This window comes from Morus notabilis, unplaced genomic scaffold (assembly GCF_000414095.1).
Source record: "Morus notabilis unplaced genomic scaffold, ASM41409v2 Scaffold490, whole genome shotgun sequence".
NCBI classification, from domain to species: domain Eukaryota; kingdom Viridiplantae; phylum Streptophyta; class Magnoliopsida; order Rosales; family Moraceae; genus Morus; species Morus notabilis.
Genome location: NW_010359479.1, coordinates 119,757 through 191,845, shown reverse-complemented (window position 1 = coordinate 191,845; position 72,089 = coordinate 119,757). Strand labels below are relative to the sequence as shown.

Below are 72,089 nucleotides of genomic sequence, written 5' to 3'. Positions count from 1 at the left end.
GCTAGGTTAGACACCCGACTCCTGCGCCAAAGATTGGCTGAGTACGCACGTGACGACATCTCTCCCTTTGATCAATAACTCCAACCAAACCATAGCCCCATATAGTCATATATATTCCATTACCCCATATATATATATATATATATCCTATATTGGTCTTCCCATGAAATCATAATAACCAAACCACTTAAGTTTCCCAAGTAAATTAAGTTCCTCAGGTAATTTCTTTAGGCGTCAGGAAAAAAAAAAATGAACTACTTCCCAAGCAGTACTACAACCACAACCACTCAATACTCTACTAGTTCATCATCTAGATCTTGTGCTGCTTCAAACAACAACAAGAAGGAGATTAATAAGGTCAAGAAGGGCAACAGTGGAAATAACAATATTAAGAGAAGCGGTAACAAGGGAGTGATGAAACTCTCTACGGACCCGCAAAGCGTGGCGGCTCGGGAGAGGAGGCACCGGATCAGCGATCGGTTCAAGATCTTGCAGAGTTTGGTCCCTGGTGGGGCCAAGATGGACACGGTGTCCATGTTGGAGGAGGCTATTCAATACGTCAAGTTTCTCAAGACCCAGATATGGCTTCATCAGACCATGATCAACTATCAGTTCGTGGATGATCAGGAGAACTATAGCCAAGACCACACGCCCAATGCCATGTTCCTTACTCCACCTGATCATCAATGTAATGTTCACGATTCTTCTAATGGTAACGTTGCAGTTCTTGATGATCAAGCTCCTCTGGAGATGCTGATGGTACCGGATTATAATTGCGCCTTTGGTCAAGGCCATGAAACTACGTCGTTTGAGCATGCGTATGGGAGATATGATTAATCGGCCAGTTAGTTTGTTATATATATATATATATATAGTCACGAGGAGTAATATTTTAGTTAGCAAGTTTAGATTATGTCGTGTGTTATATATGTGTTTTGATGTTGAAGATTTGGCTGGGGTTATTTAGTATATATTATGTGAAGAAGGGTTTGTTACTATGAGGACGCTACTATAAAAAATAAAAATAAAAATAAAAAGAAAAAATAAAAAAAAATTCTCTTTGTAGTTTTTCTACTTATTTCATGATGATTATGATAAGAAGTTTCTAGTTTATGATTTGCTGACCGACAATTAAACCCGTAATCAATTGAAGTTCGCCCTTGTGCATTTTCTCTCCAGAAAACTAGGATTTTTATTCTGTATCAACTAGCAACTTACGTCACTAAAGAGCTGGCACTTGTGGAAAAGAAAAAAGAGAAAAGAAGGAAACAAGTACTGTGCGTGGGGCATATTTTTGGTCCTGTATATGTCGAACAATATGCTAGATTGTCCTTAATTCTGTTTGATTTGCTATGATAATATTACATATATCTAATTCTTTTTGTTGTGGAAAAAAAGATAAATGGTAATTAAGATTAAAGTCACTAGTAAATAAACTAAGAAACAAACGGTGCATCAAAAAAGAAACGACTATTTTACTTTACTAGAAGGGTTATTTATGACAAAATTAATTAAGACGAACTTGTGGTTAAAAATTATTTAGACATTTTTGGTATATATATATATATATATCTAGATGGCAATGTCGTTCAATTTCTTAATAGCTTTGAGGTGAGCGTTACCGAACTATAGCTTCAATTTTTTTAGAGCGCTTTCTTTCTCTTTTAAACTATATATGTGTGTGTGATTTTCAATTCTTTTGGGTGTTTATAATATATGAAGGGATTTTCTCGAACTCTTGTAAGTAAAAATTGACCATCGGTTTATTCTTATTTTTAACTGTTAGATATGTATCAAAATTTATCTAATATATATATATATTTTTTAATTAATGTAATTTTAATTAGATTTAACATTTAAAAATTGAGACTACTAGGACGGACAACTAGAAAAACTCATGAAATCAAAAGTAGAAATTAATTGTAAAAGAGAAGATGGAAAATAGTTTTTTAGTACTACTAAGGACAACTTTATCTTCGGACTAGACTATGTAAAATTTGAATTGGACTTGCAAGAAAAGGGGTCAAGGACTCTACAAGGAAAAGAATGTAAAGAAGAAAGAGAAGCAAAAGAAGGAAAGTAACTAACAATATTTATTCCCTTTAAAGTAACAAAGTATTGTTCTACCTGGGGATCAAAACCTTTGTTCTTGAAATTGCCAAAAAGTGACGAAAAAATATAAGGATTTGTTTGTCTTATATAGTTAATGATTGTGGTAGAATTAAGACTTAAAACTCTTAAAACAAACGAACACAAAATTTTACAAATAATCCATTAATAAAGCTATGTTTTAAACCGTAAAATTTATATCATATTGTGATTTTTTTTTAATGTGTATTGTATTCATTTAGTTTTGCATAATTTTTTAATTTTAACATATACTTAGAAATACTATGCACTACGGCCCCCCCTAAAAAGATTCTAAAAAAATATTGAGAAAGGTATTCATTTCCTCCCTCTCAATATGACAACTTGTGGCGGGCAGAAAGAGGTCTTTGGGCCACTCATATGCAAAAACAAAGGTTAAGACATATGGTAAAATTTCACAAGTCATATTAAATTCATCAAAGATTTTTGAACATTTAACCTTAAACCTCAATATGACAAGTCATATAAATTGTACTAACTTAAACCTTAAAACTTTTTTATTAGTCCCTCGTCTTTTAAATTTTTTTAGATGGAAAAAATTAACATATTAGTATTTAAGTTATAAACAAATGAGTAAATATTCTCACCATTTTTTTCGGAAAGGTACATTACAAGTCCAATTTATTTTTTAAAAAATATTCATATATCTAAATTCATCTAATACAATAAATAAATAAACTTGTCCGTAATCAATTTTTCCTCCAAAATAAAAAACACTAAAACATCTGTTAAATTACACCTCATTTTCTTCTCAATTCTCAAAAGATTAGTGTTTAAAAGAAAAAAAGGATTATTTTTAAAGTTTATATTTTAACTTTAATTGTAGGCAAAGCCAATATTATCGTCAATGTAACTTTAATAATCCTATGACCGCCTCTCGATTTTTGTCAGCTGGCGGTGATCTATGACTCGATTTCATTAATGACACAAAGTTCTCAACAAAACGACACTATTCAAAATATAGTAAGGCTCCAAAAGCCTGGTAATTAGAAAGCTAAAATATTTTTGATCACTTCTGAAAATACGGTTTGTGCATTCCAAATAGGGGGATACGATGAATACGTCAATCCGTTCAATTCGGTAATCTAATCTAATCCGTTAGCGGTGCACAGATAGTTGGATTGGCGGTGTAAACCTCAAGAAAATCCTAAAGTAAAAATTTTTAAATTACAAAATTTAACTTAAGCTTTTTTTTTCTTCTGAAATGTATATTTATTACATTTATAATGGAATGTAAACTTCCATATCAGTGAGATCTCACACAATAGGTTGATAAAATGATACATGTAATGAGCATAACCACCATTATGATTAACTGTGATTAAGTTATGTTTGAAATTATGAATTAACATGAATTTTTACGGTTTAAAGTGTCTTGATGACTTTTTTCAAGGATCTAAATCAAGGGTCCAATGAAGAAAGCATAATAAATGAGAATTTCAAGATATATAACTTACATAAATTTAGACGTTAATCATAATTCATGTTATACGGACATTGTTTGATGATTGTTTAAGTTATTTCTTAAATATTTAAACCCAACGATTGTTTCCATGAAATTCATAAAAACATATAATGAGGCGATAATGTGTTCGTTGAACGATGATATCCACTTTCATGAATGAGTTACATTAGACTCTTTAATGATTTAATTGGACGTCAACCTCGGTAGAATTGTTCAATATTAGTTCTTTAGTGTGAGAAATTCCAGAGGGGATTAGCATGTTAGGATGTATGGCATTTCCAGTTAAATATTTATATTGAAGTACCTTGAAATTATATTGAACTTTATTTAGTTAGTACAAATGATTAGGAAGATATTTGAATTAATAGACCATTATAGACAAATTTTTGAATCAAAGGTCTAGCATAGGTCTAAAGTTGATCGATGGTGTAGAATGTATTTAGGTTTGACCGATGGTGTAGATATTGGAGATGACAAAATCGATGGTGAAAATTATAGATGATTTTGATTAAGTTTGATCAAGGGTGGAGATTTATTTAGATGCTTTGAGAAAGCTTGCATGCATCCAACTTGTTTGAAGAATTTGCATGGCTAAATTATGAAGTGTCTCATAAATGTGTACCATACAAAGTACCAGGTGATAGTGATCCATTGTAATGACCGAGAAAATCATAGAATTAAATAATGTAAATTTATTTATTTAAGTCAAGGACTTTTCTCAGTAATATACTGTCATATTTTGTAACTGAAGAATTTATGGAATTAATATCAGTATTCTTAAATTCTGTAGTAAGTTTTATGATTAGTTCATATTTTAAGAACAAGTAAATTCAATTGATAAATTCTTACCGCAATTAAGGCGGAAGAATTCTTAGTGCATATACAGTTGGAGAATCCTAATCTTAGGAATCTCTTAGTGCAGTATAATGTTAGCAGTGTATAGAGAAACGCTTTGACATTTAAAGAGAAAACCCTTAATTTCCAAACAAATAAGAGAAAATTAAAGGGGTGGTGTTTCAGTAAAGAAATTCAGATGCAATATGAGTTTAGAAGTTGACAAAGTCGGGAACTGAAATTTCCTGTCAACTAGGTAAATTTCTAAAAGTCAGTATGAAGTAATAAGAATAGCTATAAGAATAGAACATCAATGGGTGATTGCCAAGTGTTCATTAAATCTTGCTTATGTAAGCAAGATGACATCAAGTAAGCAATTAGAAAGTTAAGTTAGGTAAAATACTGTTATCGTCTTTCAGACTGCAATAAGGAAGGATGTGCATAATGTTGTGTTAAACCCACAAGTGGGCCAACACATGAATCATAAGGTTAAGAAGTGAAACAGAATTGAAAAACATCAATTCTAGGGTTTTAGAAATAATCAGAACGAAAAACGGACGAAAGATGGGTCCGGAAGGTCGAAACGAGAAAATTAGGGTTTCGACTGATTTAAGTGGACCGAGTCAAAGTTTGTTGACCAAAACGTCACTCTCGAAAAGTTAGCCAAGAATGGTCAAGGTTGACTAAGTTGACCAACTATCTGAAAAACGCAGATAAAACGCGCACTGGACAAGAAATTAAGTTGAACCAAAATAGAATAATTATTAGATGATCAATGGTTGAGATTAAAAGTGACTTTTTGGATGGAGGGCTGAGATCTTGCCATTTTTTTAGAGAGGTGGCCGGCCAAGCTTGTACAAGAAGCCAAGAAGAGATATTTTGGAGGATTTTTGCAAAAAAAAAAGACCCCAAAAGTTAGGAAATTACACTTAGACCCCTTCTTTTCTTCTCCAACGTGTTTAAGTGTAAGAAACATAATTAAACACCCTCTTTTTCATGTCAAGAACCGTGGGTGTTCATCCAAGAGAGAGAAGAAGAAAAAAATTACCAAAAGTGAAGAAAAGAAAGTTTTAAATGGGAATCGATCGAACTACCGAGGATTGGTGATTCTGAAGTTTGTTCTTCATTCTTCTAAGGTGAGATTTCAGTTTTCCTCTCCTTTTTCTTACCTTGGCCGAATGGTTTGGATGTGGCAGAGAGTACTGAGAAAGTTTGCTAAGTTGATGATTGAGTTTCAATTGATGAAGGAATTGAAAGCTTAAAGGATGAATTTTAGGTTGTTAGTTTATGTTCTAGCAACTTTTAGATATGAAAATCCTTGTGAGAAATTAGATGGAACCCTAGAGTATGGTTCCGAAGTTGATTAAATTGTATGAGAAAGATTGTTAGTTATGACTAGAAGATGAAGTAATGGATAAAATGAGCTAAGGATAGCTCGAGAAACACATAAAATAAGGCGAAACTCTGCCGAAATTTAGTTTGAAAATTCTAAGTTAAACCTAGTTTTAGTTCTAGAATTTGAGGCTAAACTTGGATTTAGTTCTAAATAGAAGTTTTAAACTATTTTCTTAAAAAAAACACTACATAACTGTTAAAACAATTTTGGTATTGAACAGAGGAGTTCGTTGAAGAACTCAAAGTATAATCTCAGAAAAGTATGTTAATTTCAGACTTTGCTAATAAATTGTTCATAATTGCTAAATAAATTAAGTTTTAATTAAATATTTTCATGGAATTAATATTTTGTGGAAGTATTTGATTTTAATTTAATTTAATATGTTTTGTAGGGAAGTATTTGATTTTAATTTAATTTAATTTGTTTGGTAGGAAAATAAGACATTTGGGCCAAAACTAAAGAAAATGGAAATGAAGCCCATCAGCAGCCGTCTGCCGAGCCGAGCTAAGCTAAGCCGAGCCGCGCCAGCCTCTTAAACCGCCATGTCTCATTTTTCTGCTGCACTTCAGCCGCGTGGGACCCAGGTGTCCCCATGCGTACGCGCGCTTGGTGCGCACGGATCGCTCCCTCAGGCGAGTTCATTCCACGCGCATGTCAACCAATTTGCCATCCACTTCTACATAGGTCCCGCCATCCAGCAGCTCTCCAACCGCCTCTCACCACGCGTCCCGTGGGGCCCAGATGCTCCCTCACACACGCGCGCTTGGCGCGCAACTCCTCTTCCCTGAGCGAGTTCCTTCCACTCGCGCGTCAGGGGTTTTTCTATCCAATCTCCGTGTGGGCCCCGGCCGTGCAGAAGCTCCCACTTACAGCGCGCCACGCGTCCAAACGCATGCAGCTGTCACCCATTTCTTCATTTCTGTGAATCACAACGCGACACGTGTCCCACCCGTTGGGATTCTTCAGCCAGAGATCCGTTTTGATTCCGTTGGATGGTTTCAGCATTCAATCTCAGATTAAAGCCTTGTAAATCTAATTTATGGATAAAACGTCTCTTTACATTTTATTTGCTGATTACAACGTTTTTGCATGGCCTAAAAACTCTTTAAATAGGGCCATTGTCAAGGTGATTAGTGTTGTTGATTTTTAGCCTAAGTTTAGACATCTTTTTCTCTTCTGTGAGGTTAGAGAGACACCTATATGTGAAGTGATCTTTCTTTTTATGTAATTGTTGCATGATATTATATATTGGTAGGTATTATTTTGTGAGTAGTCTTTTACTGCAATATTGCCAACGGTATATTGTCGCTTTTAGATTTCTCATAAGATAATTTTTCCTAATACTAAACGTAAGAATTTTACTCACTCGAATACATTTTAATTCACATGTTCTTCAAATATATATTTTCTGATTGTTAGTTTGGGATGTGAAACTTTCAATTGAGTAATCTTAAGGATCAAAATCCATTCGGGTGAACCAAGCATATAGGAGAATCTCGACGCCTTACCGGTTTTAATTATATAATTTTCTCTTATATTTTTCTTACACTTAAACTTCTCAACAAAAATTCCATTCTCTTTTATTTTAATTTTATTATTTATCTCCTGACACTTTTTATTTGCTAATCGTTTCTTGTTTATTTTGTCACTTCCTCGTGGGATCGACCGTCCTAATTGTGCTACAATTGACCGCTTATTTTGTACACATTTGGGCGTAATCAGCAGGTAAGTAGGAATCTGACCTACAATATAAATAGATTTTAAAATGAACAGTACACATGAATTATATGTGTTTAAGTACATTTAATGTTATGTATGTTATGCTATGTCATACTGCATACACTTAAGCAGTGCACATGAATTATATGTGTTTGAGTACATTTCATGTTATAGTATGCTATGCTATGTCATATTGCATACACCTTAATAAGTCAAGAGGAACTTATAAGAAAAAACTCAGTTGAGTGTCGTACCAGCCTCCGCGAGGGAGGTAATCAGACTCCGAAAGGGAGATAAAGGAAAAAAAATGGTCCTCCGCAAGGGAGGCACTCAATTAAGTTTAAATCACGATGTCGTTGGGAACCTTGCAAGCCTTAACATCCCGATGATTGCGTGCAAATGGTACGAGCACTCGGGCCCATCAGTAAGTAAGATAAGTTCAGATAGTTAAACACAGCCAATAAAACTTTGATAAGACTTCATAAATCAGTATAAGCAGTTCATGCATATCATTCATGTGAACTTTCAGTTATTTAGCGAGTAATAGTTCCTACTTACTAAGCGAAAGCTCATTTCAGAGTATTTATACTGTAGGTAAGCAACCTGCACATAATGTTTGATGGACTGATGGCGAGGCAGCGGATGAACGGAGTGGAGGTCGGGGAATGGATACCGCACGCAGTTATTTTCGCAATAATTTAAAGTTTTAAAAAGATTTTGTTGAATATGTCTATGAACTTGTGTTTTGGAAGTTTGTAGTATGATTGTTTAGTTTGTGTAAGCTAGCAGGATTTTGAAAAGTAAAAATATACCTATATGTAAATTTATGCTTTAGAAAATGAATTGGTTTTGAAGTATAAACAATTTTCTATGTTCAAAAGTGGAAACCAGAATTTATGTCGTTACAGTAATTTTAAAAGAATGATACAACATTCTACATAAAAAAAAATGAATGATATAGTTTTTTTAAGAGAAAAAAACTTATGTCCAGAATGCTACAATATTCGCTATAGTATTTTGTTTCAAAATGTTACAGCATTCGTATAACAATTTATTTTAAGTTATAAAAAAATGTTACCACATTCTATATAACATTTAAAAAAATAAAAAAAATAAAAATACTACAACATTCTATAAAATATTTAAAAAAAAAATCTTTTAAATTTAAGAATTTTAAAAAAATATATTAAAATTAATAATAATAAGGGCCACTCAGCAGCCAGGGTCATCACACCCATGCATGCTTAAGATAATTTGATACAATAATCAATTTAAAAAGGAGTCAAACTTGGTAGAGGACCAATCAAGTGCTAGAAACCTTTCTCTCTCTACTCTGCCACTCTCCCTCTCTTTTCTCTCTTCCCCCACGTCCCTTCCTTGTTTGTGGTCTGATTTTTCAGCCCGTTTGGAGACAAAGCAAGTCTCAATTTTACACCTCCAAAGCCCCCATATAAAGAATAAGATGCCAACAGAAAACCCTACCTCCCTCACTCATTTTTCACTCTCACTCTCACTCCTCTAAGCTAGGAAAACCCTGCTTAATCTCTCCCTCTCAGCCACGCCTCTTCACAGCCCAACTCTCCCTGATTTCACTCCTCAAGTCTCAAAGACATCACTTCTACGAAGCTTGAATGGAGTAGTACTCTACAAATTAGAGATGCTAGCAAGGTAAGTGCTTAAGATCCAAGTCTTGTAGTTGAGGACATGTCTTATAGAAATGTGATTATCGTCTAAGTCTTGAATATGGAATGGAAATATATTTTTATGGCATGACAATACAGAGAATGAATTACAAATAGGCTTTTGAATCATTTGGCTTGAAGTTGTATTGATCTAGTTATGTTAGATTTAAGCTTAGGTTGCAATCAGCTTTTTTTTTTTTCTGACCATCATGTAAAACGTCAGATCTTGTTTAAGTTGGGCTTCAAACCTGACCTTGATATTTTAGGGGTAGAAATTAGACATCATAAGCTTCCAAACGAGATATCATGAACCCCAATACGAATTTTGTACAATTTATTATGAATTTTTGAATCCAGGGTATGGAAACAGGAAATTTTTGCAGAAACCCGAGCCTTAGTTGTCCAATAGGGTGAGTTATGAATTGAATCCGGTAAAACTGTTTTAATGGTAGTTGATATGACATATAAGGACACTTTTGTTAAATTTTGAGGATAAATGGAGTAGAGACGAACCCGGAAACGTGATTTAGAGTATAGAGGATCTTTACCGAAAAACTAGGAAAAAATGGAGAGTCCAAAGTACTAGGTTGCATTTGCTAAAGTTATGAATATTTAGGGGTTGCTCAGGGTGTTCTTCCACTGTCCCAAATGAGAGAAAAAACTAAAGGATTAAACTCCTTATAAATTAGTTACCCGGTATGAGGTTTGAAACCGTAAAAGTTGTAAAACCGGGACCATTTTACAAATTAACAAACCGTAAGTGAAATGGGGGTTTTAGATCTGTGAGAAAATGTTTTTTAAACGTAAATAACATGTTTTGAGTGAGTAAAGGACTTAAATTGGAGTTTGAAACCCAGTAGGCCCTTATAGAGGCAAAAGTGGCCATTTTTTCTACCATTAAGGGTAAAAAGGAAACTCAGCCATACCCACCTTATTTCTACAACTTAGATCTATATAAGAGTTAATTTTATAATTAAATATAAACTTAGAGAGTTTGAGCTTAAGCTGAATCAAAATTGGGCCTCTAGAGGCCCATATAAATAAAAATCATTTAGTGTAAAAATGACCGCTCTAAACCTCAAAGATTGGGCCTAAGGCCCAATATTAATTTTAGAAAGGCCACAAGTTAAGAAGGGGCCTTCATGGTTCCTTAAGTCCTATTTAGCAACCCTAGTATTGGCTCAAAAAGATGAGATTCTTTAGAATCTACATCTATAAAGAAGTAATTAATTTATTTATTTTTGTAAATAAATTAATTAATTGATGAATCAAGAAAATGTTTTTCTTAAAAGAAAGGAAAAAAAAGAAACTATTTGAATTCATTTTTCCTAAATAATTATTAAGTTTGGATTTACTTGATTATTTTAAACAATTAATTATCATTTTAAGGAAATGAGTTATTTAAGTAATTATTAATTAATTATTAACTGACAATTAATTAATAACGATTTGAAATAATTGATTTTTAAATGTGTTAGTTATTAATTGATAATTAATCATAATTAGATGATAATTTAAGTATTCTCAATTAAATTTTTACTTAATTATACTTAATTAATAATAATTATAGGTAATTTTAAGAACATTAATTATTAATTAATTAAGTATATTTATTTAATAATTAATCACGGTTGCATAATTATTTCTTTAATATTTTATTTAAATCTATGATTAATTAATTCATTAATTAATCAATTAATTAATTAAATTGTTAAAAAGGTACAGATTAAGAGGTTAGATTTACTAAAGCTAGATAAAAGGAATTGAATTGATTGCACGCAAAACAGGTGATACAAATCTTACCTACAACATGAATGTGTTTTTAAAATATATGTTTGAAAATTTGCCTTTTTTTATTGTGTAAATTTTCTTTAGTATGAATGATAAGTATGATGCAATGTATGTCCCTTAAAGGAGTTACAATGTTATTCTTTTGTGACATAAATGATAAGTGTAATATGATGTTGCCTCTTAAAAGTATTTGCAATGATATACTGTTGCATGATTTTTATGCTCGCAAGTGTACGTGCCGAACAAGTAATAAAGTGTGAGTAGAGTATCGTTCCCACGGAGAAAGTTATCAATATTTTTCTTAATAAGATCCAAGAGATGCAACGTAAACAAATTTAATGGTTTGGTTCAATTGCGAAGGCTACAAGAATTGCAATAAACGTAAGTAAATAAATGCACACTAAGTTATCAAAGGAGAAAATCAATATATGTGAAAACTGGGACTCAATTTCCCCTTTCCTGAAATCTGGACTATTTATGCTACGACTTTTGCTACAGCAATGCTGTCAGTTAACCTGAAACACGAATTTAGCATAGGAATCTTCCGATTCACTTATGATTTCGCCTCTTTACTCATATTTCAACATATTCCTATGAGAAATCTAAACATAGAGGTTAAGTTAAGCTTGGGTTTCAATTGGGCTATGTGAGTCAAGTGTATATTCCTATACTACTTGCAAATCAACTAGATTTCTGTGTGAAACTTAGCTAAACAACACATTGTTCAATATTGGTCTAATTCCAATCAACTTTCCAGCAAATTGAACTCACAATCTTCTGTTTAAGATGGCCAATCAATAAACAAAAATGGGCAGTAACGCTTATATTGAACAAACTTGAACAACATCAAAATAGACAAAGTAAGCATAAACAATGTTGATTACAGTTCCGGGTACTTTATCATCCCAGTCAAATGAGTTTAGCTCATACTAGCTCTGTTACTTTCAACAAAATATACAGCCATGAATTGAATACAGAGGAAGAGGAAAGATAAACCAAAATGAGGAGGTCAACAGTAAAGAGTAGGTGAAGCTTGGTGGATTCCTCCCGTGGCTTCACTCCCTGAGATTTCCAGCCAAAAATGTGTCTCCTACGTACTTGTTTGCCTCCCTCTATTCTCTGGTCTTCGTTTCTTTCTTTTTCTCTCTGCTGCTGTTTCTTTTCTCTACGGGGTCTCCCTTCTATTTTCCCTTCTTACTTCCTTAATTCCTTCATGCGGCGCCTCTCTCTCCTTTTGGGTTTCAGGCACATTCCTCTTTAGGGCAACCAAGGACGCTGAGTTGGCACCTTGGGACCAACTGACTAGGCACCAAATCTGTCTTATGCGATCTGTGTTTCCCGTGCAAAGTTATGCGCTGACGTCATCCAATAAATGCATGCTGTCACATTTTTTTGCTGTAGCAAATGCTGCAGCATTTATCATCACAAAACCTGCAAGCTTAGAAACGACATTCTCTTGGATATACGTTAGCAATTTCCTCAAAATCAACATAGAAACGACACACTAATGAGTCTCAGTAGAACACATCACAAGAACTGAAAGTTGAGCAAATAAAGCATAAGATTAACCACTAAACCTTTGGATGAGCCAACTATAAGCCTAGAAATGCCTAAAATAACTCTAAATCCTAGAGTTATCATATACTCTCGTGACTTGATCATAATCACATGTTCACCTAAATAAGAGGCTAAGGTAATAAAGACAAATTAAGTGCCGTACTGTCCTCCGGCCCATGAGGATGAGAGGTTTTCCTCTGGCTCATGTGAATGAGAGGTTTAACAAGGATAATTTATGACCTTGGGTGTAGTTGGCCAAAATGTTTGGGTCGCTCCCTTACTCCCTATTGGTCGCGCGCAAAGAGTACAAGCACATGGGCCTAAGGTAATAAAATACATTTCCATAATTGAGCATAAAAGGTCATGCATACTTATATGATGCTTATTTATGTAAATGTTTTGTGAGGATATTTGTACTTATTGGGTTTTAGCTCATTAAGTTGTTCATGCTGTAGGTAAATTGGGTAATTAACCGCACCTCAAATACTATTGATGAGTTGGCTAGCCGGAGTAAGGAGATGAAGGCAAGGGTATTGATACCACTATGTAAATAATTTCTGCACTAAGATAATAAGTCTATTTCAAGGTTTTAAGTCATTTATTCAAATTATAAGTCATTTATTCAAATTATAAATGTCCTATAAAAAATATATATGTTTTAACAAGTTTGAATTTCATTTATTAGTACCAGAATAAAATTTATTGAGCGAGTAATCTCAAGTTTTATACTTATGATTTTTTCTCCTAAAAAGATTATAAGTGTGATTTTAAATGATTATTTACTTGTAGCATATTAATGTACTAGTGTATATTATATATACATGAAATTCACTTTTAAAGTTATAGTCACTTAAATAAATAAATAGTATCTAAACATAGTTTGCTCAGTTATGCTGCAATACAAGGAAGTAAAGCATGTTTTAATTTAATGCTCTCCAGAAAATCATTTTCCTCAATTAGTTTTGATGTTCAAGTCTATTTAACCCAAATCATAAGTGGAAGCTTTTAAGGTTTATGATCAAAGAAGCTTTATAAAAAACAAAATCCTAAAATTTTGATAACCAAGAGCCTGATCATAGTCGACCAAGTATTTTAATATAAGAAAATATGTCTAAGTTAGCTAAGTAGCAGTCTGAAAAAAAAAACCTGAAAAAAATAAAATTAAGCTTTTTGTATTTTTTTTTTAAGTTAATAAGAGCTCATAATGTAATTCATACGTCATACTAGTTTTATATAAGAAACAAAAAATACTCAATCCTTATGCATGCAATACATTAGAAATAGATGAATGATCTATCATCTCTATCCCTATATATGCTTTTTTTTATTTGACATCCTATACATGCATACTCACATTTCTTTTAAAGTTTAACACGTGAATCCCATATTTCAAAGTGTTTCTCTTTCATTGATGGTTCCCTTTAATTGAGTACAAAATTTTACATTTACTTTTTTTTGTGTATAAATATATTTTTTCTTTTAATGCTTTTTGGACATTTTATGAGCATTTATATTATTTACTTTCTGAGGATATAGAGAGATTGGATAATAAAATTGCAGCATCAAGGTTAATGTTTTTAGTTACTGTATCTTAAGCCAACAACAATTAAGCAAAGATAACATATTTCTTCTTTTTTTTTTTTTTTTCCTTACTGGTAATGAAGGTATTTCAACAACAGAACATACAACAAACATATTAGATTTAACAAATTAAACTAATATCTTGAGCATATTTAGTGTAAAAGTGGCGGTCGGGTCGGGTTCAACCCGCCCTCCAAAAATGCTAAACTGCAACCACCCTTTGCTAGCATGTAGGTAAGCGCGCGGGGTTTGATGATGTGGCGTCAAGCATGGCGGGGGGGGGGGGGCATGTAGGTAAGCGCGCGGGGTTTGATGATGTGGCGTCAAGCATGGCGGGTGGGGTGGGTTGACATTTTTGTGTGCATAATTTGCCGAATTGGATTAAGTTGAGAAAATTTTGGATTGGTAACATATTTGGATTTTTTAATCGAAATGTTACATTGCATACTGAATATTTCTCAATAATTCGTCAATTCAAAATATATTTATTATATATTTTTCTATCTATTTTTTTAGTAGTACGTATAATATATTTTTAAAAAAATGTATGATATATGTTTTAATATACATGGAATGTTAATGAAATGATGAAGATTTTATTTTGAGTTTTATTGAAGTTTGTTTGTTACGATGGATTTGGATCCTACGTTTTAGTTTAATGTCAAAGACTTTAATTGACTATGTTGTAATGAATTGGACTTTATTAAACTATTTTAAATTTAAGTTATGTTACATATGTGCGTATCTCTAATTTTGTAGTTAATTTTATTAGAGCAGTGAAAAGAAAGGGCCAATAAGAGCCGAAGTGCAATTGTGAACTATTTAATAATAGTTCTAGGGGTAATTGTGTTAAAAATCTTAAATTTGAAGGTCCAAAATATGAGTTAATTTGTGAATCCGCATAATTCAATTCACAGAATTTGTTGTTTTCGGATTAGATTAAATTGGGAGGCTCATTAATTAGTTACAGATTGTGATTTTTCTAATATGAAATAATGAATTGGATTGTGGACTGAACCTTAATCCGTGTAATCAATCCGTAAACACCGCTAACGCCAAATATCATGGAACACTAATCTTTTGAGTCTGATTAACTTTGATGGCATGCCAATATTTGTGAAGGGAAAATTTAGAAAAGCAAAGACGAGAGAAGACATCACGAAGGAGAATTGAGAAGGGGTGAGGTGTAATTTGGATAGATTTTTTATTCTTTTTAGTTTTGTAACAAAACTTGATTATGGACAAATTCATTTTAGTTTTGTTCGTTATTGATGAATTTAGAAGTATGGGCTTTTTTATTAAATGAATTGGACTTTTAATGTATCTTTGCAAAAGGAGAAAGGAGACGAGTACTTCTTAAAGTGCATGAATCTGAATTTTTATCTCTTACTCTTAATTAATATCTTTTTAATTAAATAATTATATTAATCAAAAAGATATTAATCAAAAATAAGTGATAAAATCTAGACTCATGCACTCTATTGGAGTAAGTTCAACAATTCTCACTTTTGTGATAAAAATGGTAGGAAAGGATATTTACTTAAATACTTATTTCAAAAAAAAAAAAAACTAATATGTTAACTTTTCCATTAAAAATTTAACAAATATTAATTGGAGTACTAAATTTGAGATATTCAAAGAGTTTTATATTTAAATTAACATAATTTCAAGTACATGGACTAATTTAACTCAATTTTTTATATAGTAAAAAGTTTAGAATATTTCAAAAATAAAAAAAAAAAGTTAATATCATTAGTTACTACATCATTTTATAGTATAAACATAGACATCACTATAAAGAATTGCTATTATATTTTGTTAATGTGGACAAGACAATTAATTAGTGAATATATGTGATGATTCAAATTATAATTTGTAATTTTTTATAATATTTTTTCATATAAAAAATACACATAAATTAAAAATAATTTTAAATTTATGAACTAAACGTGTAATTAAAATTCGTCTGTTATCGATCCTCTCAGTGCTCTAAGACCCACGCCGAATATAGACCGAACCATCTCACAACATTCATTCTGAACTTAGCTTAGCTAATGTACTGCTTTAATGGAGGAACAACCAAACTCTTAGAACATATTACATCCACAAGTGGCGAAGGTACCTTCCCGTCAATGTGAGATCTTGGAAAGCTGAACCTGTTATCCCAAAAGTAACTTTTTGAACAACGGTCCTTCCACTCGACGCCTTCTATAAAAAATTTGCCATCTAGTCCAATTTTTACAAATAACACATGTTTGCTCAAAAATAGATATTCTTATTTTGTCCCTTTTTTTTTAATATTTTTTATTTCCCTTCTAGACTTGTTCTGATGCATTATCCAAGGCAAGCAAAATGCGGGAAAATCAGATTTTGCAAGAAAAGAAATGTGTAGAAGAATCAGGAAGATATTTTCAATTAGGTAGTCTGTTAACACTTCTTTTCAAGCATGTAGATTAAAATTCCTCAACTCCACGTAATCGTGAAATTACTCAGTACTTCATTTAGCATTCTATTAACATGATTCCGCCAACGCTTATTTGCAGCATACATACAAAACTGAAAAACGCGGTTCAGGTTGTGAGAAAACAGAACAAAATTCCCAAACCAGAGACATTGAAAAGTTACTAATTCAGATATAACTCTTGTCAACCCTGTTCTTGGATTACAGTTATTTCTAATAATTTAAATATATACAAAGCAAGAAAATGTGATAAAAAGAAGAAGTATTTTCATGGGGAATATGAGGATGAAGTGGAAGAGGAGGAAGAAGAAGATGAGGGTGGTGAGGAGTGGCATGAACATTTGGGGTCATGAATGACTCTTGTCATTGTTATATCAAATTTAGAACAGAAAACACAGTACCGGCCCTGCGATTCTCTATCTTCCGCTTCATCCTCTTCTTGGTCTTCTGCAAAATCTGAGGCCTCGTCTTCGGTATCCTCATCATCGTCCCAGTGATCACGAGGTTTGTAGGCATATCCCAGCACTGGAAGAATCACCATAAGAATTTTGTCAATGCTGTCTTCCAACCATTTCTTTCCATCGTCCCAGAACGTTAAGAGCGCAACAACTGCTCCTGATCCCACTCCAAATCCAATTCCACTGTATATTGATTGCCAATTAAACTCAACTTCTGATATAGCTTCTGTTCCTGTATCCGGAAACTTTCCCGAGTCACTGCTGCACTTTACAAGCAAGGGAAATCCACATAATCCTTTATTTCCTGTGAAGGATTCTGCTGAAAATGTTGAAAATTGATTACCCATTGGTATCATTCCAACCAGTTGATTAAATGAGAGGTTCAGGAATGAAAGGAAAGTGAGTTTTGTAAGGGATGCTGGAATTGATCTGCTAATGTTGTTACTTGAGAGGTCCAAGGACTCGAGTTGCTGCAAGTTTCCAACAGACGAAGGAATTTCACCTGTGAGAGCATTATGTGACAAGTTGAGGACATAGAGTGCTCGGAGTTGTCCTATTTCCTCTGGTATCGGCCCGTAGAAGTTGTTGGAAGAAAGGTCAATGGAGGTGAAGACAGTTAGGATCTTTTGCAGCTCTATCTCTAGACCTTTGATGGTGACCGTCACTGTATCTTGATAATAGATTTGTGAATCGAATTCTAGAAATTCAAACTTTAGGTGCTTGAGCTTTGATTGGTCACCATCTTCATCAATTGTCATTGCTTGCCATCTTTTGAAGCACTCTCCAGGTAGATTCCCATCAAATTCGTTGTGAGCAAGGTCAACAATTTGAAGATTTTCCCAGGTTCCAATGGGTTTTCGGCATCCAATTGAACCGTAAAATTTGTTGGATCGTAGAACCAGGACCCGCAAGCTTGATGTGTTAATCAAAATACATGGGAACTTGTCACTCAGGTTGTTGTTCCCAAGATTCAGTACCTCCAATTTTTTGCAATTCGCCAGAGATTTTGGAATCTGCCCATTTATGACATTTCCATTGAGATCAATGGTCTCTAAAGCACAATTTACTGGAAAAGAATCAGGAATTTGGCCACTGAAGTTGTTCCTTTGCAGATTCAGTACCCCAAGAGACTGACTCAGTCTAGACAAACATTCTGGTACTTTTCCACTCAACATGTTGCGAGACAAATCAAGTACAAGAAGGTAACTTGCATTACAAAAGGATTGAGGTATGACTCCTCTAAGAACATTGTTTGCGAGGGAATAGTAATAAAGGAAGGAAAGGTTACTATCTGGAGCATTTGGTATAGAAGAAGAAAACTTATTGTAAGAGAAATCTACATAGGCAATAACTGGTGGTAGAATGGGAAGATTCCCTCTGATTTGGTTAGAGTGTAGGTCAAGGACACTGAGATAACTAGGAAGAGTATATGGTTCTTGCAGGCTCCTCAGTTTATTACATGAAAGATTGAGATGGAGAAGAAACCCATTCCCAAGTTCCCAAATCCAGTTAGGTACTTCCCCATTAATTTGGTTGTTTGAAAGGTCCAATGTCGCTAGCTTTGATTGGTTCCTTAGGTAAGGAAATCTTTTCAATTTGCAAGAGGCAAGTTTTAATGTGCTCATCTTGGAAAACGAAGACCAAGTAGGATCATTTTCACTGGCAACAACAGACAAGTTGTTGTATGAAAGATCAAGAGTGGTAAGATTGCGACACCCCTGAAATTTATCTAGCAGTATGGTACCATTGATCTTGTTGGAAGAGAGTAAGAGAATGCTAAGCTTCTGGAGATCAAAGATAGACATTGGAATGGGCCCTTCCAGGTTGTTGATACTCAGATCGATGGTGTCCAATAGTGAAGAAGATGCATTGAAAAATTCAGGAATTTGACCGTCAAATTGATTATGGGAAAGCTGAACCACTTCCAATGATGGAAGTGAAAACAGAGATGACGGTATGCTCCCGTTGAGAAGATTATTACGCAAGTCAACAACAAGAAGTTTCATGAGGCCTTCCCAGTGAGCCGATGAAATTGCACCAGTTAAGCTATTATGAGAAAGGACTATTTTAGTCAGGTTGTTGAACATTTTAAAATATGGGACTGGACCGTTAAAGCTGTTATTTGATAAATCCAAATAAACGAGTTTGGTAAGTTGATCCATGGATCTTGGAAGCATTCCGTGAAATTGGCAATTTGAGAGGATCAATCTGGACAAGTTCCTCAGGTTACCGATAGATTCCGATAAGTTCCCCGAAAAATTCGTAGAACTGAGAATCAGTCCCTGAAAAGCACTATTTTTGGGGAATTCCAACAGAGAACCATGAAGTAAAGGGTTGTTTGATATGTCAATAATTTGCAGTGTAGGTACCTGGAAAATCTCTTTGGGAAAGGTTCCATACAACCCGCAAGAACTGAGACGCAAGGAATTCAAATTTGAGAATTTTGCAATGAATCCTGGGACCGTGGCGGACAAATTGTTAGCATCCAGGCGAATCACTTTCAAGGACTGAAGGTTCCCAAGTGACTCGTGAATAGGGCCAGAAATATAACAATTAGACAAGCTCAATACTCGCAGATCAGGCAACGAATACGACAATCCCTGGCACCATTCACTTCCACGTGCTGATATATTCACACCGTCAAGATATAGTTCTTCAAGCTTCGAGAGGTTACGAACTAGCATGCTCAAATTTGGATTCTCAAGTGTCAGTGAAGAAACTTGTAAGTATGGAAGGCTGGAGATTTCTAGAGTAACCAACCTAGTCAACTGTGATATCTCTTGTGAAATTTGACCTCCAAAACCAGCATTTGACAAATTCAGATAAGTCAGGTTTTCGAGATTACCAATCATTGCTGGGATCGTTGAGCTGAAGTTGTTGTAAGACAAATCCAGGTGCCTGAGATATTTCAGATTGAATAGACTAGAATTTCCGATCTCTCCAGAGATCCATTCGCTGCTCAAATTAAGACCGGTGACACGTCCGTCTTCGCAAGTTACACCGTCCCATGAACAACAATCCAAATTCTGATTCCATTGCGGCAACTTCTTCGATCGAGTGACGTTGAATGAGATGCTGTTCTTGAATTGGAGCAGCAGATCTTTCTGATGACTACGACATTGGCCAGACACGACACCTGTCTCCACGCGGAGCAATATCGAGCAGATGGGTACGAAAAGAAGCCACGAAAGCAGAGGAATTCTCATCGGAAGCCGAGCTAAACTAAAGCAGCGCCCATACAACAACGGAGAACCAATTGCAAACTGTGGTTTACGGCGGGTCAAGACTCAAGAGCAATTAGAGCATGGTCTTTGTTTTTCTGGTCTGTGGTCTCTGCAATTGTGGCCGGCCAGAGAGAGGTTACGTTTGATACGGTACGGTAGACTTCTGTAAAGTATAAAATGTGTAAATGGAAGAAGAAGAAGAAGAAGAAGAAGAAGAAAGCAGAGAAAGAAGGGGTAGGAGTTGAAAAAAGATGGTAATGTAGGGAGTTGGTCAGCAAGAGAAGCGCCGTCAAAGAAAAGCGCGTCTTTCTTTATTTTATTTGTTTGTTTGTTTGCATTATTTTTATTTTATGCTGAATTGTTTGCATTAACGTTTGTTTATCTGATGAGTTGGATTTTATGTGTCGGACGAGTTCCTTAGTCGGCCTTCTCACCGATGTAAGAAAACGCTTTGAGAAATGGTTAGCCGTTTAGTCTGTTAATTTAAGTTTTTAGTTTGAGTTGAGATGTAATTTTATATGATAATTTTTTATTATAATAAAAAATTTAAATGTGATTATTTTTTAAAATCTTTTACTGTAATAAAATTTGAATTAGTAAAATGGACCCATAAACATTTTGCCCAGCTGTGATATTCTGGTTCCCACTCATTTTAGGTGGTGTTAATAATAATTTTAACTCGAATTAATAAATTAAATGAGTTTATAATTTCTTTTTACTATAATAAAAAATGAATTAACGAATTAAACAAGCTCATATTTCTTCTCCCTCTCTCTCTTAATCACAATCCGATGGCTCTTCAGGCAAACAAAAAAAAAAAGGATAATTGTTGGAGAGGCTGAGGTTATACCCATACTGAGACCAAGGTATCAAGCAGCGGGAACAGTGAGCCATGTCGAAAGCCCTTTTCTTCTCTTTTTTCTCTCCAAATTTTCGGCCACGTTAGGGCTTGTCATTGGTGATGTATGTTGATAGTTCTTTGCTTTTCCGTGTTTGACGATTTCAAATGTGCTGTTTCTGTTCAAGAATTGAACATTGATAGTTTTGGAAATCATTGAGGGTTCGTTTGGTTGAAGGATTCAAACCATGTGATTCGAACCATTTTTGATTTACGTGTATTTTTTATGAGAGAAAATACTGTAGCAAACCACGAATCATGATTCGAATCAGAGAACGAATCTCTCTACCAAACGCCCCCTGAGTTTTGGTAGTTCAGAAAGCTCATCATTTATTTCACCGATTCAAGTTTTTAGTTTTATATTTCTACAATAAAAAGTTCTTAAAAAATGTCACATCTAATTTTTTGTATTATAGTTAAAAATTTTCAGAAAATGTCACATCTCAACTCGAATTAAAAATTAAAATCTAATAAGTGAACGAGACATTATTTGTACTATGGACATCGATTCTTGCACTAAGTTGCTTGCCATTTTCATCAACTAAATCAGAATTTCCATCTACTCTCACTCCCTAAATAGATTTAAAATCAATCAATAAATAAATTATATCATCAGATATTTGAAATTTCCAAAGAAAATTTAAAACTAATTGACAGAAGTGAGGAACTATGGAGCCGTAGCATAGAAGTTGGAGGCGGCCCCGTAATAGAAGGAACAGAAGCCATGTCCATTTTTACAGGACTCTGATTTGATGGCAAACTTGAAACTCTGAAAGCAGCACGAGCCCCCAAAAAATTCTCAGACAGTAGATTGCTTTTGGATCATTTCCTGCTAAATCAAGTGAGAAAAGGTTTGAAATTTAGTAAAATTTTTAAATTAAAATATTATAAATATAGCAAAAATGACATAGTAATTAATTATTATGATGATATTGTTAACGGTGAAAAATTGTCAACGGAATAATAATGAATTTCTAAATGGTTTGTGCGAATTTAATTATCTAAAACACAATTAAAAGCAATAAAATAGTAAGAACACACGAAAGTTATAGTGGTTCGTACGAACACATGAGAGTTATAGTAATTTATCTTCACTTTGAGAGTTACGTCCGCTGTGGGGAGGAGATGAAGTTTATTATTTCTGAGATAAATACACGCTCTAATACTCCAAATGAGACTTGGGGATTTTTTGACATACAATCCCTTATTTATATCATTGATCACCTCCCTTGCTTGTTTTCCTATTTAATTCGGGGATATTTCCCTTATCTTTTGGGATATTTTTCCAAAAGGTAGAGACTACAATCCATCTAGACGATTTTCTTATCATATATTCGAATTACAAATAGCAAATCCCTTAGCTAATCTCACGAATCTCTCATATTTTGTAGCCTCGACTTCGTAAACGCTCCCAAAACCATCTTCACCTACGATTATAGGTACGGTCGACCTCATGTCGTCCTCTTTCTTTTCAGAATAGTCGACCTCCTTCGTATGTTGACACCTCTTTCTAGTGATCTACTCCTAAGAGAGTTGTCCGCTGACGTGGCAACTAGGGCTGAATGTCCTTGATCGTTTAATGCTCTTACTTATGATAGTGGGCCCCATGCAATGTTTAATTTAGAGTTTAGCGTTTTACCCTACAACATATATTATATTTTGTACTATATAATGATATAGTCATTATTTAAATGATATAAAATTTTCCTATTCTTGTAATATTTCAAAATTTTTGTTAAATTTAAACTTTGATATCAAAATTTTGTCATATGATATTTGGATTAAAAATGTATACTTGCCTCTTGAATTTTAAGTTAGTTCCACTTAACTCCTTTTATTAGAATTTCTAATAAAAGAGCTCAAGTGTGGTAACGTAAGTTTTTTTATTTGTCTATAACAAAAATTCTAATAAAAAAATTGCATGACTGCATTATCTTTTTTCGGGTATATTTTAATAAAAATTCTAATAAAAAGAGTTAAATAAGATTAGTTTAAAATTTATGAAGTAAAGTGAAAATTTTAAAATCCTTCAGGTAAATTAGGAATGAGTCTCAAGTTGAAAGACACTCCTTAAATTAGCCCTTTTTATTTTTATTTTTATTCTATTCCTCAAATGACTTTGCAAGCTATCGAAAATTCAAAGCAACGACTCTTCATGTTTGAGATTTGGAATTTAGTTACATGTCCAAATATTGAATGCTTTTGAATCGTCACATTTACGTACTAGTTATTATATTATGTTTATAGTAAATATTGAATGCTTTTGAATCGTCACACTTACGTACTAGTTATTATATTATGTTTATAGTTTTCTACGTTGAAACTAGAAAGTAGAAACTAGAAACGCGTATAAGGTGTTATTAATGACATAAGATTTTAGGTGCGTTTATAATTTATTTTAAAATAATTTTGTGTTTTTGTATAAAAATAAAAATGAAAACGTTTTAAATTTTAGATAAAAATTATTTTTAAAAATGCGTTTGGTAATTTTATTAAAATATTATTTTTAATATAAAAAATTTATTAATGTCTTTCTTTGTTCGAAAGAGGAGAAAATAAATTTCACTCTTATTTTATACTAAACTAAAATATTATTTTTATTTTTATTTTTTATTTTTAATTATGTCAAGTTGTTTTAAAATCATTTTTCTTTTTTCTTTTTTAAAAAACATAAAAAATAAAAATAAAAACAATTCTAAAGCATTTATGTTTTTGGATTATTTGTTTTCGTTTTCTTGGTCAATTGGCATTTTGGCCTCTGCATAATAATTAATAGGTCTGCATAATAATTAACAGGATACATATTTGGCGTCTTTTAGCCAGGGCCAAAATATCGTGCCCTCATGAATGGTGATGGAACAGGTGGTTACGCAGTCAACAATTGTTATTTAATTAGAAGTCTAGACGTGTTACATCAAGTATGCATTTTTTCCCTTTTGATTGAAAAAAAAAAATTGAAACAAATATCTCTTAAAAATATATAAATTAAAATTTTTAATTTTTATTTTTAATTAATAATATTTTTAATCAAATAAAAAAATATTAATTAAGAATAAAAAATAATTTATACACTTTTAAAAGTAAATTTTATATTTTTATTTTTTTTAAAAATGGAATGAATATGGGTGTGAAAATTCTCGTAAATTCTGGGTGCGTCCATGAATATTACAGATTTACAGCTACGTCTAATCCACACGTCACTAGCCGCACTTGACATTTAATATAAGCAATTGCTTGTACTAAAATATTACAATACTATTCTTAAAAAAAATATAGGATTATTTTCATAATTCGAGATATGTATCTTATTTTAAAATGTTTCGTAATTTTTTAAAATGATTTAAAATACTTCTTAATATATAGAATATGTGTTAAATTACTCCTTCATCTACTTTCGTCTATAAACAAACAGATGTGTTAATGTAGCGTATCATTCAAAGTTTATAAAGAGTATTTTAACACTTAAGCCCTATTATAATAAAAATTAAATTCATCTTAATATAAAATCACAAAAAAATCAAATAAATTTAAAAAAAAAATCAACCTATGTTCTTCTAAAGCCCTCAAAACCGCTCCTTTCTTAATCTTCCCCAAAAGCTCCTTCTGATCTTTCTTCATCTTCTCCATACTTTTCTTCACATCAAAACCAACCTGAATCAAGATCTCAAACAAAACATGCCTTCAACACCAACCTGAACCAAAATCTTAAACAAAACATGCTTTGGCACGTACTGTTGAGATATGAAAACTCAAGAATAAGGGGACGTTTGGTTCATAAATTCAGAATTATTCTCAATTTACGTGTTTTTTTGTGAGAAAACACTGTAATAAGCAACGAATTATGACACAAATCTTCATACAAAACACCCCAATTGAAATGCTCTTTCACATCACTATTGTTGAAAACCTTTTTGGCCAGAGTAATCTTACCTAATCCGTCCATTCTGACGATGGAGACCACATGAAGCCGATTATCGCGATAAAATTCCCCATCACCCCCATCAATTTCCCCTTCAAAACCCTAACACTCTCCTCCAAGCTAACGACGCCGTCTTCCTCGTCGTGGGGGCCATCTGCTCAGATCAATCCTCCTCGTTGTCCTTTGCTCGATGGCCTCCACAAATGGGATCCGATACACTTGTGTGCTTTGGAAGATCCCCCGATCTTGACATTGATTGACTAGTTTGCACGCAAATAAGGCCGTCAGGCTTGGGTTGCACAGTCGTGGGGATGGTAGGGGCTTTCCTTTTTTTTTTTTTTTTTTATAAATTCGGATTTTTCTCTAGCATAACTTGTTTTCTTATTTTGGAGGTGTTTGAATAAGATTTGATTTGGATAAATTGTTTTTATGGTTTTGAAGGTGTACGAGCTTTTCATATAATTTGGGATTGCCATTTTAGTGAACGTTTGGTTTATGAATTCATAAATATGATTTAGAATCATTTTCAGTTTGTATGTATTTTTTTAGAGAAAACACTATAACAAGTCACAAATCATGATCCGAATCATGACATGAATCTTTACTCCAAACACAGTATTAGTCTTCACAGAGGTCAAGAGGAAGAAGATAATGTTTTCTTTTTTTATTAGTTAATCTATTTTTAATATTTTATATAAATTTAATCAGAATTTAATACTTTTTGTTAACCTCTAATGATGTGCCACCTCTATAGATTAGTTAGAATTATAGACGGAAATAGACATGGGTCAATTTGACCTATTTTTTTATACATTAGGAGTGTTTTGAATTATTTTAAAAAATCAAGAGACATTTTAAAATAAGGTAAATAATTCAATGGGTAATTATGAAAATAATCTAAAAAAATAATATTACTCTACTAAATTAAAAATTTAGGTAACTGTGATTTTTGCTTTTGCCAAACTACCAAATTGAAATAAATTAAGAAAACTTTGTTACGTGTCAACCTTATTATTTTTCTTTTATAATTAACAGTTGATTATATTTTTTATTTTTTCCCTTACTATTAAGGAAGGAAAATTTACACTTAGTACTGTCTAGAAATTAGGTATGAATCTCTATATTCTTACCATAGGTATCTTTTTCAAATAATTAATTTATTTGTGTGTCTCGCACGTTTACTCTTTTTTCCAGAAGTGGTAGCCCACATTTTGTGGTAGACTTCTGCTCACACAATAATGCAAGATGATTATCAAAACTTTAGTATTCAAAACCAAAACATCAAATCATAAAAGGAATCAACATGAAGAGCATCCAAAACAGTGTGGGCTAGTTTAATGAAAGAAATTGCCAACGGAATGATGGACATTTCTAATGTGAAACCAAGTTTAAAGAACGACATGCAATTATCAAAAAAATAAAATAAAATAAAAAACGACATGCAAAGACGAATCGTTTCATTTGGGTCCCTCTTCTTAGAAAGTGGAGTTATTATAATGAAATTGGTACCGCGCCCAACCCCACTTGCCTTGGAATTGGATTCCATTTGACTTTTCGCAGTTCAACAAAACTTTTCCACGTGTTTCTGCCCGTTAGGTATAAGGTTAGCTATTTTGCCACTGGTTTACTTGATCTATGAGCTTTTGAATCGACAAGAAAATATCTGTGCCTTCACTTTATCAGCAAGAATATTATCATAAAAGAAAAAGGAAAAAACTATGAGTAAGAAATTTATGATCTCTACCAATCCGATCAATGATCAATACTGATACTCAATGTGAATGATCAAAAAAATAATATTTATCTCAATAAGGATAAAACTCCACACTTATAAAATGATGAATACTATTAAGTTAAGTCTCATTTTTCTATCTACACTTAACATAACTCACTTTATGTAAATAGCCGTGTTGTGTGCTTGAATGATTAACAATAAGCCGGTTATAGTAGAATTGGAGTAGGTGCATATCTTTTTTTTTTTATTTTTAATGTTTGATTGAACATTGTAATTAAAACTATACTCATAAATATTGGTTAGGGGCGTATTGCACTGTTTTACTAATATTATAGTAACACTCTATTAATCGAAACTAATAACATCAATACCCTTAATTTTTCAATGAAATTACACTAATACTTTTTCGTTAGTTGACCGTCTGTTATTTTTTTTAAAATGATATAAATGCCCCTCTAAGTATCAGAAAATGTTTTTAAACTGTACATAATGTTGCTCTGAAAAACTATATATATTATATAATGCTGAAAGTGTCGGGTTTACCCTAGTTTAATATAAAAAAAAAAAAAAAAAAAAAAAAAAAATGAACAACGCTCCATTCAACACCTAAACCAACAAAACTGATTCAGCTCTGAACAAACACGACACTCAAAACTTGGTTCATAAAATAAATAAAACTGCAAATCTGCTTCCAAGTGCCTAATCTCTGTCATTTAGGGGTCCCGAAGAGCTTAAATGCTGCTGGGGAACTTGAAAACTCTCACCCTAGCACCCATAGATTTAGAAGGCATGTTTGACTTGAACTTGGCACGAACAACACCACTGTTACCGTGAGGCCTTCTAACCTTGGCCCAAATGCAACGACAATGGCTACTACTAAATTTCTTAACAACGACTGTTACTTATTTATGTAACAAAAAACTGTTAAATTTCTTAACAAATGTTTTATTGTTAACTTTTTATAATTCAGAAAAAACAGATGTTATGTTTTAAAGATTAAGAACAATGTATTATATTATAAAGGGTATAATTCAATGAAAATTTTTGTAATTAATCTTACACGCCCTACAAATTGTTTGTAATCTTTTATAATTTTTACATTAAGCAGTATGCATTTCAATACATATATATAGTAAAGCCCGTTATTTTTCTCACAAAAATAATATAGAAATCCCACAAATCGTTTATAGACGATTTGTATTACAATTCTTTTTACGATATTTTTTTCATTTACAGATGATTTGTATTACAATTTTTTTTTAATTTGTTTGGTTTTGGGAAAAGAAAAAAAAAATTGTTAAGAAAAGGGGTAGGTTCAATAATTAGATGGTGGATGAAAATGAGAAACAATACAATTTAACTGTAGGGATTTAAAAAAATAATAATAAGAGGGGTGGAACAAATAATAATTAAAACTTAAAATTTAATAGGTGGGTAGTTTAAGAAAATGTGTGTGAAAAGTAGAATGGAGGTTGATAATAGATCAACTCTAATTACCTTTTTAAGATTAGGTGTGTAATGAGTAACTTTTGATAATGTTGTCCTTAAAAGTTAAAGTAGTTTTATTAATAGATATTTAATGGGAATTTCTCTAGTTAGGAGTAGCAATTCTTGCTACGTGTCGTGTTTTGATTGTTTTTTTTTTTTAATTTACAGTCAATCCGGACATAATCCGTGACACAAATTTTTTTAAAAACCGCAACACGAACAGGACACGACCACTTTACGGGTTGATATGACATGACACAAAAATTACCCGTGACATGAATTGAATTTTTTTTTTTATACAAGGGGAGGAAGAAATACCACCACTTTCAAATGGAGTTTAGGGTGACTCGAACTCTTAATCTATGATTGGGGTGAAGGGCCTTACAATTAACTAGGCTGCCCTCACTCGTCTATTTTTGAATTATTTTTATAAATTGGAATCTTATCTTTATTTTTATAGATTAACAGTTTCATGATTTTTTTTTAAATTATTGAAAATTTTTTAGTAGTTTAAACCACTTATAAGTGATTTAGTTTAATTTGATTTTTTTCAACATTATAATACAACCCAAAATAGATACAGTTATTTTTGGTTTGGTTATGGTTTTTACAAAAAGAAAAAAACAAAAAAACAAAAAAAAAAAACAAAAAGCAAAACAAAAACGCTCCCGAACACCTCTCTGTCTAATTCTACCACACACAGTTTATAATAACATAAAATTAGCCCTCAAACATATTAGAAGTTGTAAGTTTTATGTTTTTGTTAATGAACACTCATGGGTCATGTGACTGCTTTATAAAGGGAAATATAATTAAATTTAGACAAAATAGATAAAAAATAATCGTAAATGCATCATTGTTGTAACCCTAATATCGCCTCTTCCTTTTACTTAAAGCCTCGCTAATCATCGTTTTCATATATCAAACAAATCACGTCATCTAACATGCTTAAAACTATTACAAAATTTTGACATTTTAGTAACAAGGGTACCATAATTGTAACTTCTCGTAAATAGGAGGGTAAGACAACTAAATGCCCCTCGAGGTGCTACCGAGGAACTGGGGGACCTTCTCGAGCAGCAATTGAGCTAGCTTATTCGTTATGGGGAATCCATGCTCCGGGCCGAATAGAGCTTACCTCCGGCACCTGGCTTTATAGGCCGGTTTGGCTTAGCTGCGCTTAATAGGCCGGTTTGGCTTCCTTTTTGGCGGCCACTTTCCTTACCTTACCCGCCATTTTAAATTGTGGGGTGTAGCGAGACATTTTCTGTTGTTCGAGGTTTAAGAGTCTGTTTAATTCATGTATTTAAGTTAGTGATTTGATTTATTGGTGTGAATTTTTATGAGAGAAAAATTTTAAATTTAAACACTATAACAGAATTACAACTATGAGTTCAAATATAGGAACAAAGGGATTTAAATTTTATAGATTTAGCTTCCCTTTGGTTCGCTAATTTGAATTTTGTTACTTGAACTTTTTGATTTGAACAAAAAAATTCAAACTATGTGGTTTAAACTAGTGTGTAATTAAAGTTTTAATTTGAACATGTATTAAAATTTAAATTTGTGTTTGGTAGGTATGAAAAATAAAGAGAGTGAGTATATTTTTATTGTTCAAAATTAGTTTGAACGGTTGAACTTGATGAGAACTAAATTTTAAATTAGACCGTTTAATTCAGTTCAAATAAAAAATTATAATTTAAATTACATATTTATTAAATATCAATTCAAACTGTGATCACTGTTAAATTGAACGTAACCAATAAAATAAATCGGGGTTTAATATTAATCCATTATTTTACAATTAACGATATCAAATTGCCAAAACATCACTAGAAAGCAATTGAAAACTGAAAAGCTTGTAGAAAGAAAATACAGCAAATAGAAAAGTACCTAGTACCTGCCCACGCACTAAATTCTTGAACGTAAGAACCAGCTGACCTTGAAAGAAAGCAAGAAAATGGCGGACATGGATATCGATGACGTTTCTAAAGCCAAAGGTATTCCAAACCCCTCTTAGGCCTTCATATAGCATTAGGCTTTTCAGAGTTGATCAACCAATTAACCATATTTTCTTTTCCAAAATTTCGTTGTAAGGCGAAGAAGAACAGAAGGGGAAAGCTCTTATGGTAATTCTGGTTGGCGCGCCCGGTAGCGGTAAGTCCACTTTCTGCGAGGATTGCATGCGCCTCTCTACCCGATCATGGGTTCGCATTTGCCAGGTCTCTCTCTCTCTCTCTCTCTCTCCGATTGCCTACCACTTGTTTGATGATCTGCTTCACTGAGGCTTTTCCCCCCTTCTTCATAACTAGTTGTATTTTACGCGTGCGTTAGCATTGAACTGGAAAGTTTTTATTTGCTTGAGGAATCTATTCTTTTCTTGGCGTTTGGGCATAATTTATGGTATTTATCTTGTGCACGTTGTTAATTCAATGATTACTGCTTGTAAAGTGTAATTCATTTTAATGGTTTTTTTGCCATCTAGCATCCAGGATAATAAGATAATTATTTGTTCTTAGTTTGTTCTTTTATTTGTCTATTTTATCTTATTGATGATTATAGCGTTTAACTTATTTTAACCGCTTAAACGCGTTTCACTTTTTGTTTGGGCATAGTCTTTTGTCTATGAATACGAAAATTTTATGTGTTTCCATCAACGGCGATCTATATGAAACTTTATGTGTTTCCTTTAAAAAAAAAAAAAAAGGTTGGGACGGCGATCTATATGAAACTTTATGTGTTTCCTTTAAAAAAAAAAAAAAAAAAGGAAGTCTAGTTTATCATCTTTGATTCTGATGATTATAGCTTATAAGTTGTTTTCTTGTACTTGCTTAGTTGAGGAAGAAAACAGATACTCTAAAAGCTGCTGCTTCGATTAGTTGAAATGCTACATTGTTGTTCCCAATGAGCTACATTATCTTGCATTTTGTTTTGCAGGACAACATTGGAAATGGCAAAGCTGGAACGAAATCACAATGTCTAAAGAGTGCAGCCATTGCACTGAATGATGGTAAAAATGTGTTCATTGACAGATGCAACCTAGACAAGGAACAACGTGCTGAATTTGTTAAGCTTGGTGCTTCCAAAGTTGACGTGCATGCTGTGGTGCTTGATCTTCCTGCTCGACTTTGTATATCTCGGTCTATAAAGCGAACTGGCCATGAAGGAAACTTGCAAGGTGGAAAAGCTGCTGCTGTTGTGAACAGAATGCTACAGAATAAAGAATGGCCTAAACTCAGTGAAGGATTTACTAGAATCACTTTCTGCCGAAATGAGAGTGACGTTCAAGGTTCCCTTAATACATACAGTGGACTTGGTCCACTGGATACTCTTCCCCAGGGTGTTTTTGGTGAGAAGAATCCTGATTCTAAAGTTCAACTTGGTATAATGAAATTTTTCAAGAAAGCAGGGCCTGTTGATAATGCTGGACCTCTTGCGAATAGTGTTCAGGGTTCCACTTCTGTGAAAAATTCCAAGGAAACAGATTCTTGCTCCAAAAGACTTGTATCGTACTCAGAAAGTGCTGTTGAGTTGAATGAAAGTAAAGACCCGATGGTAGGCACCGTTAGCGATGCTGCTTCTCTGAGTGATCCTCCTACACTGGCATTTCCATCTATTTCAACCTCAGATTTCCAATTCAACCATGAGAAGGCATCTGAAATTATTGTCGAGAAAGTTGAGGAATTTGTGAACAAAATTGGAAATGCTAGACTTGTCTTGGTAGATTTGTCTCATGGCTCAAAGATTTTGTCTTTGGTTAGGGCAAAAGCTTCTAAAAGAAACATTGACTCCAAAAAGTTCTTTACATTTGTGGGAGATATAACTCGACTTCATTCACAAGGAGGTTTGCATTGCAATGTAATAGCTAATGCTGCCAATTGGTAAGCTGTTGTGGTTTCACATGTTTAAATAGACCATTTTTTTTTCATAATTATGTGTTAATATAGAAGTTGAAATTTAACCGTAAAAGTATATTGTGGAACTGTAATACGTATCTTTAGAATCTCTGGGAGATTCAAATCTAGATATTACTAGTTCCTAGCTCTTATCAAGGGCCTTATTGGTTATGTATATCTTCAGAGGTAACCAGGCGATTCCCAGAGAGATCGCAACCCTCTAGGATTCCTATTTCTATGGTTTACACAATTCAAAAGGCTGTTGTATGGTTCATTACTGTACTGTTGAATTGAGACAACCAAGAATGATAAATAATTCCTGATTAACCTAATTTTGGAAAACTAGAAGCCTTTTATATTCATCCTTGTGTTCTAGGGAATATAATGAAATAAGCTGTTTTAATAACATTATTTGCATGTCAGGAAGATCCAATAAAGATGTTTTAGTGCAGGCGACTAAAACCTGGAGGTGGAGGTGTAAATGCTGCAATCTTCAGTGCTGCAGGCCCAACCCTAGAGGCTGCAACCAAAGAACAAGCTAAATCTCTTCTTCCTGGGAGTTCTGTAGGCGTTCCTCTCCCTTCAAGTTCTCCCTTGTTTCACCAGGAAGGTATAACCCACGTCATACATGTTCTTGGACCAAATATGAACCCGCAGAGACCAAACTGTCTCGACGATGATTATGTTACAGGCTGCAAAATTCTCCATGATGCGTACACGTCACTTTTTGAAGGTTTTGTGTCTATAATAAAGAAGTTGCCTCAAGGAAGCATAAATAATCATGAGTCCAAGACGTCGGAGATACAAGGTCACAATGAGGATGCCCCTAGAAATAGTGAACAAAAAGTAAAGAGAGATGACATTCATGAATCTGATAGGACTGAAAAGTACAAGCGATTTCACTTTGAAACTCGGGACAATATTTCTGATTCTAGCACTCGAAAGATAAGTCCGAGCAATGAAAAATTTGACGTAAGCAAAACTAAAGCCTGGGGATCATGGGCTCAGGCTCTTTGTAACATTGCCAAGCAACCGGAGAAGCACAGTAATGTTGTGCTAGAGATTTCAGATGATATCGTTGTATTAAATGATCTTTATCCAAAGGTTAATTCGACCTTCACGTTTTTCCCATCTCCTATGCTCCTTATGTTTGTGTCGAATTATGATGGTCAATACTTGTGCAGGCACAAAAGCATATTTTGGTGGTGGCACGACATGAAGGTCTTGATTGCCTAGCGGACGTGCGTAAAGAACATCTTAAGTTATTAAGAACAATGCATGCCGTTGGTTTGAATTGGGCTGAGAAGTTTCTAAGTGAAGATGCATCTTTGATTCTCCGTCTTGGCTATCACTCGGTATGCATAACATCTTGCTCGAAAAGTAAATTGTTTTCATTTTAAGCCAAAAAAAGTCTATGTTTTTATCTCTTTTCTTTCTTCTTGTTATTTTTTTATTACTTTCCCTTTTTAAGGTTCTTGGGTCACGATTATTGGGTGGGGCGGGTCTTTAATAGATCTCTAAATTGAATAAGGGAAAACACTAGAAATACTACTCAAGATGGTAAAAAATATTATTTATGCCGCTCCACCCAAAAATAAGCAACTGTCAATTAATAAAGAGAAAACAAAAGGTCCCAATGGCGTACAATTATTTAGAATGGCATAAATAAGGTTGCGTTTAGTATGAGGGTTCAAACCAGAGTAGTTTTGATTTTAAAACTAGAACCATGATTCATGGTTTAAACTTGGGATCCAAACTGTGATTCTGAAACCGGAATCAGAACCAAGGGTTTGAACCATCTAAAACTAAGGGGGGAGGTGGTTTTATTTTTTAGGGTGGTTCTGGTTTAAAACATCACATCAGGGTTCAAACCTTGAACCAAAACCATCAAAAGCAAATGCTGGTTTTCAAGAACCATTTTTTACTTTTTGCAAACCAAAATCATGGTTCCGGTTCTAAAACCCTCATACCAAACGCAACCTAATAGTTCTGCATAAAACCATGACAAACCATGTACTTCTCATTGAAATAAAAAACTGAGAAAATTGTTGAACTTACACTTAGATTGCATGGGTCTAGATTTCAACCTCTTACTTTTGATTAATACCTTATTGACTAATTATAGTTATTTGACTAAAAAGGCTATTAATCAAGTGTAAAGGGTAAAAATCTAGTTCCATGCACTCTAAAGGGTATTTGTCTCATTTTTCCATACCTATACGTTAGAGTAATTGTGGATTCTTAAGCGAGCCCTGGATATTTGGGGGCTAATGTGGGAGTAGATGATTCAAAAACTGAAACTTTTACACACTCTGGGATTTATTTATTATATATATGTATTTTTTTTAAATATATTTTTGTTGCTATAAGATGAAATAGTCGGATTTTTTAATGCTGGTAATACGTGCATGTTTTATATTTGGTTCTAGGCAGATCTAGGATTAGGAAGATAATGAGTAGGCACGAGATAAGGACGCAGGTCATATAGGGCCAACAAGGAATGAGCTGTTGGGAGAGAAATATTAGAGTAGGAAGAGTGAAATTGGAGAGATATATCTATTTCAGTTGATTCATCATTGAAAATCATCTATGTTGAACACAACCAAGCCTATTCGTTGGCAGTCAATCATTCGACTAGGAAACTAAAGCTTTTTAAAATTAAAGTGATGCAAAACAAATAGATTAAATTTTAAATTTAGATTTTATATTTATTTACTAGGATATATATGTATATAATGTATCATTAATATTTAATTTTATACTAGGACCATCTTTATCTCATATGATTGTTTCGGATTCACAAAGATAAGATAAATTCAACATAATGGCATAACTAATAAACAATCATAATTAACAAGAAAATATGGAGTTAAACTCCAAAAGAAACCTTTTAGTATATGGACTAAGTAAAGACCGTTAGAAAAATTGCTTTAGGGTGAAAACCTTCACCAAATACTAGATCGTTCATGGTGTATCATTAAGAATTTATGATCTAAGCGGAAGCATACCTGAATCAGTCATGATGAAAGCAAATCACAAGCCTTGCGGTTAGTCTTCCAAATCTACACGTAGTCCTTTAGAGTTTCCTTTGGATTCTCTCTATTCTCTCTGATGATGGGATGTCAGAAATAGAATGAAAACGTACGTGTGATTTAGGGACCATAACCGTATATAAGTTAACTGCCTATTAACTTTCATTATTTCTAATTTGGCCCATCATAAAAATAGAAATAATGATTTGGTCTCTACACATAAAAGGCCCACACTTAATTAGATGCATTAAAGCCCAAAATACTTAAAACCTTATCAGATCACTTTAAATGGGCTCAACCTAATATGATAGCATCTAACACACAATAATAAACATATAAGCCCACATGGTCAATTAAAACCCAATAATCTCTCACTTGGGCTATATGTGTCACCTTATAATTGTGCATTAAAAATAACCTTATGAGTACTCAGAATTTTGTTATCATTACCGAATGCATCCCCAAACAATCCGGTCCATCAATCATATCAACATAAGATCAAAGCGGCTTTCGTTACATTTATCATAACTAAACCCATCAATGGTCACGTATACTGATATAACTGAACGACATGGATCAAGCATAGATGTGTAGCATGGAAATTACATGCAATGTGATCTAAGCATGCCTATTTTCAACTGGTCCAACCTTATACCTTAGTGAGATTAATTTTAAGCAAGTTCAAAGACAAAATAAACCAAATATTTTATAACTGAAAATAACCAAAATATCCATAAACCATATCCGAAGTTTACCATAACACGTGTTTAAATCTGAAAAGCAACTAAAGTACAAACTCCCACTAAAACTACATATCCTTAAGAGATACAACACCCATATGAGCGGTATGCTCATGAAAGACCTTCGGTGGCAATCCCTTAGTAAGCGGATTCGCAACCATGGAGTTTGTTTCGACGTGCTCTATAGACCTCTGTCCACTCTGAACTCTTTCTTTAACAACTAGGAACTTGATGTCTATATGCTTCGACTTCGTCGAGCTCCTGTTGTTGTTGGAATATAGAACTGCTGACTTATTGTCACAAAATAACTTGAGTGGTCTTGCTATGCCATCCACAATGTGCAGCCCAGTGACAAAGTTCCGCAGCCATATCCCATGGTTGGATGCCTCATAACATGCTATAAACTACGCTGTCATGGTGGAAGAAGCTATGAGTGTCTGTTTAGCACTCTTTCAGGAAATAGCTCCTCCAGTAAGCAGGTAGATATAGCCCGATGTGGATCTCCTACTATCTTGGCATCCGGCGAAATCGGAATCAAAATAACCGATGATCTCCAACTGATCCGATTTCCTGTATGTGAGCATGTAACCTTTTGTTCTCTGTAAATACCGCATGACCCGTTTGGTTGCTTTCTAATTATCCATTTCCGGATTATTTAAATACCTCCCTTGCATCCCAACAATGTACGCAATATCTGGATGTGTACAAACCTGAACATACATTAGACTCCCTACAGCCGAAGCATAAGGAATCTTACGCATTTCTTTAGTATCAAAGTTATTCTTGGGGCATTGACTTAAGCTGAACTTATCTCCCTTAGCTACAAGGGTGTCACCTGGTTTACAATCCTACATGCCAAATCTCTTAAGTACCTTTTCGATATAGCTCTTTTGTGACAATCTAAGAATACCACGAGACTGATCTCGGTGTATCTGAATCCCTAAAACAAAAGAGGCGTCACCAAAATCTTTCATTTTAAATTTTTTTGCTAGAAATCTCTTCGTTTCGTGCAATAAGCCTATATCATTATCGACAAGCAGAATGTCATCGACATATAAAATCAGAAAAATATGCTTACTCCCACTGAACTTGTGATATATACAATCATCCACCGCGTTCATCTCAAAACTGAACAAGATGATAATTTGGTGAAATTTGTAATACCATTGACGAGATGCCTGCTTGAGTCCATAGATGGATTTTTTTAATTTGTAAACCATTTGCGTTGCATCGCCCGGTACAAAGTTTTCTGACTGCACCATATAAATTGTCTCATCAATGTTACCATTGAGAAACGCAGTCTTACCATTCATCTGATGTAACTCAAGGTCAAAATGCGCAACCAAAGCCATTATGGTCCTGAAAGAGTCTTTCGATGAAACCGGAGAGAAAGTCTCTTTATAATCGATGTCTTCTTTCTGTGTGAAGTCCTTAGCGACAAGACGTGCCTTGTATCTCTCCACATCGCCCTTCGAATCCCTCTTGGTCTTAAATATCCATTTGCAACCAATCGGTTTCGCACCTTCAGGTAATGGGACAAGATCCCATACGTCATTGTCCTTCATGGACTTGATCTCTTCATTTATGGCATCGACCACTTTTGAGAGTTAGAACTTTCTATGGCTTGACGGAAGTTGATTGGATAATCTTCCACCATTCCAATGTCAACCTCATGTTCTTAGAGAAATACGATGTAATCGTCTGAAACCGCACTTCTCCTCTCTCTAGTAGATCTCCTTAATGGCATTGGTTCTTGAAGTTGTAGAGTTTGTTCTTCTGGAACAACTTCTTGAACTTGAACGGGAGGTTCAATGACATTGTCTAAATTCGGAGTTGCGTCTTGAACAATGTCAGGTATAGGAGCCTGATCTTGATCATTATCAATAGCAATTGGAGGAATATCAACGTATTCCTCTTCAAAGACAAAGTCCCTAACTCTTTCTCCTCCGGCAAACTCAATATCCTCAAAGAACTGGGCATTTCTCGTCTCAAAAATTGATTTAGTCATGGGATCATAAAACTTGTAATCCCTGGATCTTTCAGAATATCCAATAAAATAGCAACTGATAATCCTTGAGTCCAGTTTCTTTTCATTTGGCGTATAAGGCCTTGTCTCAGCTGGACATCCCCAAATGTGTAAGTACTTCAAACTACGCTTTTTACCTGTCCAGAGCTCATAAGGGGTTTTAACAGTCGCTTTATTTGGAACTTTGTTGAGTATATATGTTGTGGTCTTAAATGCTTCTCCCCATAGTGATTCTGGCAAGGTAGAATGACTAATCATACTCCTCACCTTATCTTTAAGCGTTCTGTTTCGCCTTTCAGCAACACCATTCATGTTAGGTAAACCCGACATAGTGTATTGTGGGACGATACCGCATTCCTCTAGGAATTTAGCAAAGGGTCATAGACGTTGTTCACCAGATCCGTCATATCTGCCGTAGTACTCACCACCACGGTCAGATATGACACTTTTAATCCTTTTGCTTAGTTGGTTCTCAACTTCAGCTTTATAGTTCTTGAACACATCCAATGACTGATTTCTCATGGATGAGATAAAGGTAGCGATATCGTGAAAAATCGTCTATGAACATTATAAAATATTATTGACCATTCTAAGAAGCCGTAGGGAATGGTCCACAAATATCTGTGTATAAGTTCTAAGACGTCTAAAGTCATGTTGGCACCTAATCTCCTGATGTTTGTTTGTTTCCCCTTTATGCAATTAATGCACACATCAAAATCTGTAAAGTCAAGGGGATCGAGAATCCCATCGGACACAAGTCTCTCAATTCTCCTTTTAGAGATGTGACCTAATCTCTTGTGCCACAACGAGGCAGAATTCTCAATGGTTAATTTACGCTTTACACCTCGTGTATTTACACGCAAGGATTCACTAAAAGAGGCAACTGTATCAAGCAAATATAGATTATCGTAACTTGATAAAGAACCGGTACCAACCAATTTTGAATCTTGAAAAAGACTAAATATCCCATTTCCAAATTAACAACAATATCTAAACTTGTCCAAAGCAGAAATAGAAATCAAATTCCGTCTAAATGACGGTACAACAAAAGTCTCATTCAAATCCAAATAAAAATAAGTTCTTAACAATAATCTAAAAGTTCCTATTGCCTCGACTTCCACCGACTTGTCGTCGCCAACATAGATGTATCTTTCACCATCACTTGGTTTTCGGCAACTCAGGCAACCCTGCATAGACAGACTGATGTGAGTTGTTGCACCAGAATCTATCCACCACGTGTGTCTAGATACCGAAGTCAAATTAACCTCAGAACAAACCAAATTAAGAAGCATACCTTTCTTTGCACACCAAGACTGATAGTTGGTGGCTAAGGGTGCACTTTATGCCTTCTCATACTTCAGCCTTTCATCTTCTTGGACACAGTGTGAGATGAGCTCATTAAGGGACCAAGAGTCCTTTTGACAATTATAGCTCACCTTGAATTGACTGAACTGTGCCGGAAGAGAAATCAGAACCAAGTGCACTAACAAGTCTTCAGATAATTCCAACTTGAGTGCCTTCAGTTTTGAAGCAATGTGAGACATTTCTATAATGTACTCCCTGATGTTTCCTTTCCCTTTGTACCTCATTGAGATAAGGTTTGCCAAAAGTGTACTTGTTTCAGCATTTTCATTCTTGGCAAACCTTTTCTCTAGATCCTCAAGGAAACCCTTAGCCATAGTAACCTTATCAGACATAGTGCCCCGAAAAGCTTCTGGAATAGCACGCTTCATAACCATCAGACTTATACGGTTCGATCGTTTCCACTTTTTCATCTCCCGCTTATCATCAGAGGTACTCTTATCAGTGAGTGCAGCTGGTTGATCGACCCGTAAAGCAAGGTCTAGGTCCATGTCTCCGAGAACGATCAAGACGTTTTCTTGCCATGCCTTAAAATTGGTGTCATTAAGCATAGGAATAGAATTTATGCTAGCAGAGATATTTGCAGCAGAACTAGAAACTGAATAGAGAACAAAACAAACAAAACAAAACAAAACTCACATAAATACCATATTATGCAAATAATAAATTCAAATAATGGTAGGGCCCATCACAAGATACCGAGCACAACATCAATATTTAGTCTTTGGACATAAATATTAACTTGTAAGTGGTATTCTTGGTGTAGTAATCAAACACTGATAATAATAACATGTCGAACAAAAATCTTCCTTTGGACCGATTTATTGTTCACATGTAAACCGAATAATCATCACATGCTTATCACCACAGGTTCGTGTGTAATTCGGCCAAATATTGACCTTCTTTTAGGACGGCCAATATCTGCTTGAATTATACACACACATCCGTTTAATATTTTAAATTAAATTAATTTCTACAAGAGAGATTGCTTTAACAACATGTTACTTCCATTAATTCATTTTACAATATTATACACCTTAAAAATAACATCAAAATTTGAATTTAAATTACACCGAAATTGACAAAAAAAAAAGACATTTTCTCAATATATATATAGCCGTAGGTTACACCTGTGGCTTTCTTTTCCTTACACACAGGCTCAATTGAGCCCTCGAGTGCAGCCCGCAGGCTGCTTTAAGTTTCCATTTTTTTTTTGTCAGGGGCCCAGATGGGCCCTTGTTCTTTAATGTCTAATGGCTCTGGGCTCAACAAATCCTAAGGGTTGCAATAGTTGCGACCCTTGAAAAATCTTAGGCGGCTAGCGGCTGCATTTCTCCTTATGTCGCGGACTGAGAGCCGCGGTTCTCCCTTGCCGGTGCAGCCTGGCGGCTGCAGCAAGGGCAGCCCATATTCCTTCTAACGAGATTCAACTGAATTATATATATCTATATATACATATATGTAAAAATATCCTAAATTCAACCAAAACTGAATAACCAAAATTCAATTACGTGTCTATATATATATATATATATCTAAACTTGAATCCGTAAAACTATAATTAAATCGAAAAATTTCAATTCTCAATGATTTAACATGAATAGGCTCTGATACCACTTGTTAGAAAAATTGCTTTAGGGTGAAAACCTTCACCAAATACTGGATCGTTCATGTTGGAAGCAATCACAAGCCTTGCGGTTAGTCTTTCAAATCTACACGTAGCCCTTTAGAGTTTCCTTTGGATTCGCTCTATTCTCTTTGATGATAGGATGTCAAAAATAGAATGAAAACGTACGTGTGATTTGAGGACCATAACCGTATATAAGTTAACTGCCTATTAACTTTCATTTTTTCTAATTTGGCCCATCATAAAAATAGAAATAATGATTTGGTCTCTACACATAAAAGACCCACACTTAATTAGATGCATTAAAGCCCAAAATATTAAAAACCTTATCAGATCACTTTAAATGGGCTCAACCTTATATGATAGCCTCTAACACACAATAATAAACATATAAGCCCACATGGTCAATGAAAATATGGAGTTAAACTCCAAAAGAAACCTTTTAGTATATGGACTAAGTAAAGACAACTGTCAGATTAAAAAAAAGGGAGAAAACTCTAAAAAAAAATTGGTCAACTTATAGACCTCAAGCCTCTGTAATGTAGATGATTATCTTGCGGTTTTCCTGGGACCAACTTGAGCCTTAAAACCAGCTTCTATTGCATGAACTGGTCGTTCGGAGCCACATTCCTCGCATCTAAGTAACCAGAAACCATTCTCCTTTAAAAGTGTTGTCTCTGGACTTTTGCATACAAGACAAATTACGTACTCAGTGCAATAGTGCCGCAACTGTTCTTCGATCGTCGTGGGGGAAAATCTAGCGTTCATGACTAATCTTTGCTGCCCATTGAGTGATCCCTTCGTCCCTAGTTCAGCCAGCAAGAAATCCTTAAGATGATGTGGCTGCCTGTTCAGCCTCCTGCAGTGATCCATGAAGCTAACCAATACAGTTGTTTTTTTGCTCCCTCACGAAGAACTTGTGGACGACTCAGAATCATCCTATGCCTGTCTCCCATAGTCTCTTGACTGAGTGCGAAACACTCTACCAAGAAGCTCTTCATATGTGTAGTCAGGTTCAGGACATGAAGGCATAGATATCACTCCTCCTTTGTCCTCTTCCCTCAGATTTTCCGGTTCTCGCCCAACATTGAGGGCAGTTTGTGCAGAGTCGTCTGCAGGGTCGATCACAACTGTTTTCTTTTTCTTCTTTTTCTTGGTCGGATCGAATGGCTTAATATCTGCCACTGCCTTCTGTAAGTTGTTTTTGTCTGCCATGATTGCTCTTGGAGAGAACGTGAGGCCTTGAGATGAGACTAGTTGATGGGATAATTGAAGAATTGGGGATAGAAGGAGAGAATCTAGTGAGACAATTTTTATCGCTTGTTTAATTTATTAATCAAGATTATGTACGTTTATATAATCAAGCCTAGATGGGCAATCCTAATTCTGCTAGTACTAGGAAACCACGGAAACCTAATCAAAATAGACTTTATAAGAAAATGCCAAACTTAATAAATAAATAAATAATTTTAAATTGTAAAATAATTTAATTCCATGATTATCTACATCACATTCAGCAAGGGGAGTTATAAACGGAAAATTATTATAATTGCTATTTTGGAAATTTAATTGCCCTTTTTTTGTGTTTGACTTTTTATATGTATGCAAAAAAAAAAAAGAAAAGAAGAAGATACTGCCACACTTAGAAAAATAAATAAATAATTAAATCATAAAATAATCTAATTTCACGGCTATGTACATTATTTTCTGCATGTGGATTTAAACGGAGAATTATCCTGGATAATTTAGTTGCCTTGTTTTGTGTTGGACTTTCCATGTGTATGCACATCTCCCGTTCCATTCTACTGTCCCAAGTCCGAGTCGACGGATAGAGTTTTCCACTCCACATGTTTTATGGTCTTTGGATTGGAAACCGAAACCTTAATTAATGAGGAACAAGAAAAAGAATAGAAAGTAGTATGAAGTTATATTACCTAATGTTTCGTTAGAGTTTAATAAGTTTTCCAAAGCTAGTTAAGTTTCCTATTTAATTAGGTAATTGTCAGGTAAATTTGGATTTCCTTATCAGCCCTTTGGACATCTTTAATGCAGGCCCCATCAATGCGGCAACTTCACCTACATGTGATCAGCCAAGATTTCAATTCCAAACATCTGAAGAATAAGAAACACTGGAACTCATTCAACACTGCTTTCTTTCGAGATTCCGTTGATGTAATGGAGGAAGTCAATAGTTGCGGAAAAGCGAGATTACAAGACGATGACAAGCTGTTGTCAATGGAGTTACGTTGCCACCGATGTAGAAGCGCTCACCCCAACATTCCCCGCTTAAAGTTGCACATCACAAACTGTCAAGCTCCATTTTCAGCCCACCTCCTTGAGAATGGTCGTCTAGTGAGTACTCCATGCAATACTGATGTTGATTCGTAAAGAAAGATCATAGAAAAAAGCTTCCTTCTGAGCAAAAGCTTTTGCAAATTGCCAAATTCTCATTGTGCTCTGGCAACATTTTTGTGCAGCATATATGGTTAGAGGTTCTAGTTTTATATGTTTTGGGGTTTTGTGTTTCTGTAAGGTGATGTTGATCTGCTATTTGTTCGTATCGGTAGGCAATGACCATCGACCCCACAAATCTTGATGCTTTAAACAAGCTTTTTTTAGGCCACAAGCTACTGACTGAGAACAAAGCTGAAAATTGAGAGAAAAAAAGGGGACACAGATAAAATATATGGCTGGAAGCAGTTGTTTATATTTTGATGATTTACCGAGAAAATTGTGGGGGACCTATTTGAGAGAAGCACGAGAAGTAGTTCCCTTAAACCCATGAACTAAACAGACTCATAGTATTCCAATTTAAGATCCATGGTCGATGAGGACTGACAAGTGTACAGATGACTCAAACTGACAACCCGAAGAAAATTTTTACAATGTTTTTTATTAGTTAGTTTGTCCCCTTGAAAGTTTTTAATCACGATATTTTTTAGTCTTTTAAAATTTTTGATTATATCTTAAATTTGATACACATATATATAGTATTGATAATCTCAAATTGCATTATTTTTCTAGTATTTTTTAAACATTTTCAATTATATCACAAGTTTTAACTTTTTAAATATGTCGATTTTTTTAAATTTAAATCCTCAACAAATCGAGTTTAGGGTTCCGTTTTTTTATCTATTTAAATTTTATTATAGTAAAAAATTATTAAAAATAATCATATATAATTTTTTTATTATAATAAAATTTTTTTATATAAAATTACATCTAAATTTAAATTAAAAATTTAAATTAATAAATTAAACGGATAGCTGTCGTCCTGAACGGCTGTCCTCTTAACCGTCTTAATAATAATATTTTGGCACCTTATAATAACTTCCCACATCTAACTCTTTTTTTTATTTTATTACCTCACACGGCGTTAGAAAAAGAAATAAAAAGGACGGAGAAAGGTCTGTCTGCCGAAACCTCTTCCTTCGTCTGATATTAGGAGAAAGAGTAAAAAGCAAAGCTTTCAAGGTATCTTTACAAAAGTTTTGTCTTCTCAATAAAAAGCTCTGCAAGGTATTTTTTATTAATTATCTTTAATTCAAGAATTGTCCTGTCACTCATATTTTTTTGTCCATTTCTTTATTTTTTCTGCTGCAAATTTCTTTATTGTATATTGTTCGGAGGTATCACTTTCCTACTACAATGAAGTACGTTTCCTATATATAAATATAATTCTACTTTTGTCCTTTCTTACTCTTTTAAAAGATTAGCTTTACATCAGATTTTTTGACCCCGTTCACTTCACCAATTCGAATTTAGAATTCGAGTTTTGCTACAGTAAAAAACTCTCACAAACAATCACATCTAACTTTTTTGCTACAGTAAAAAGCTCTCACATAAAATCACATCTCAACTCGAATTACAAACTCGAATCAGCGTAGTGAACGGACCCTATTCTCTTTTTGTTCTCACTTTGATGATAATCAAATATTAAGGGCCCGTTTAGTTCGCTGATTTGAGTTTTTAATTTGAGTTTAGATGTGATTTTATGTGAGAGTTTTTTACTATAGCAAAAAAGTTAGATATGATTATTTGTGAGAGTTTTTTACTGTAGCAAAACTCGAATTCTAAACTCGAATTAGCGAAATGAACGGGGCCAAGTGCTCTGCATGCGGCTCACGCCATTCAAGGTGGCTGTGAAGCGAGGCTAGCTCCATACTCATGATTTAAGGCGGGCAGGGACTGGGGGAAGAAAGACTTGATGATAGTGACGATATTAATGATAGTGATGATATCGACCGTGACCTTAATACGGAGTTAATGAAACTAAAAAAATTTAAATTCAAATTATAATTTTATTTAAGTTTATATTCTTTTATAAAATTTAATTTTAAACTCGAGTTTAAACTCAAGTTTATGACTAAATTTGAGTTAGTTTCTCCTTTAACTCGAATTCATAAGCTCAAATTCAAGTTAATGAACAATATTTTTTTTATTCTTAAAAATATCATAACTTTTTCGTTTTAAGTCTGATTGAGATGATTTTTTATGCATTCACAACGAAAAGACTAATAAAACCTCATCCATATATCATATTAAAATTTGTTATCACCATTAAATTTTTATTAAAATACTATCTAAATACAAATTTAAGTGTTGACCCACCCAGACACAAACTCAAAAAGATTCTAAATTCAAATCATAACTCAAATGTGCACATCTAAACACAAACTCAAGTTAGAACTTTAACTCAAATTATAAAAGGCATTTATAAAAATAACTCAATAAAAAAGTTTTATTAATAAAATAATTTTTTTTAAAATTTTTATTTGTAAAATGACTTTCTTTTTCCGACACCATTTCTGCATTCATTTGTAGCCATACAATACAATCAAATCGCCGCTCGTCTCCATTAACAGCCTATGAGCACAGGCAATTCCTTATCCAGTGAAACTCTTTTTCTCTTTTTTTCCTCTTACGAATGAGGTTTACATTTATACGAGATTTACGTACAATTTTATTTAAAGGAGGTAAACAGAAATTAAAATGAAAATTGAAATCTTGGTGTTTGATTTTGCAGGAGTGGAGACGCCATTGATTCCGGCGGTGAACTTTCACTTCCGGCGGTGAACTTTCACTTTCTCTGGAAATAAATAAAATTAAAATTAAAAAGTCATTTTTCTAATTTTATTTTTTCACTTGGTTATTTTAACCAAATTCTTCAAATTATAACTCACATTTAATTTAAAATTATCACTCAAGTCTTCCTAACACAAAAATACAAATGAACAACCCTTGAGTACTATCAATAAATAAAAATAAAAATAAAAGTATTGGGAAAGAAGTCGTACATCAAACGTCTCCAAAGACGTCCCCATCCTTTTTATTTCCGTTTTTAAGAGTGTGTTTAGTTCATAGATTCATGTCATAGTTTGAATTATGGTTCGTGACTCGTTACAGTATTTTTTTCATAAAAATTACACATAAATTGAGAATAATTTTAAATCATGATTTTAAATCTATCAACCAAACGTCCTTTAAATTCTAACGCCGTGTGATGTAAGAAAATAAGAAAAAAGCTGATGTGGTAAGCTATAATGAGCTATTAAAATATTATTTGGGAGCGGTTAAGGGAGATGACATCTGTGACAGTAGATTTGGACTCAAACAAGCTAAAGATTACCATACAATTAAAAAAAAAAATTAATTTTTGGGAGTTTAGACTTTAAAATGTGAATTGAACTTATTAAAATTTATTCAAAATTTTTATTTCATTCGTAGCCCCTACAAAAATCCTTGCCTCCGCCACTAAAGGCAATCGCATCATTGGATGGATTTTTTTTAAAAAAAAAATTAGGATAATCATTACGTTTTCTTAAAATTTATTATGAGTTTTCTCTAGAGAAATATTATGAGTTATTTTTCAAGATCAAGGGATTATCAAAATTTTGAATTTATTGACATTATTAATGAAAACTGCTCCTTTTATTAAAATAGATCAATTTAAACAACTTAAACAAAGGGACAATATAAAGGGATCAGTATTGATTTCACATTCAATTCAAGAAAAATATTTTTAATTAATTATTTATTATTGTCTTGTTGAGGAATTATAAGTTAAGTCAGGATCTTATCGTATATAAGAATCTTTTTATAACGTTTGTTTTGGGAGTTTCCCAATAGTAACGTTCTTTCACAGTTGTTTACACAAAATATTGTGAGTAAGTAAATGAGGTTCCGATCATATACTGTTCCGCTATATCACAAAGTAAACATATTTTGCACTTGTAGTCGGCAGATGGTAAAATACTGACGTATAGGGCATTGAAATAACTATTATTAGGATGGTGTCTACAAATCATATCCCTATCTATATTATAGAATAAAGTTTTGTTGTAAAATTATTTGTTTAGTTCGCTTATTCGAGTTTTTAATTAGAGTTGAGATGTAATTTTATGTGAAAATTTTTTACTGTAATAAAAAAGTTAGATGTGACTGTTTCTTAGAACTTTTTATTGTAATAAAACTCGAATCGGTAAAATAAACTAGACCTATATTAACAATTCATATAATAATATTAGGAGTAAAATCTGCATGTCTCTATTACCACCGTACACATGTACAACATTTTACGAGGAATGTCAACTGGAGAAATCAACCGACTAGGGCCGACTTAAGAAATTATGAGGCCTTAGGCGAAATTTTTTGTTAAGGATTTTTTTTTAAAAAAAAAAAATTTCTCAATCTCATCTTTGACATAAAATATAGATTTCAGCCTTATTGTTATCCAATAATTACGTAACACCTAATTTTGTTTTTTCACAATAGAACATTCCATTTGTAAGATTTTTTTTGTTTAAGTAAAACTTTTTTGCTTGTGGACCAAATTTTCCAGTACGGACATTGAAAAGAGAAAAACTTGTAGTAGTTAGAGGTGAGAAAAAAAGCATTATATGACATGTGAGCAATTAGTCAACAATTAAGGCCTTGTTCATTTTATCAATTTAAATTTTCAGTTTTAGGTTTTTACAGTTAAAAGCTTTCAAAAAATATCACATTTAAATTTTTCTGCTACAGTTAAAAGCTCTCAAAAAATGTCACATCTCAACTCGAATTGAAAACTCGAATCTACGAAGTGAATGAGGCTTATATTTCTGCAACAACTCTGCATATATACATTCAAAAGCTATCTACGTTATCATTCCATATACATTCAAAAGCTGGGCAGTTGGATACAACGTTTTTCATATTTAGACAATGCCGAATAAGGAAATGGTTTAACGTTTTCCATTTCAAATAAGTTGCCCCGTTTTTAACGAATGATGCAACCTGCGTTCGTCTACGTTGTTGTATTAACTGTCGGAATACCATGGCTTAATATTTTGTAATCCTTGTTCATTACATATTCTATTAATAATAAGAAACGAAATAATCCACGGTGACATAGATTAACTTAACACATAAATATTGGCGTAATACGACAAAGCACAACATAATAAGAAACTGGAAATCCTCAAAAGCTAGATGAGTTAATGACAAATCAACAGTTGCAACATCTTAGTGCTATATGCCGACAACAACTATTCACAATAAACTGAAAATCCTCAAAAGCTAGATGAGTTATTAGGACTTTCCCGATTACCACCACTATTTCCACCAACAACATGTGGGAGATTCATCCAGAGACGGTAGTCCATGAAGTCCGCATACGTCTTCACCCCCTCATCCTTTATATCCTCCACTGCTCTCATGATTTGATCGTAATTCCTTTTCGCATTAATTCGTTGTGCTATAGCATTTGCTTTAGTTCTATCGACCTCTGTTTTGAGAGCCTCATTCTCTGTGGTCAACGAGCCAACCACCTGCTCAAGTTGTGTTATCTTCTGTCGAAGGTCACTGACTTTCACAGCACGTCAGATTTCTCAATCATTAGCATTGTTAAACGAATCTATTAGGTTGTTTAGTGGATCCTTTGGCAAAACTAGCTTGTGTGGAATTCTCTCATCATCGGGATTCCGTGTTGGCGGTGGGCTGGAAAACGGTGATTGCTCACAGGTAATCAATAAAACGGCGCGATAAGGTCAATGATTGATTAGATTTTTCCTGTCATACCACAATAGCGACTCCATTTAGTATAGACAAGTGGAGTCAAGTCCAACATTGTCTCAATCAGCTTTACATCAGAAGAAAGACCATATATATTTTGCGAAAGAGCCAAAATGACCTTTGAACCACTTGTCACGTCCCTTATAGAGACAGCTCCCAAAATGAAAGGAATTTTATGGTGTGGTAGTTTTTGTTTTCTCTATAATCATCTATGTGGGAAATAAATTTAGACCGTTGGATGACATTTTAAGACTGTTTGGTTTATGAGTTCATCAGGTCTTAAAATGAACTAATTTGAACCAATGTTGATTTATTTATTTTTTTTTAAGAGAATGAGACAAATACTCTTAAAAGTATATGGGTCAAGATTTTTTTATTTTACTCTTAATTAATAATCTTTTTAGTTAAATAATTATACTGATAAAATGATATTAATTAAGAATAAATGGTAAATTTATAAACTCATACATTTTTAAAAATAAATTTTATAATTTTCTCTCTTCTTTTTTTTTTTTTTTTTTTTTTTTTTTTTTTTTTTTTTTTTTTTTTGTGAACTTGGACTGTGGGTTTTAAACCCATCCTGAATGGGTTTTGAGGAACTTACCCCTTAAGTTATGGTGGTTTTAAACCTAAACAGTACAGCAAAAATTATCCACATGCCATTTTTATTTTCCTTTTTAACTAAACACCACTTCGAACTTTAATTCCCAATTTATACTTAAAACGATAATTCAAACCCTGATCTAAGTTATAAACGTTAAAGACCACTAATTTAAAGTAAAAAAGTGTAAAACCATTTAATTTGAACCAGTAAAACAAATAGAGCCCTTAAAATAGGGAAAATGTACTAGATTGCATATCTCGTACGTACTTTTAAAGAAAATAACATATTTTTTAAAACATGGTAAATTATAGCATATTTCCAAAGTCTTTTTTAAATAAATTGTTTTTTTCCCCTAAATTTATCCTTTTATTTAGGATTTCGTTCTTTTCTCCTTCACACTTTCACACAGCCACCTCTCTCTTTCTCTTTCCATTTCTCTCCTCTCACCCTCATGATCTCTCTCTCTATTATCGAGACTTCTCTATCCTCCTTCCCCTCCGTGACTCTCTCTCATCCATGACTCTCTCTCTCCTCTGCATCTCTTCACCCGCGGCTAAACTTCCAGTGACGTTGACGGAGGACGTTGCGATTTCTCCGGTGGATGCCGTGATAGAGACGTTGGGAGGTGGATCGCGAGGAAGATCTTGCTAGATTGAGCGTGATTTTGCGGAGGACGTCGCGGCATTGCGATGACATTGGAAGATTGTCTTTGCGTCCTCTCATTTCTATCATTTTCCGGTTGAGCTCCGGGGATCGTCTTCTTCACAGCGTGACAGCAGCAGACAAAGCGGTGGAGGATCTTGGCAAACAAAGCAGTAGATCGTTTCTATCTCTCGGATCTCGGCATTGATGCCGTCACGGTCGACGACATGATTTACTTTGCGAGTGACGGCGGAGTCACGATCTGCAACTTCCTCACGCTCTGGACGGTGAGACCCTAGCGAGACATCCCGATCTCCACTGTGGGCGATGGCTACGATTTCCCTCGTGATCTGAGAATAATTTTGTTTTGGATTTGTCTGTATTTGTGTTTAGAATCTGTAAATACTGTATTTATAGTGATCGTGTAGTAGTTATAAGTTTGAATCTTAAAAATACAGTATTTATTAGTATTTTATTAATTTTAATTTTAAATATGGTAAATATTATATTTATTAATAAATATTTTAGTAGTATAAGTTTACATTTGATAAATTTTGTAATACTTTTAAATATTTTAGTAATTATAATTTTGAATATCGTAAATATTGTATTTACATGTAAATATTTAGTAGTTACAATTTAGAATATGTTATATTTAATAATAAATATCATATTTATCAGTAAATATAGTGTTTAATGGTCATCCAAGCTGGTGGTAGGATTTTCGGATAAATATGATAATAAATATGGTATTTATCAATAAATACAGTGTTAAACGGTCACTGGAGTCAGTGGTTTAATTTTCAGATAAATATGATATTTACTTATAAATACGGTATTTATTAATAAATACAGTATTAAATGGTCGTCAGAATCGGTGCCTAAATTTTTGAATAAATATGATATTTACTAGTAAATATGATATTTAGTTAACTACAGTGTAAAACTGCCACTAAATTTTCAGGTAAATATGATATTTATTAGTAAATACGGTATTTATTGGTAAATATGATATTTACCTATAAATACAACGTCAAACGGTCGCCAAAGTCGGTGGTTGTCTTTTCAGGTAAATACGTTATTTACCAGTAAATATCGTGTTAAACAATCACTGAAAAAAGGTAACAGGTTGCCATAGCTGGCCGCCAGTCCCGACCATAGTGGACGAGTACAATCTACCTATTTTAAAAAATATGCTACAATTTACTATTTTTTTTTTTTAAAAAAAATAGATGTTTAGGGGGGAAGAATGAGGTGGAAAAGAAATTTTAAGGGTATTTTTAAGTTTTTAATAATATTTAAAACTTGAAATATCAAATTATGTTATAATTTACTATTTTTTAAATAAATATGTTATAATTTGCAAATTAATTTAGCAATTATGTTATTTTCCTCCTTATCCCTTTATGGGAGACTGTAACACCTCGAGAAATTAAACAGGATTAATTAAGATAATTGAGATTTGTTAGTGTGCCTAATCTGGTTTAATTAATTAATTATGTTCATTAAATGTTTCTAATATTTAAGTTTAAATATTTCCAACGGATTTAAACATTTTCAGTATTTATATTTTCACCACAAGAGTATATGTAGGCATACTTTCTAGTCTACATTTATAAATATCTTTTGAATTATCCTTATTTTTCTTTATTTATTTTCTTTCCTTTTTCTTTTTTTTTTCCTTTCTTTCCCGTGCTCCCTCAACTCTCTCTCTCTCTATCGTTTTCCCTCTCACTCTCCCTCTCTATCGTTCTCTCACTCTCTCTCGTATGCTCTCTCTCACTTTCTTCAAATTTGTCAAATCTTCCAAAATCTTGAACAAAAGAAGAACAAAAGAAGAACTTCAAGGAGTTTTCAAGTCAAGGGAAGGATTTGGGGTAAGATTTTTGAAAAACTTCTTTTGAATCTCAAACTTTTCTTTAGAAAAACCTATTTTTAGTTTAAATTGGATTTTGATGGATTTTGGGTAAAATCACGGTAAAAATTAGAGAAAATTGGTTCTTTGGACTGGATTTGTCATTTGGAACTTGGATTTAGTAATTTTCCTTTAAAATATATCGGATTGGAACTTGGATTTGCAAGTTTTGGCCTTCTTTTCTTCAGATCGGCCATGTCGGCCAACCTGTGCAGCCCCCACCGTTCGACCAGACCGGTCGACCGGTTCCTTCTCCACCGGCCGACAGGTGGAGAATAAATTCTCTGTCACCAGTCGACCAGTGCACACGTGATTTCAGCCGAATTTACCTTAAAACCCTGTTTTGACCCTTATTTTCAAAGAGAACCTAAATTAGTTTCATTTGGGAACCTAAAGTAGATAGATTAACATCTTTAATTCATGTTTTGAAATCAAAATCCTTGGAATGATGATTTGAAACATAACATGATTTATGAAACTTAGAATTGGATTAAGGCACACTAATAGGAAATCGAAATGTATAATTGAGATTGATTTACTTTAGGAATGTGAACTGAATCCTAAAGCATTGTTTTGTATCAATGCTAGTTGAGGAATCGGATTGAAGGCTTTGAGGAAGCGGAAGCTAGAATAGTGCAACGCTAGTGACATGCTTGGTACTTAAGAGGTAGGATTTTCTGTCCTTTTCTTTGTTAGTCTGTTTTTAAAGTGTTTTGGCCAATGCAAATCTTTTAAAAAAAGGACATGTTTGATAAAGAAAAAGTGTTTTAACATAATAGCTTGATTTTAGCTATTACAATCATAATGAACTATTTCAAAGTTTTAATGAATGATTTCTTAAGATAAGATATCTTGTGAACTGGTAAGCCTGTTGATAGCCTAGATAGGATATGCAGCATGTATCCTCGGGGGTAGAACCCGGAACCCGGACCGGACCCCTACGGTGGTGATAAGGCTTGTGCTTGTGATTTTGTAAGTAATTTATTATAGTATAAATTACTTGCTGATGCCTGTAATATGGAACTTTAAGTTTATACTTCCTTTCAGAAAAATGATGTTAGGTTTTAGCTGTTGTGTTCGAACTGGCTATATGTATTTATTTACTTATTCATTTATTTACTTGTTATAAAGTTTATTTCAAAATACATTTTACTGGGCCTTTTGCTCACGCTTTTCTTATATTTCTATAAATATTAAACCCTTCCAAGGCGACATTAGAAACAGTGCAGAGTAGCTGAATTAGTTGCTACCGTCTGTTCAAGTAAGGACATTGTATCCATCATCCTTGAGTAAAAATGCAAGGATTGTAAATTCTTAGACTGTAAACTTTGAATATCGAGACTGTGGTTGATGTTTGTAATGTTATTTACATGTTTATGTATGTGCACTATTGTATATTCTGTGGGTGAACCCTGAATGATGCTAGATGCTTAGTTTTAAACTTGTTTTTTTAGAAAAGTGTAAAAGTACTCATCACTTTCTTATAATCTAATTTTAATAAAATGTAAAGCTTGTTTAGAAAATTTCTTAATATTTTATTTTTAAGTTTGATTATTATATTTTTAAATGAGTCTCCACGTCACTAATTCTTATTTTGGGACGTGACAAACAAAAGGAAACGCCACTTTATCCTGTTATAGATAAAGTGGAGAGCTCTCTCGTCACATGCATTAAGTGGAGAGATCATTTTTCATTAAAATGATTGAGAAGTACCGGGAAAGAGCCAAATCTTCAACCAACCAGAGATCTTCCTCAAAAGTATAACGGCGGGCCCTTGACCCGAAAATGTGCGCATGTCTAGTTTCCATTCTCATCGCTCGCTATCAAACTTGTCCATAATTTTTTCTTTGCTCTTGGCACTACTTATGTCACAATAATAGTGGATACTGTAGTCGGATTTAAGGGTGTTCAGAGCTACAAGGTAGTAAGCCCTACTTAGCATCTCTCTTTTAACATTTTTTTTCCTTTTCTTTTTCTTTTTTTGATTGAAGATAAAAAAGATTATAACAGTACAAGGTGACGTACACTAAAATAATTTCGGAAAGGCAAAACATCTTTATGACATATGAATCCATCATAAAAATGGATTGAAATGAAACTGATTCAAGCTCAAGACCTAACGGAAAAGAATGACTAGCCTTACTATCTCACCACATGACTTTTTCTTAGCATTATTCTTCGGTAAAACTAACTAAACGAAGTGAAATGATACTGAAGAAAATCATAATCACTCTTTTATTACATATAAACAAAAGACAAGGAATATAGTCATGTGGACTACTCAAACCATTAGAGGAAAGGGGGGAAAAGGAGAAACGGATAAAAATTCTTTAACAAATGTTCAACTTTTAAAGAGAATAACACTCTTTTGACATGTTATCATGATTGGTTTTACTGTGGGTTTGGTGGGCGGCTGTTGGCAGCAGAGACCCTCGAGCCCCATTCAAGCAACTCTTTGCTCGTATCATCCTTGTGAACAATCACCTCAATGAAGCACAGGGAGTCCTTCTTGGCCCCAGTTGCTGTCTCAATTGCCTCAATAAGCTCGTCTTCATATTGGACCTGCCAAGAAAGTTGCCCACAAAGTGTCCATAAAAAATCAAGCATTACCCTATTAGGAGTATCAATGTTGAGTGAAAATGGTGCAAATTAGCAAGCTCACCTTGGCAGTCCAGCACTTGCCTTCGCCATTATGAAAGGCGTCGACCAATGCGGTGTAGTTCCAGTTCTTGATCACATTGTAAGGTCCGTCATGTATCTCGACTTCAATGGTGTATCCACCGTTGTTCAACAGGAAAATGATGGTCCTCTGCCCATTTCGCAGCATTGTGGACACGTCTTGAGCGGTTACCTATACGGCAATCGATAAGGAAGACTTTTTACCCCAAAGAAAGCAACCAAAATCATGTAGTTGTGGTACAAGTTTATGATCATTTTAAAAAAAAAAAAAAAAAACGGAAGATCTAGTAGAATACTGCAATCCAAAACTCTAGAACAGCAGGGAATGCTGCAGGAAGTTGCAACCACTAGTGATTTAGCATTCTGAAGTTCTCTATTACTCGAGAAATGTTGTTACAAGTTTTTGTATATCTAAAACCAGAGTAGTTGTTATTGATTTAACTCACTTGGGTAAATTTAGGAGAGAAAATGAATCAACGAATACCTGGAAGCTTCCATCACCAATACAAGCAATCACTCGCTTCTCGGGAACAGCCTGTGCGTACCCAAGAGTTGCTCCAACTGACCAACCAATTGATCCATATTGCATTTGGAATTCATACCTGCAAACCCAATTTCAAACTTCTAGTCAGAACGTACATTCTAATACCAAATCAATTAGCAAGAAGTGCCAAATTCTTCTTATGCTTTTACCCGCAACCCCGTGGTAACTTCAGCTTCTGGCAGTTAAACCACGAGTCCCCTGTCTCAGCAATCACAGCAGTCTCACTTGACAGCAATTTCTGAATATGCTGAAACATAATATTGACTCTCAAAGGCTCTTTAGGCTCACTTTTCAAAGGGTGTCCTTCCGGAACAAAGATCCTGTGGTAGTTCTCATAGGCAGTGGTATTACGCTTTAGCCTCTTCGCAAGTGCTCTGAGGAAATCTTTCATCAGAATACAGCCAAAGGCAGGGCCATTCGCAATCGTCACCCGATCAGGCTGCAAAATAATCGCCTTTTCCTTCTTCAGAAGAAGGGAATACCCGACAGAGCTGTAGTCATTGAAAATAGGCCCTGCAAAGAGGTAGGCATCGGCGGATTCCACAATTTCAGCGCAGAAGGCAGTGCTGACAGCACCCCAATAAGTTCCAATGAAATGCGGGTGGTGCTCCGGCACAAGCCCTTTTGCTGATGGCATCACAGCAAGAGCATAGCCGCAGGCGTCAGCGAGTTCCACAAACGCGTCGGATGCATGAGCAACTCGCAGCTTGGGACCGCCCACCAGAACTGGCTTGACAGCCTTGTTCAGGAACTCTGCTGTGGCCTCAACTGCGGCCTCTAATCCCAACTGATTACTCAATCTGCATCAGAAAAGAGTATGAGATATAAATATCAGCCACAGCTATTAATTTTAGTTCTTTAGAAATGTCTTCAATAATGTCTATTGATTGTTAACATTTTTCATTGAGAAACTGTTTTCATATTTGGTAAAGAAATGGTCGTTTTTTCCTTTTTCATACACAGATTCTTTTTTCTTTTACGCAAATCAATCTCTCTGAAAACAAAAGAAAGGCAATTATCCAAAGCAAAATTATTTTCAAAACACTCCCAAACAACGGGCCCTGAAATTTTACCTTGGAGAGAGGGAAAATGGGACAGGCTCACGACTGAAAGTAGGATGAGGAATCCCAGGCAAGTTACAGCTTATGCTGATGTAAACAGGCTTGCTTTCCTTCAAAGCAGTGGAAATGGCCGTGTCTATTTGCTCGTGTGCATCTTCCAGGTTATTCACGACCGCCTTTAAAAAAAAAAAAATCCACAAAACTGGAAATTAGCAAATTTCACCAGAAAAGGGGGAAAAATGAAAAGAAAAGAGGAAAAAAAAAAAAAACAGAGTTAGCATTACAAAAACGTACATCATTTCTACCTTTTTCTCCTCGAAACTACTAAAACAAAGAAGCAAACAGAAAGCACAGAGAAAAAAAAAATCCCAACACTTTCTATTTAAAATCTAGAAAAAGAATAGTAAATGTCAAACATATATTAATGTCTATGAATTACAAGCCAACTATTAGATCCACATATAACTTGGTTAAAATTCACTATGGAGCCAATACAGAACCTAAAATGCATACCAAATGGCAAAACAAAAAGAACCCAAATGAGTAAGAAAATGTAAAAATTTCTACGAACCTGATAACAAGTGACGGTCTGAAAACACCTTAATTCTTGGCTGAAATCAGGCACGCCAATAGTATGATGAAGAACTCTGTTGGTCCCATAGTCATTGGAGTTAGGCCCTCCCACAACGCAGATCAGAGGCAAGTTCTCGCTGTAAGCGCCGGCGATCGCGTTGAGAACACTCAGACCGCCGACGGTGAACGTCACGACACACGCGCCAACGCCACGCGCCCGCGCGTAGCCATCAGCAGCGTATCCAGCATTCAATTCATTGCAGCAGCCAACGTTGTTGAGGCCAGGCTCGGCGATGAGGTGGTCGAGGAGTGTGAGGTTGAAGTCGCCGGGGACGGTGAAAACGTCGGTCACGCCGACCTGCACCAGCCGCCGCGCCAGGTGCCGGCCGAGCGTGGCCTCCGACGAGGAAAACGCTATGGAGGGGACGGAAGAGCTTTGGATGGTGCAAACGGCGCCGATTGGTGGGCCCCCCACGTCGTTGCTCGCCGGATTGCAGGCGTCCACCGCTCCTATCTTGGTGTCCATGGATAATGGAAAGTTTGAAGTTTTCTTTTCCTTTTTTTTTTCGGTTGTGATCACGAGAATATATTGTGTTGTTTTGTGGCCTTTTTCTTGTTTATTTGATCAAGAGACTGTTTGGGTAGTGGGAAAATATGGAGAGAAAGAGAGGAAAATGAGAGTTGTTTTGTTGTGGGATTTGATAGTTGTGAGTGATGATGTTGTTTTGGTGGGGAATATTTATAAGGTGGAAAAGTGTGGAAGATACTAGGGGCGGTTTCCTGTAAAGAAAGGCATTTTTAGAAGAAGCGGTAAGCGTATATGGATTCTCCTACTGGCTGGTTAATATTATTACAAGTCTCGGCATCCAGGATGTGATTCATGGGAAGAATACAAACAAGATTGGTGTCAAAGGTTACCGTGTAAGGAGGACAACACGTATTTAAGGATAAAAAAAAAACAAAAAACAAAAAGAGAAACTATTCAAAAGCTAGAAAATTCAGACTTATTTGGTTGTATTTTTGAGTTATAGTAATTTGAGTGTAGATCTTGAGTTGAATTTGAATTATAGTTTGTATTTAAATGTGCACACTTAAGTTATGATTTGAATTAAGAATCTATTTGAGTTTGTATTTAAGTGAGTCAAAACTTGAATTTATATTTGAATAGTATTTTAATAAAAATTTAATGGTGATGAAAAATTTTAATAGTGTATATGAGTGAGGTTTTATTCATTTTTTTGTTATGAATGCATATAAAAAAATCATCTTAATCGGAATTAAAATAAAAAGTTATGACGTTTTTAATAATAGAAAAAATATTGTTTATTAATTTGAATTTAAGTTTAAAAATTTGAGTTGAAGGGAAAATTTGAACTCAGATTTTAGTTTCAAACTTAAATTAAAACCTGAATTAAAACTTAAGTTCAAACTCAAATTTTACAAACGAATATAAATTTAAATAAAGTTGTAACTTGACGTTTTTAGTGACGGTAAAAAACACCTACATTTTGATTGATGGTTGTAGGTTTGGATTGTTAAAAATTTCATACCAATCTTAGAATTACGACCTTGAGTTTGAATTTTTCACATCAAGTAAGAAAAACGATATTGTGTATGTATATATGTTGGATATCATACTAGTGAAAGTGGTATTTTGATAAAATATTTTGGGTGTTTTGTATTTTTCCTTCCAAAAAACAAATTTGATGGTTTAGTGGTGGAGCCTTTTTCTTGTTCTCGAAGGAAAATACAGGTCAAAACCATTGTCAACTGTAAATAAAAAAAAAATGAGAAAAAGGTGTTAACAAAATTGTCCTCCACTTGGAGGGCACAAATAAATGGCAGAGCTGGAATCTCGTTTTGGAATGGAATTAATGTACGGGTTTAACACTAATTACGGTCCAAGAAAGTTCAAAGTGCAAATAATTCGTCAATTAAGTCACGCAGAAACTGGCGCTGTGGTCGGGTAAAAACGGTGAGCAAACTCTTCGGGAGGGTTTTATGAATCAGTGAATTTGCTGGTTTTGGAAACGAGACCAAAACGACAAGAGTCGCTGGTAGTCAGAGAAAGCCGTATGCTGTCCAAGGTGTATAATTGCCCAAACGAATAATCGTACTCCTATTGGTCAGTCAAATATACGACAAAGGTACTCCTATTTGTCTACTTGGCACGTTTTAGAGCAAACACTTGGGTTAATTTCATTGGTACTCATGAACATTTGGGGACATTTTCAATTTATTCTTTAAATTTTAAAAATTCTCACACTATTCTTAAATTTTAAATTACTTCCATTTAACATCATTGTTAGAAATTATAATAAAATAGATGGGAAAAAGTTAGGATAGTAAAATTAATCACTAATACTTATACAATTGAAACTTATATAAAAATAATAATATTTTAAACACCACAATTAATAAAAATTAGAATCAATCCATAAGCTCAACACTACTCACTCCAATACTTTGTATCACGACATCCTTATTGATAGAATACTATAAGATTTAACAGCACCATTATGTAGATAACCGTTGACAATCACTATTTTAACAAAAAAGGGGGGCATATTTATGGCAGGCCAAAATTCTTCACTAGTAGGATACGACCAAACAGACAATATTCAATCTTAACGAGGGTCTACATAGTCTCTTTCACACCAAATTATAGTTTAAATACAATAAAAACGTTTAAAAAATCTAAGTTAAGATTATTTTCATAAATACCCTTTAATTATGTATCTTATTTTAAAATACCCTTTAATTTTTTAAAATGCTTCAAAACACCTCTCAATTTATAAAAAATCATTTAAAATGCTTTCTTCATCAACTTCCTCTATTATTTTAACGGATTTTATTGACGTAATATGTGTTAAAGATTAAGGCCATGTTCGGTTGCTACAGTTTACTCGAGAAAGGCCCACTCGAGAGTTAAACTTGGCCCAAATTCACGTTCAACGTGTCAAAACTCAAAATGAAACTCGAAAATAAATTCGAGTTACCTACATTGTTTTGAGTTCATCTTCCCACTGCAACTTGAGTTACTTCTCTGTATTTCTACAGTGAAGATTCCTGGCTAATATTGACCATTGCGTGCTTCGTCCATCTCTAACGCTCTAACACGCCATTCTGCTACTTCATGTGCTTCTACAGAGAGATTCCTATAAGTTCTCCTGCCTTTTGACCATAACTCACTCCTTTAAGCTTCAATTGCACTCGCTTCAATTCCGCCCCATAACCATAACTCAAATGCTCCCTTTGAGTTCTGCTGTCTTTCCCTCAATCTGAGGATGACTTTGTAAAAATAACTCAATAGAAAAGTTTTATTAGTAAAATAACTTTTCAAAAAATTTTATTTGCAAAATGATCACTTTTTACAAAGAATGATTAGGTGGTATTTCTTCATAAAAAATGAAGAAGGTCATTTTGCTAATTTCACTTTGTTGGATAGTCATTCTAGCATATTCCCCCAATCTGAGATAGAAACCCTAGCCCCAAAATACACCCCTCATCTTCTGCCGCCTGGTCTCCGTTCAAGACGGAGAAATTCGGTGGTAGAAATCTATCTCTTTGGCAACCTCCTTAGGCAACAATCCTAGTTCGATGTAGAAGGAAAGAGGCTCGACGTAGTGCTTTCCTATGTCGACGTAGTGCTTTCCTGTGGCGATGTGAAATCTACTTCCCCCTCCATTGTCGTCGCCGGTACCTGACTCAAGGACAGCAGTCTTTGCGTTTTGGGAATCTCAGAGCAGATCAAACCCACTCCTCTGTAGGCTCTAACTCGGTAAGCACTCGAATCCTAGCTCATCTCCTCAACTGGTAACACTTTCCCCATGGTAACCAAAAAAAAAAAAACTCTTTCTTTTTTCTTTTCTAACTTTCTCTCTGGTTTGTTTGGTTGCCGAGAAAAGTGGGGAAAGAGAAATCGATGAGAGAGAAAATGAATATTTTTGTTTCTTTTAAGGTTTTCCGAAGATGGATTGTTGCTCTTTCTCAATTTTCTTCTTGTTCAAGAACTTTGAAGAGTTGCTGAATATTTTCTGGATAATGGTTTATTTGTCTCAGAACTAGTAAAAGGAATGTACCAACCATTATTTGTGATTATCACACGAAAAGGGAACTACAAGTGTGAAACTTATTTAGTAATACTGAAGCTTGATGTGAGGCTTTGAGATATGTTTTTAGAACCTCAAAATAGTTTCTTTAATTTTTGTTTTTGATTCAGGAGCTATGCATTTTAAGGATGTTGGTTTTAAGCAAAAACCAAGACATACGAGAAAAAAAAAAACAAAACAAAAAAGAGAGATCTTTGTCTGCTCTTGAATTATATGTTCTTAGTACCTCATAGGTCTTGGTTAGGCATTGACACTTTAAAGCTAGATATTGTTTGTCCAGAGTGGTGGTGTCTTAGTATTGTTGAGAGTGTTTTTAATTTAGCTGCTAACTTTCGGTTTATTTCCTTCAACTAGATCACAGATGGTATGCACGTTCCATGTGTGCCTCACCGTGAAACGGCCGAACTTTACAGAAATAGAAAGGGGCTCTTTTCGCTTAATGTGCTCGCAGTTTGCTCATTTGATATGAGATTTACGTACATGATATCTGGCTGGAAGGGTTCAGCACACGATGCGAGAGTACTTGCATCCGCGTTAGATCACCCGCGGAAACGATTTATGAAGCCGCCACCAGGTAACTGGAAAAAATGTCTCATTCTACATCTACCTAATTCATAAACTGCATCTAGATTATAACTGTTGATTGTGATTACTTAAATACATGTAGGAAAATTCTACCTTGTCGACTCAGGCTACGCAAACAACGGATGTTTCATGACAACATATCGGGGAACAACATACCATTTGCAAGAGTATAGGAATCGATGTGGTAGAGGCTTCCGTAGTGAACGTGAATTGTTCAACTATACACACTCCTCCCTGCGTAATGTAATCGAAAGAACATTTGGTGTGTGGAAGGCCAGATTTCATATTTTGAAAAGCATTAACTGTTACCCCATTGAAAAGTAAGTTAAGGTTCTGGTTGCATGTGTTATAGTCCATAATTTTATCCACATGTACCGTAATGGAGATAGACTATTGGATTAGTACTTATAAGATGGCATTCCGGTTGCAGACATTGATCCACAGAATGTTGAAGAGGATATCAATGACAATAACAACTACGAAGGACAACCATTGAATTATAATGCAAAATTGGAGATGAATGCGTTAATGGATGCAAGAGCGCATATAATGTGGGCAGTGTACCGTAATCGTCGTACGCGCTAATAATAGTGTATGGAGAATTGTGATATTAATTATGTATATATTGTGACTATTTGCTCTCCATTTATAATGAAAACTCATCTTCTAGTAATTTTTTATATGGTATTTTAATTTATTAAATGAAGAAAATGCCTACGTTGTTTTTAAATTTATTACTACTTATAGATGATTCACTTTTATTTATTCAAATTTAATTACATAAAATTAATTAAATGAAAGAAAAAAATTTCAAGATACTATTCACAACTCAAGAATTAGTTGAAACAAACACAAACTCAAGTAAATTCTAATATCAAATTATAACTCAAGTTTACACAACTAAACACAAACTCAAATTACAACTTCAACTCAAGTTATAACTCAAAATCTACACTCAAGTTACCTAACTCAAAAACAGTAAAAGAATAGCCCCTAATTAATGACATTAAACAACTGACATGACATGCTTAAAAATTAATTAAAATCATTAAATTTTAATTAAATTAATAAAAATAATTACTCCCAAAAAAAGATAAAAACAAAAACTATTAAAAAAATTACAAAACCATTTATTTCAAAACCCAAATCTTCTCTTTTGTTCTCTCTTCGTTGGTGGTCAAGCATTGAGCTGGAACCGACAGAATTCGCTCGGCACAACTACGGTTACGGGGGCTGGCGGGCTTGGAGGTGGTTGTTCAGCAATGTGGAAGGCGCGTCGCGGCTTGACGGGGAGCTTGCGTGGTGGGCGAGATTGAGGAGGGGTGGTTCGTGCAGTACCGTGAAGTGCGACGGGTCGACCTGGCTTGCGCGGCGGAGATCTTCGCGGTTGACGGGATCCAACGGTGACCAAATTTGCTTGCAAATTAACACTAGAGGGGGGTTGCATCATAGCTGCCTTGTCAAATGGTGCGGGGACTCTGAGGCAAGCAACAACATTTTAGGACATGGGTATAGAGTCTAGGAAGGAGGGAGGAAATGGTTCTTGTGAGTTCCATTCCTTTGCTTGAATCTGTGTCTCAATGAATGAGAAATAAGATTGAAAAAGAGAAATCGGCTTTGAGTTCTTCAAGAGAAGAAATGCAAATATCAAAAGGAGATCTCCCGTTCGACTGTTCTTGCATTTTGCAGGTACTAATCCATCATTTCCATGTTGTTTACCCCTATCCTTGACAGGAGACAAAAAAACCAGCCATTAAAGGCTTTATTTTTTCTCCTTTTCGTTCTGGGTTCATTTTTTTCTATATATATATATATATTATAAAAGACTAAATCAATACACTCCCAAATATAGTTGCAAAGGGGAAAAATTGACATTCTGAGATCATAATCAGATCTGGGTTTTGATCTCCAATTCTAGCGACCCAAGGACATATTTAAGATACAGTACAAGGTTTCTCTTTCCAAACCTATTGCTTTCTATTCAGGATGTGGGTGTTGCACGGTTGCTTCAATTTTATTTTGATTTTGTAATTTTAGGTCTCCTTTATTTGACTGAATCGAGTTTAAAATTTGAGTTAAGATATAATTTTATATAAAAATTTTTTATTATAATAAAAAAATTAAATGTGATTAATTATGAGAATTTTTTATTATAAAAAAATTTAAATTCTAAACTCAAATAGCAAAATGAACGGAGCTTAATCTTTCGAGAGGTGGAAATATCAAAATCAAAATATCAGATGGAAATAGGGAAGCTGAAAATGTAGAAGAGAGACGAAGGAGGAAGAAAAGAAAGCCAATCTGGTGCTACGCATTCCACAAACTCTCCTTTAATCTGGGGGCCCACATTAAATCTACCAATTCCTAGCCACCAGATGGAACATATATTGTTAAAGTATGTCTCGTATTGTAGCATTTTTCATTTTTTAATAGCTAAACATCTTTATACATTTAATTAGAGTTTAACACCTATAATTCACGTTTAATAGTATGTCATATCACCAATTCTGTTAAGAGTATAGAGGAAAGTGGAGGGAAGGAGCTATTTGATTTATTTTTTATAGATTGGGGGTAATTTTAATTATTTTAAAAAATTAAAGTGCACTTTGAAATAAGGCACATAATTTATGAGTATTTATAAAAATAATCCTTAAACTTATTTATTTTTTTTATAAGTAAAATTAAACCTATCAAAACAAACGCAAACATAAAACATCTCAAAAATAAAAAAAAATAGTCCAGAACATTGTCGACATTTTCATGACATTATCTATATTTTGAAGTCTCGACATGGATAACGAAGAAAAAGATATTCTTTCTGGTCTGTCCATAAAATATCCATAATGTCCAAAAATATCAATAAATCCGTGACAACATAATTCAAATCAAAAGTAATAAAAAATATTAAGACTTAATTAATTTTCTAAATAATTTTGACTTTTTAAATTAATGAATCATATTCAAATAGTGGAAAAGAAGATTTTACTCATGCTACACAAATGAAGATCATGGGTGTAGGGCAACAGGTCATGGTAGTAGGGCAATTGGTCATGGTAGTAGGGCAATTGGAAAACCATTTATAGAAAGACATGGTGTGACTCAAATGAGTCAAAAAATTGATGAGTATTCTGTGGCCTTGAGTTTTGATTCTATGAGCTTAGAAAATGAACAGAGTTCATATGGTTACAATCATTTATATAATTCTCACATAATGTTAACTTTAGAAGTACAAAACTAAGATGGTTTATTTGATATATCAGTATATCCTCCATACATGTCATTGTTGAAAATCACACATCCCTAAAGACTACTCATTAAGTTAGATAAACTAATAGTATCCAATTTATGGGTTAACAGTGGAAGAGATCAAGAAACATACAAGTGACACATCAACAATTGCCTATAGAATTATTCAAGGGTAATATCTTGGCAAATGTATTGTTTAGATGATAATCGGAACCTACTTAATACACTTTCTAACTTGTTAAAAACTCATTTTGGTACTGAAAGCACTTTAAGTTTGCGCATACTCTATTATGTTTGATAGTTAATTTTCATGTAATATATTTACTTATTGAGCCTTTTTTGTATTATTTATGTAAAATTATATTTGAATTATAATTCATATATAATTATGATAATTTCTTACTATACCAGTTGACATAACTCTTATATTCTGACCAAAATGCATTATTTTTGTTATTAAATTAGTCCAAATTAAGTAATATTGATTGTTTTAATAGTTATTATAGTTTCAATAAAAAAATTTAAGGTTTTCTCAAAGTATCTATTTTTTTCAAGAATATTCATCGACATCGACATTTTCATTGACATTATCCGTAAATCAAAACCTCGTAACCCCCTCGACATCGACATTTTCATCCATGATTGTGAGAGAGGCAGCAAGGAGTTGGATTTCATTCGAGAGAATGGGTAAAAGTGAAATGAAAATCTAGAGGTTTTAATTTTATCAAATTTTAAAATTTAAAATTCAAATGAAAAATAAAAATTAACATCAATAGGTCATAAATAGGTTATTAATGTGTCGTATTTGTGTCAATCTATTTATGACACATTTAATAAACAAGTTATTATGAGTTAATTTCATGTTGGAGGGTTTGTGCCGTGTTGACCCTTATTTAATCATGTTTGGCGGGTTCAACTCGTTTTGACCCAAACCCATCTAAGGTAAACACAAACCCTCTAATTTCATGTGGGTTTGAAGTCGAAGAGGGCTATCATGGGAGACTGTTTCGTCAGGGACACAATTCGTCGTTGGTTGTGGCGAAGTCTGTCGTCGCCGACGTCAATGGAGTTTCGCTGGACGGTGGTTGGCCGCTATAGGGAAGAACCTCAAATCTTGTGGATTAATTTATGGTTTGGACATGTTTTGAAATCAAAGGCTAAGATTAGAAGTCTAGTCAGATCAATGGTTGAGATTTATTTTGGGTAAAATTTAGTTTTTTTTTTTTAAGAAATTGACAAATACTCTTTAAAAGTATATAGGTATGAATTTTTACCTTTAATTCTTGATAAATACCATTTTTAATCAAATAACTATATTAACAAAATGATATTAATTATGAGTCAAAGTGAAAATCTAGACCCATGCATTTTTAAGTGTAAAGTTAGCAATTTTTTCACTTTTTTTTTTTTCAATGGAAAGGAATTAGATAGACTTATTATAATTTATTATTCCTTTATGCTTTGTGGCCATCAGATTTCGATTTAATGGTTGTGAATAAATACCCTTTCTGTTAGGGGATTTTAGCGCCCCCAGATAATGAATAAAAGATGAAGATGTTTAATATAACAATTGTGTAGGTAATAAATAGAATCGGACGTTATATCTGCTAAAAAAATAATTAAAGATCGCCCTGAGGGGCATCACACCAATATATATAATGTCCATGCATTTCATGCATTTTCAACGTCTACGAGTATTAATTACCAATATAATTAGATATGCAATCTTTGTGAACCTGAAAAATTAGAAGCGCTATTTATTTGAAAATGGAGACCATTTTATTTGGTATTAAGATTCGTGTCAGGATTTGAATCATGATTCGTGGCTTGTTACAATATTTTTTCTCACAAAAAATACACGTAAACTGATAATGATTCTGAATTATAATTCTAAATCTATGAATCAAACGTCTAATAATAGTCATAATTTAGTACTTCTCAACTTCTTTCCTCCAATGTCCAAAGGACCTAGAGTCCTAGACAATAAATAATTAATAATAAAAATGCTTATCCACTCCTATTGCTTTTATAAAATTACAACAATACCCCGATTGATCCATTATTTATTAGTCATTTTAGTACTTAAGTTGTTATGATTGTTATTCCTAAAATTTAATTAATACACCATAAAAATATACCAGGAAGAAAATTAAATTATGTCCAATTTTACTTCCTAACAAGTAACTAATAAATAGTACGTATAGGAAAAATCCAATACTTTATCATCCTATCCAATAATTTATTTTTTTCTTTATAACTTCCATTCTGTTACAAGATGTAAATACTTTCACGAGAGAGTTAATTGATAGAAATCATTATTTTTTTTTTAAAGTTAGAAATCGATAATGTATCTACTAAAAAATTAATTAAAGATCACCTTTGTGAACAGAACCTATATGTATAATTGTTCATCCACTTCAGGCACATGGAAAATATACGTACAAGTATACCAACGAATAATAGGGAGTTTATTATATTTGAGTCTATAAAAATACTTATCCCAACATTTTGTATACACTAAGTGACAAGCTTGAAGTCGTGATGTGCATGCATTTATTTAAATAAAATCACGATAAAGCGACAAAATAATGATTCGTGAATACATTTTGGCCATTAACAATACACATGATGTGATGATTCGAATAGACATATGTCTCATATTCTTTAAAAAATAATTAAAAAAAAGTTTTTGGCATGATTACCCCTCAAACTTGTTGTGATTTAGTAAATTGCTCCTAAACTTTTAATTTTCGCAAGTTGCCCACAAACTTATAAATTTATTGCAATGTGCCCTATTTAATTAAATTTGCTCGCACTTTTTATTATATTTAAGGGATTAAAAATTGAGATATAGAAATATTTGTGTTATATTTGAATCAAAATGTTAAAATTTATGGCTAAACGTGTTTTTTGACATTAATTTAATACAATCTTTGTCAAAATGGGACACATTGCAATAAATTTATAAGTTCGGGAGCAGCTTGTTAAAATTAAAAGTTTGCGGATAATTTACTAAATCACAATAAGTTTAGGGGGCAAATGTACTAAAAACCCAAAAAAAAATTGCTCAAGTACGCTATATTATTTATTTGGAATAATTACAAAAATAATCTTGTGTTAACGATCAAGATAAAGTGTTCTCTTTTTAACCACCAAACTGGAAAAAGGACTAAACGAGAAACAAACTAAGTGGACGTTTAGTTCAAAGATTCAGAATTATTCTCGGTTTTCGTATATTTTTTTTGAAAGAAAATACTATAGCGAGTCACGAACCATGATTCGAATCATTGCACGAATCCTCATACCAAATACCCTCTAATAGAATAGAGTTAAGTCTGGATATTTTAAAACAAAAGAATCAAAATGAGATTAGTAGGCTTAACAAATTTGTTAAAAGTTTTGCCTAGTCACCAAGATTTTTTGGCCTTGATAACCAACAATTACTAGATCGATACTTAATTTAAAAGTTATACTTGTTGATTAAAGATATTATAATGTCATTTGTCACTGTAAAAGAATATATATGTTGTCATAATTAGTTTGTTTTTGAGGAAAACATACCGATTAGCTTATTATTTATTTCTAATGACAATAGAGGTACTCTAAAACGACTATTGAAAGGGCACTCTTTATCATGTACATTATGAAGAATCGACCGCATCTTCGAATAAGTACTCGTCGAATACATTTTACTTACAAAAAGCTAATCTTATTTTATATTTTTAACTCCATTAAGAAAGATCTTATTTTAGAATTTGGCAGTGGCATTATGGTGAAACACTTTTAAATATTAAAATCCATGTTGCAATTTTTGTAATTTACTAAGAGATTAATGTTAAATAGAAATTTATTATCAGGCAATGTATTGAAATTCTTTTCTTAGTGTATTTTTATTTTAATTTATAAATTTTTGTACCCCATTGATGTGGAATCATTGACTAGCACTGGAGCAAAATTTTTTGAGAACGTGTACATTAATTTAGGGATGTCAATGGTGGGTCCGACCCGCTAGAGTTGTCAATTGGGTGGCGCGGTCTCTGGACGGCCCAACCCAGCCTGCTACAATGTCATGTTTGGTGCGGCCCGACCCTATACTGTTACGGGCTGGGCCAGTCCGGCCTGTTTGCCAGGCTAGGGTTGGGCCTCAATTTCCCAGCCCGTGGCCCTGGCACGGCCCATGCCCGTTCAAGGAACAGGCTCAGCCCGACACAGCCCAGGCACTCAGCGGACCTAACGGTAAAAACTGGCACTGTACGCGGCCCGGCACGTCACAGGCCTAACGGTCAGAAATGGCAAGTCTGACCTGGCCTGTGACGTGCCTAACGGTCCAATTCTGAAAATTAGCTACAAAACCCTTATAAATACCCTACCTCCCTCACAACATTCTCCACTCGTCTACATCACTTTCAACTCTCAACTCCTCTCACTCTCATAACTTTATCTCTCATACTATCTTTGATTCTTAGCTTTCTCTCTTGTTTCCTAACCTTCTCTTATCTGTTTCATTTACAATTTTCAATCAATTTTCTCTTATCCCGAAAAATAAAGGTACTGTACTGATTATTTTTGTATAATATTTTATTCCTATTTAATGTTTATTTACATTGTTTATTGTTTATAAACCCCTTTGTTAACGTTAATTTTTGTTTTTTTTACATAAAATGGTGGAAGGAAATTTTCATGATTTTCCTGATTTTGGAGATCAACCATTTTTCAAGGATGAAATTTTGATGCACAACTCCAATCCCACTGATATGGATAATGTTTTGGTTGATAATCAACCGGTGCACAATGAGGATCTTGGAGAATGTGCAAGGGGAAAAGACCATGCACTGCTCCTGCATGGCAACATTACACAGAGGAGCTACGACTAAATCTAAAAACAGATGAAGTTGAAATGCGTACGGTTTGTAAATATTAGAAAAAACACTTTTCCAACAAAAAAATGTAGGGGTACTGGCCATCTCGATAGACATTAGAAAGCATGCCTATCATTACACCAAGGTGGTAGTGTGGACTCCTGCCAACTAACACTTTCACTCACAAATTAAGGTTTACAAAATTTTTCATATGATGCACAACGTGCTCGTGAGGCACTAGCTAAATTTTTAGCTAGTGTCAAATTAGCCTTGTCTTTTACAAATGATGCAGCATTTAAAGAATTTATTCAGACTGCATTTTGTCCACAATTTAAAAGGGTTAGTAGAAACACAACTAGAGCTAATTGCATGAAAGTTTTTTATGCAATGAGACAATCGCTTGTTGATAATTTTAAGTCTTTTAATAATACAGTCTCTTGCACATCTGATCTTTGAAAGGGTTGTAATAAAACTTGTTATTTATGCGTCACAGCTCATTATGTTGACAGGGATTGGGTTTTACAAAAGTGAATTATTGGTTTTCGTTTATGTCCTTTTCCACAAAATGCAAATGTTATTTTTCTACTATTATGGAAATTTTTACTTTTTATGGCATTGAAGATGAAGTTTTAGCAATTACTTTTGATAACGCATCAGCAAACACTGCTGCTATCAACATGTTCAAAGCAAATTTGAAACCACCTTTTGGTGGATAATTTTTTCATCAACATTGTGCATGTCATATCATAAACTTAGTAGTCCAAGCTGGTATTGAATCTATATCTCATCATCTAACTAAAATTAAAAAGGCATTATCTTTCATCTCTAGTTCGGGAGCTCAGCTCGAAGAATTTCGCCAATATTGCAGGAATAGCCAGACGTGGCCAAGAAAGTTTCCAACAGATGTTTGAACTAGGTGGAACTCCACCTACTTAATGTTAAAAGTTATTATTCCGTATCAACAGATAATCACTACATATGGAAACATTAAGTATGATGAGCATTTTATTTATGATACAGATTGGTTTAAATTTTTAGAAGTATTCTAAAACGCTACCGAATTACTTTATGGTGTGTATTATCCTACTGCTCATCTTGCGTTCCATCAATTAATTAATATTTCTGAAACATTTTCTTATTATAGGGATACTGATCTTTTTGCACACATAGTTTATTAAATGAAAAGAAAATTTAAAAGTTATTGGACCGGTTGTCCTATTTTATATGCATTAGCAACAATTTTAGATCCTAGATGTGGATTTGATGGGACATAATCTTTGATGTCTACTACAACAGATAATTTATCGATTGATATAGAACTAACCATTGATGATGTAAGGAAAATGTTAGAACAATTGTTTGCATTGTATGAAAAAAAATACAGAACAAGACAACTACAACAGTCAACTTCGATGCCAAAGAGCAGTTCGGGGCCTAAAGGTTCATCGTGGAGCTTCTTGAAGAGAAAAGAGAAAGCATCGGGATCATCATCAATACATAGGTCATCTTCAGAACTAGTTAAATATTTTGAGTCAAGTTTTGTAATTGATGACGACAAACTAGACATCTTACAGTTGTGGAAGAGCAAGACAGATCGTTTTCTAACATTACATTATCCATGATAGCACGTGACATTATGACAACTCCAGTGTCCATAGTAGTATCAGAGCAAGCATTTAGTGCAAGCAATCAAATTCTTGACGATAAGAGGAGCAGAATGTACCCGGATATCATATAGGGGCTAATGTGCATGAAAGACTACAAAGATACCAGAAGACGAAAACAACATTATACAGATGATACACTTCTAGACTATTTTTCAAACTTAGACATAACAGAATCTTCTGAAAGCAATTCGGCCACAGTGTAATTTACTTATCCTTGTATACTGTATTCTTTTTTCCTTCGCTAAAGTTTTGTCTCGATCTCCCTACGGGTTTTACTTGACAAGGTTATTAACGAGGCAGTCATTTATGTGTACTTATTCATATTATTTCAATTCAATAAAATCACATTTTTTTGGGGCATATGATATATTTCCTTTTTTCATTAAATATGATAACAAATGTAAATCCAGTGCAATCCAGTCGACCGATGCATGCTCAACGGCCATAAATTTGACCATTGAGCTTCACCAGCTTGAAAAAGGTCTGGGCCGGCCCGTGAAGGGCCTGGGCC

General features: G+C 33.9%; 4 protein-coding genes across 4 annotated transcripts; 2 read left to right on the top strand and 2 right to left on the bottom strand.

Annotated features, from left to right (window-relative positions):
• The first annotated feature begins 249 nt into the window (after window positions 1-249).
• On the top strand, window positions 250-981 carry LOC21395273 (transcription factor bHLH140). Its single transcript, XM_010094506.2, has one exon. The coding sequence runs from the start codon at window positions 250-252 to the stop codon at window positions 835-837; it is 588 nt and encodes a 195-aa protein (XP_010092808.1). The 3' UTR covers window positions 838-981.
• A 15,921-nt stretch (window positions 982-16,902) lies between these two features.
• LOC21395272 (receptor-like protein 12) lies at window positions 16,903-20,298 on the bottom strand. The gene has a single exon (XM_010094505.1). The coding sequence runs from the start codon at window positions 20,296-20,298 to the stop codon at window positions 16,903-16,905; it is 3,396 nt and encodes a 1,131-aa protein (XP_010092807.1).
• A 9,878-nt stretch (window positions 20,299-30,176) lies between these two features.
• On the top strand, window positions 30,177-43,545 carry LOC21395270 (transcription factor bHLH140). Its single transcript, XM_024163233.1, has 6 exons — window positions 30,177-30,356; window positions 30,454-30,578; window positions 31,294-32,237; window positions 32,705-33,356; window positions 33,437-33,607; window positions 43,092-43,545. Exons 1-6 carry the CDS (start codon window positions 30,317-30,319, stop codon window positions 43,425-43,427), a joined length of 2,268 nt encoding a protein of 755 aa, XP_024019001.1. The 5' UTR covers window positions 30,177-30,316; the 3' UTR covers window positions 43,428-43,545.
• A 10,742-nt stretch (window positions 43,546-54,287) lies between these two features.
• On the bottom strand, window positions 54,288-57,923 carry LOC21395264 (pyruvate decarboxylase 1). The gene is made up of 6 exons (XM_010094497.2): window positions 57,108-57,923; window positions 56,549-56,712; window positions 55,625-56,275; window positions 55,416-55,533; window positions 54,915-55,103; window positions 54,288-54,814 (listed from the first exon to the last, which is right to left on the bottom strand). The coding sequence occupies exons 1-6, from the start codon at window positions 57,633-57,635 to the stop codon at window positions 54,644-54,646; spliced, it is 1,821 nt and encodes a 606-aa protein (XP_010092799.1). The 5' UTR covers window positions 57,636-57,923; the 3' UTR covers window positions 54,288-54,643.
• Window positions 57,924-72,089: the final 14,166 nt, after the last annotated feature.

What these genes read in the sequence shown, in the direction of transcription:
- LOC21395264 (XM_010094497.2), bottom strand. Translation starts at nt 57,635, where the DNA reads ATGGACACCAAGATAGGAGCGGTGGACGCCTGCAATCCGGCGAGCAAC. An exon ending in AAGTTACCACGGGGTTGCGG is followed by an intron (nt 55,534 to 55,624) that starts GTAAAAGCATAA and finishes TTGGGTTTGCAG; the next exon opens with GTATGAATTCCAAATGCAAT. An exon ending in GCAAGTGCTGGACTGCCAAG is followed by an intron (nt 54,815 to 54,914) that starts GTGAGCTTGCTA and finishes CTTTCTTGGCAG; the next exon opens with GTCCAATATGAAGACGAGCT.
- LOC21395273 (XM_010094506.2), top strand. Translation starts at nt 250, where the DNA reads ATGAACTACTTCCCAAGCAGTACTACAACCACAACCACTCAATACTCT.
- LOC21395270 (XM_024163233.1), top strand. Translation starts at nt 30,317, where the DNA reads ATGGCGGACATGGATATCGATGACGTTTCTAAAGCCAAAG. An exon ending in ATAGCTAATGCTGCCAATTG is followed by an intron (nt 32,238 to 32,704) that starts GTAAGCTGTTGT and finishes GTTTTAGTGCAG; the next exon opens with GCGACTAAAACCTGGAGGTG. An exon ending in TAAATGATCTTTATCCAAAG is followed by an intron (nt 33,357 to 33,436) that starts GTTAATTCGACC and finishes ATACTTGTGCAG; the next exon opens with GCACAAAAGCATATTTTGGT.
- LOC21395272 (XM_010094505.1), bottom strand. Translation starts at nt 20,298, where the DNA reads ATGAGAATTCCTCTGCTTTCGTGGCTTCTTTTCGTACCCATCTGCTCG.